Source organism: Aricia agestis, chromosome 2, assembly GCF_905147365.1.
Source record: "Aricia agestis chromosome 2, ilAriAges1.1, whole genome shotgun sequence".
In the NCBI taxonomy this organism is placed as follows: Eukaryota; Metazoa; Arthropoda; class Insecta; order Lepidoptera; family Lycaenidae; genus Aricia; species Aricia agestis.
The window spans coordinates 19,861,682-19,924,685 of record NC_056407.1 but is presented as its reverse complement, the minus strand read 5'-3'; the positions used below and the strand labels follow the sequence as shown (position 1 = coordinate 19,924,685).

General features: G+C 34.1%; 7 protein-coding genes and 1 long non-coding RNA gene across 9 annotated transcripts in view; 5 read left to right on the top strand and 3 right to left on the bottom strand.

Moving 5' to 3' along the window:
- Positions 1-5,733: 5,733 nt before the first annotated feature.
- LOC121737582 (DNA methyltransferase 1-associated protein 1) lies at positions 5,734-8,713 on the top strand. Its single transcript, XM_042129244.1, has 8 exons — positions 5,734-6,097; positions 6,260-6,423; positions 6,561-6,779; positions 6,885-7,016; positions 7,096-7,365; positions 7,511-7,652; positions 7,783-7,937; positions 8,278-8,713. Exons 1-8 carry the CDS (start codon positions 5,893-5,895, stop codon positions 8,389-8,391), a joined length of 1,401 nt encoding a protein of 466 aa, XP_041985178.1. The 5' UTR covers positions 5,734-5,892; the 3' UTR covers positions 8,392-8,713.
- Positions 8,714-9,244: 531 nt separating this feature from the next.
- On the bottom strand, positions 9,245-10,156 carry LOC121737603 (rRNA-processing protein FCF1 homolog). The gene is made up of 2 exons (XM_042129264.1): positions 10,006-10,156; positions 9,245-9,908 (listed from the first exon to the last, which is right to left on the bottom strand). Exons 1-2 carry the CDS (start codon positions 10,006-10,008, stop codon positions 9,300-9,302), a joined length of 612 nt encoding a protein of 203 aa, XP_041985198.1. The 5' UTR covers positions 10,009-10,156; the 3' UTR covers positions 9,245-9,299.
- A 1,211-nt stretch (positions 10,157-11,367) lies between these two features.
- On the top strand, positions 11,368-13,558 carry LOC121737592 (mediator of RNA polymerase II transcription subunit 8). The gene is made up of 4 exons (XM_042129253.1): positions 11,368-11,764; positions 11,847-12,092; positions 12,303-12,399; positions 13,284-13,558. The coding sequence occupies exons 1-4, from the start codon at positions 11,600-11,602 to the stop codon at positions 13,523-13,525; spliced, it is 750 nt and encodes a 249-aa protein (XP_041985187.1). The 5' UTR covers positions 11,368-11,599; the 3' UTR covers positions 13,526-13,558.
- A 3,983-nt stretch (positions 13,559-17,541) lies between these two features.
- LOC121737579 (T-complex protein 1 subunit delta) lies at positions 17,542-31,524 on the bottom strand. Its single transcript, XM_042129238.1, has 12 exons — positions 31,286-31,524; positions 30,781-30,833; positions 30,570-30,659; positions 29,855-30,022; positions 29,226-29,367; positions 25,540-25,748; positions 25,273-25,412; positions 24,924-25,128; positions 22,214-22,326; positions 21,540-21,709; positions 18,122-18,321; positions 17,542-17,788 (listed from the first exon to the last, which is right to left on the bottom strand). Exons 1-12 carry the CDS (start codon positions 31,389-31,391, stop codon positions 17,771-17,773), a joined length of 1,614 nt encoding a protein of 537 aa, XP_041985172.1. The 5' UTR covers positions 31,392-31,524; the 3' UTR covers positions 17,542-17,770.
- Positions 31,525-32,223: 699 nt separating this feature from the next.
- On the top strand, positions 32,224-34,519 carry LOC121739869 (TATA-box-binding protein-like). 2 transcript variants are annotated; one of them, XM_042132461.1, is made up of 7 exons: positions 32,224-32,417; positions 32,569-32,695; positions 32,924-33,219; positions 33,613-33,759; positions 33,854-33,950; positions 34,019-34,217; positions 34,359-34,519. In XM_042132461.1, exons 2-7 carry the CDS (start codon positions 32,654-32,656, stop codon positions 34,433-34,435), a joined length of 858 nt encoding a protein of 285 aa, XP_041988395.1. In that variant the 5' UTR covers positions 32,224-32,417; positions 32,569-32,653; the 3' UTR covers positions 34,436-34,519. The 2 variants fall into 2 exon arrangements, with proteins under 2 accessions (XP_041988395.1, XP_041988394.1); XM_042132460.1 differs by having other exon boundaries at positions 32,224-32,695.
- Positions 34,520-40,983: 6,464 nt separating this feature from the next.
- The window catches only part of LOC121737645 (ribonucleoside-diphosphate reductase large subunit), a 25,522-nt gene continuing 3,501 nt past the window's right edge, over positions 40,984-63,004 (bottom strand). Inside the window, exons 2-7 of the mRNA XM_042129307.1 lie at positions 57,953-57,957; positions 44,283-44,345; positions 44,040-44,128; positions 43,525-43,702; positions 43,042-43,241; positions 40,984-42,961 (exon numbers count right to left, since the gene is read on the bottom strand). Coding sequence (XP_041985241.1) covers positions 41,078-42,961; positions 43,042-43,241; positions 43,525-43,702; positions 44,040-44,128; positions 44,283-44,322 — 2,391 coding nt within the window. The 5' untranslated portion in view covers positions 44,323-44,345; positions 57,953-57,957 and the 3' untranslated portion in view covers positions 40,984-41,077. The remainder of the gene's footprint in view (positions 42,962-43,041; positions 43,242-43,524; positions 43,703-44,039; positions 44,129-44,282; positions 44,346-57,952; positions 57,958-63,004) is intronic.
- Positions 51,320-52,964, top strand: LOC121737654 (magnesium transporter NIPA2). Its single transcript, XM_042129319.1, has 3 exons — positions 51,320-51,642; positions 51,718-51,860; positions 51,933-52,964. The coding sequence occupies exons 1-3, from the start codon at positions 51,417-51,419 to the stop codon at positions 52,596-52,598; spliced, it is 1,035 nt and encodes a 344-aa protein (XP_041985253.1). The 5' UTR covers positions 51,320-51,416; the 3' UTR covers positions 52,599-52,964.
- LOC121737661 lies at positions 56,556-58,360 on the top strand. The gene is made up of 2 exons (XR_006037175.1): positions 56,556-57,207; positions 57,286-58,360. It is a non-coding gene; the product is annotated as an uncharacterized LOC121737661 (long non-coding RNA).

The window sequence follows — 63,004 nt, the reverse complement described above, 5'->3', positions numbered from 1 at the left end:
CAGGGTTATACGAATCTTTTGAAGTAACTATGGAACAAATTTTGTCAAAAATATGTGCATCTAACAAAAAGGTTATTATATGTGGCGATTTTAACATTAATTTATTAGATTTAACCTCAACTACTGTTAGATTCACATCTTTATTTCAATCGTATAACCTTTACAGTTTGTTTCAGGAACCAACAAGGGTCTGTGAGACTACAGCCACTTGTATTGACAATATATTTACTAATCTTATTCCAGACAAAAAAGAAATAATTAATAAGCTAAGTTCTGATCACTGTGGACAAATAGCCTCTTTTAATATCAAATGTGACAGTGATGCGAAGAAAAATCTTGTGTTTATTCCTGTGACCACAAAACGTATTGAGCAATTTAGAAGTAAATTAAATTCAAATATCCATTTATTGGACAGCTCACATAGCTCTGATGAAGCTTTTAATAAATTATTTAAGGTGATAAGAACTCAATTTAATTCAATATTTACTTCTAAAACGGTTAGAAACAGTAATAAAAAAACTAAATTTATTAATTGGGCAACAAAAGGAATAAAAATAAGTAGGAAAAGATTATATGACTTATATGATGAAAGGTGTATTAACAATAGTGAAGTATTTAAAGCATATGTTAGAAACTACTCAAAAACCTTCAGAAAAGTTTGTAAAGCTGCTAAAGCCCTATATATAAAAAATAAAATTAAAAACTCTAAAAATAAAATCAAAACAACATGGCAGGTAATAGCGGGTGAGACTGGAAATGTCACCTGTCGTAGCTCTGATTTTGAACTATACTTTGAAAATAAAAAGATTACTAATAATCAAGAAGTTGCGACGGTCTTTGAAAAGTTTTTTGCTGACATTCCGGTCTCAACGACAAAAAATTTAAATTCTTCGTCTGAAGCTGCCGAAAAGCTACTCAGAGACAATGTAAAGGAATGTGATGTCAATTTTAAGTTTAGAGAAATTAACCCCAGAGATATTATTGATACCTTTAAATTGTTGAGTATCAAAAATACTGCTGATCTCTGGGGCATGTCCACAAAAATTATTAAATCAATAATTGACATCGTAGCTCCTCATTTAGCAATGATTTTCAATGACTGTATAAAAAATGGTGTTTTTCCTGACTTAATGAAGCATAGCAAGATTGTTCCTTTATTCAAAGCCGGAACTAAATCGGATCCCACGAATTTCAGGCCTATATCAATTCTACCGACCTTTAGTAAAATATTTGAAAAAATTATTTTAAAACAATTACTAGTACATTTTAATTCTAATAATTTATTACATGATAATCAATACGGATTTACTAAGGGTCGATCCACAACGGATGCTGGTATAGGACTCCTTTGCAGTATTTTTGAGGCTTGGGAGGAGTCGCAGGATGCCTTAGGTGTTTTTTGCGATCTCTCCAAAGCCTTCGATTGTGTTGAGCATGCTACATTGATCAGGAAATTGCGCCACTACGGAATTAAAGACTCTGCTCTCAGCCTTTTGACTTCTTACCTTAAAAATAGGACTCAAAGGGTTGAGGTTAATAGTAAAAGGTCCAAAGGAACCAAAATAGAATTAGGTGTCCCACAGGGATCTATATTAGGCCCATTTCTTTTTCTCATCTATATAAATGACTTACCTTATCTAGTTAAGGATAATAATAATGAGATAGTGCTTTTTGCTGATGACACTTCACTTATTTTTAAAGTGAAGCGACAACAGTCGAACTACGACGAGGTAAACAGTGCTCTCTCAAAAATAGTACATTGGTTTAATGTTAATAACTTACTTTTAAATTCTAGTAAAACAAAATGTATAAAGTTTACTTTGCCCAATGTTAGGCAAGTCCAAACCAATGTAGTATTAAATGATGAGAAGATGAATTTGGTAGACAACACTGTATTCTTAGGTATTACACTTGATAGTAAATTACAGTGGGGTCCTCACATTGTTAATCTTGCAGGTAGGCTCAGTTCTGCAGCATATGCAGTCAGAAAAATTAGGGAAATTTCTGACGAAGATACGGCACGATTAGTATATTTTAGTTATTTTCATAGTAGGATGTCATATGGAATCCTTTTATGGGGAAACGCTGCCGACATTAATACAATATTTGTGCTGCAGAAGCGAGCCATACGTTCTATTTATAAAATGTCTGCTTTAGAATCTCTGAGAGATAAATTTAAAGAAATTGGTATTCTAACTGTTGCTTCTCAATACATTTTGGATAATGTAATATATGTTAGAAAAAATATAAGTAAATTTAAAGTTAAAAGTGACATTCACTCTAGGAATACTAGAAATAAGCACAAGCTAGATATGCCGGTGATCAGACTTAGTAAAGTCAGTAAATCTTTTAAAGGTCAATGTATACGCCTTTACAACAAAATCCCAGAAAACGTTCAAAATCTTTCCATTAATAAATTTAAAAAAGTAGTTAAAGAACGTTTGTGTGCCAAAGCCTATTATAAGGTCAATGATTTCATAAACGATGGCACACCTTGGGAGTAGGATGGCTTCTTGCAAGGCTACTTCTTCATTATTATAGGACTTACAATTATGTATGTGGATATTGTATATAATATTTAGTTACAAAATTGTAAACTTTATTTTAAAAGATTAATTTTTTCTCACTTTTTTTGGTAAAAAAGTGGGCCCCGTGCGAGTTTCTTACGCCGGTTCTTCTCGCCGGGTTAGTTCCCGAACCGGTGGTAGGCATCATGTAGGACTTTCTGAAAACATTTATTTTAAATTTATTCAGAAATAAAACAATTTTGATTTGATTTGATTTGATAAACTGTAACGGATCGAATTTTGGAAACAACAAATGGAAATCCTTGTGATTGTAGTAATTTTTGAAGAAATAATTCACCAAGTACGATAACTCTATACCGTAAATTGGGGGTACTAGGGTCTGCAGGGAGAATTGGGTCAAAAGTGTGACCTTTTTAGAAAACCTAATTTCCCATAGTAGGTATTTTAATTTTACACTCTATGGTAAGCTTTTTTATTTAAAGCTTACAACATTTTTTATATATTCTGGCAACATTTGCTCGTCCTGTCATTGAATTTGATGAAAATCATAAACCTTTAATGCTATAATAAGTCTATGATGAAAATAACGGTCTTCAAAGAGTTGAGTCAAAATCGTCTGAAATTTGCTCCGAAAAACATTTTAATTTTCTTTACTTATTTGGAATAATTGTGTGAAAGTGAACATCGCATCCGTTGTAGCGGATATTCAGGCATTGAATAAGTAAGAAAGTAAGTGGATTTAAGTATTTTTTTAAATAGTATTTAAATTATTTATCACTAAGGTAATTTTAAGAAAAAATCGGGGTGTAAAGGGTCGTATGTGGGGGAAATTGGGCCGAATATGGGTTTAATAGGGACCTAATTTGGATGAATTGGGACGCCTATGGGTGAATTGGGTCTTTTTTGGATAGGGTTGCCACGATGGATATATTCTAGTATTATTATTTTATCATCATTGTTCGTACAGGTGTTTGTTGTTTAAAGGGGAGAAAAACCATGCTTCGGCACGAATGGACCGGCTCGACCGGATACATACCATCACCTCATAGAAAACTAGCGTGAAACAACGCATGCGTTGTGTCTTGCTGAGTGCGTGAGGGATTGGGAATTTTAAAGATCAGGAACGCAAGTCGCAACACCAGACGAGTTACAAGACGACGAAGAAGAGTGACTCAATATTTATATAAAAATATAATAATAATGTGATAATGCTTGATTGGATCTGTTGTTTGATTTTGTACTAATTCTTGTATAATATATACCTCATACCTATACAGCTATGCCAAAAACATTATTTCATGTAAGTACCTACCTGAGTAGGTAGTACCTATTTGGAAACATCAGGAAAGCAGAGTAGACAGAATGATAGAGTATGCCGACTTAGAACTGATGTTGAAATTTTGAAATTTGACATATTATGACGAAAATCGTCGCTAGGGTTGAACCTACGAATTTAAAAATATGACATATTCGATGGACGTGTTCCTCTTTGGTCGTATTGTTGTTTGTGTTTTGGTACATGCCATTAAAATTGTATCAAAAATAAATTATATCAGCCAGCGCGAGGCACATTCCGTTCATAATCCTAGTGAAACCCGACGAATTTGACAGATATTGAAACCTGTCCGTTTCTTTGCAGTCGAACTACTGGTAGTTATGTCTATTGTGAGGAAAGTGGCAGCCCTAGCAAAAATGTCTATTAACCCCATATGCGTCCCTTTTCACCCCAGACTGTGGATGAATTGGGTCTAGTAAGTTTTTGGACCTTTTTGTATATTTTATTTAATAAACTAAAATTGTAATGTATTGCAAACAAAACTAGGAACCACCGGAACTCTATTGACAATTTTTTTTTCTTATTAATCTTAAGATAAAGTCAATAAAAATCAATGTTGAACTTGAAAAGTGACCCGATTCCCCCCCATTTTACGGTAGGTACTCAATCTGGACAGTTCTCTTACGTCCGATCGTATAGTCTCCAACAGACTCTGTCTCTTTTCATACAGTGGACACACAAAGGAGCTCAGACCCCTTTTTACACAATAAACCGAAATTTCTTTATCCGATTCGAGTTCGGTTTCGCGAACTCTCCTCTTACGATTTAAACATTTTGAACCGGAAGATGCGAACGCACGCCTTGCATGGCATGTATCGGTTTTCAAATACATAATCATAAATGTTACTCAATTATTTTGAAACATATGGAAAAAATACTTTTAATGTTTAATTTGTAAGTTGAAAATTATATTCTTTAATTTTTCAAAAAATTGGAAAAAAATGATTCATGTTGTCTTTTTAAAACTATTTTACACCAGGCAAACAAACTGTATGATAGTATGCCGTAAGTATGACGTCACAGCGTATTTTTCAGTTTTTCTTTATTTTCTCAGTAAATAAGCAATATAAAAAATTTTTGAATATTTTTTTGATATCAGGAGAAGAAACTAAAGAAACGGTATTTTTTATTTTAAGGCTTAAAAATTTTGAAATTTTGTCATAGGGTTGCAAAAAAAACAATAAGGTTGTAATTCGAATAACTGTACTTGTATATTATTGCCAAGTATAGGGTTAAATAATTTTCTCACCCAAAGGCAAAGGCAAAGTGTGCCCTCGATACCTCCGCGAAAGTGTGTGATAAATTTTTAGCGATAGAAGATGGAAAGTTTTGCCGGGAATGTGAAAGAGTAATGTTGTGCTTTTGTATTATTTTCCTAAAATTGTGTTAACTGGGTTTTTAGGAAGATCGCAGACTCGATCACACAAAAAAGTGTGCCGTGTGCGATCTCCCTTAATGTGTAATATTGGTAGGATATTAACCATTAGATATTCGTTATCGTGCACAAGTGTAGGAAAATGATGCAATATCCAGAAACGTGCTATTTTGTGTTCCCTCCAAAACTCCATCGAAAGTTTCAGTAAGGCGTCTACGACTTTACTGAATCGACCGACTTGACTTGACTGTATTGACTTTTACTTAGGACTTTGACTAGACTTTGGACCTGACAATATAGGAAAACGACGCTGAAAATTGTATACTAGAAGAATATTGTTTTCCCGCCATAATATACTCGACACTGACCATGGTTTTATAGCCAAAGTGCCATTATAAGAAAAAAAATACCTTTTGATAGAGCGATAAAATTGACATTGACAAAAAATGTCAAATGTAATTTTGACAACAAACCGCGTCCGTATCATCTATTTTATTACAAAAATAGCATTTTATGTAATTTTTTATGATATTTCATTAATATATAGCTGTTATTAGATAACAACATACCACAATAATAAACCTTTTATTGATATGGTATAAGAATTACCTTTGTGTGTACGGATTTTGTTCAAATCGTATCCGAGAATCAGAATGGCAGATATTTTGGATATATTAGATATAGAACAGCCAGGAGCATCAGAAATAACAAGGGAGAGTATACTTCATGGCGACAAAACGAAAAAGAAGTATGTCACCGCTAAAGCTGTGCGCCGGCCGGAGGGAATGCATCGGGAGGTTTTCGCACTTTTATACAATGATAATAAAGAGCTGCCGCCCATGCTCCCTACAGATACAGGTAAAACAATTAACATAAAACCAATTTTTACTGAGTATATCGTGATCGAGTCGATAAAAAATTAATATGTACCTAGTCCACAAAGCAAGTCATTCAATCTAACCTTATTATTTGTTCCCTGATTCTGATGATAGCATGTTAATAACTGTTTTACGTTACCAGGCAAGGCCTATAAACAAAACAAAGCTAAGCTAGGTATGAGAAAGGCAAGAAGATGGGTGTGGGCTCCATTCACTAATCCAGCTCGCAAGGATAATGCTGTCTTTCATCACTGGAAGCGAGCATCCGATGAAGCAAAGGAGTATCCATTTGCACAATTTAATAAAGTAAGAATGTTATTTCAAGGTATTCTAATAATATTTTTATACCTCTATATCTCTGTACAGTATTTTACTATTTCTTGTATAATTAAAAAAAAATATGTTAACAAAGTAAGATTAATATGTTTTTACTTTATTTTTAGCAAGTGTCAATTCCATCATATTCAGAGTCAGAGTATAATCAATATTTGAAGTCAGAAGATTGGAGTCAGGGGGAAACTGATCATCTAATGGACCTCTGTCAGAGGTTTGACTTGAGGTTCATTATCATCCATGACCGATGGGATCGAGCAGCCTTTAGAGACAGGAGTGTTGAGGATCTGAAAGAGAGATATTACAACATTTGCTCTATACTTAGCAAGGTAAACAATTCCAATTGTAATGAACAAGGCTAACATTATAATTTTAGACATTTACTTTAAAGATATTAGCCTGGTAATTTTAAAGATTTTGTAATTTATTTCAAGGTCAAAACAAACCCTTGGTCCAACTCTGTAACGTTGGTTAATGGAGAGAAGCGGGTTTATCATTATGATGCTGAACATGAAAGGAAGAGGAAGGAACAGTTGAAAAGACTATTTGACAGGACTCAAGAACAGGTATGTTACAGAATTACTGGCTTAATGTTTTTGTCCAAAATTGTTTGGATATTTTAATTATTAAAGTATCTTTGTTTAGATTGATGAAGAACAAATGTTGTTGTCTGAGTTGAAGAAAATCGAGGTCAGAAAACGTGAAAGGGAAAGAAAAACACAGGACTTGCAAAAGCTGATCTCACGAGCTGATAGCGGTGTTATCACACTGAATAATAGTCAAGCAAATACAACAATAGATGGTCCCAATACTCCCACAACTGCTGCTGCTAACATTGCACGAAGACATGACAGGAAATTGCATAAAAAAAAGATCACATCACAGCAGAGGCCTGTCCGTGCTGTTGAGACTGTTGTGAGTAAATTTATTATTAAAAAAAAAAAGAATAACAAAATTTTACTTACCTACACATTTATTTGGCTATGATATTGATATTGTGGTAAAAGGTGCAACTTTTTAAAGAAAGTGTTTAACAAGTATATACCATTATTTTTTTTAGACTGTAGAGTGGTCTGGCATCAAGTTTCCGGAGGCACGGGCGACTGGAGTGTGGCTGCGCTCCCAGAGGATGAAGTTGCCACCTGGTGTGGGACAGCGCAAGACCAAAGCTATAGAGCAGGAGCTGAGGCTTATGAATATCGGTCAGTAAAAATTATTATCATAATAAGACAAATTAAAAAAATAAAAACATTCTAACACAATTTATGATTATTGCATCCTTGCTGTTATAACTATTTTTGTCATGAATAATAAAAGTATTTTATTTTTCAGACATTGCACCAACTCCCACTGAAGCTATTTGTAAACATTTCAATGAGTTAAGATCAGACTTAGCTCTTGCTCTGGATTTGAAGAATGCACTGGCTTCTTGCGAGTTTGAGTTGCAAGCTTTGAGACACCAGTATGAAGCTCTAAACCCTGGGAAGGTCAGTTCCATGTTCATCCGTGCGAAAGTGTACTGTCTGTTACCTCTTCACACCCAAACCGCTGAAACGATTTTGCTGAAATTTGGCATGAAGATACTTTGAGTCCTGGTAAAATGTACGGTTCCCGCGCGATAAACAATTTTTGTCGCAACGGAGTTGACGACGTCGTCTAGTTAACCATATTTAAATACAAAATAACTTGCAACAATACCTTGTTTGATGTAAAAGTTTTATTATAAAGTAATATTAGAATTATTATAAATATTAAAAAGTAATATTAGAAACTTAGAAAGACAACTTTAAAAAATTAAATAATAACTTGTAATCATGTTTTTTCCAGACCCTGAGTATTCCAGCAGGCATATGTAATTCTAATGTGGATATGGAGTCAAAACCGTCTGGGGAAATAATAGATGTTGTTGGATCCCCGAGTGCAATGAACACAACCATCTAGTATTATGTTTACATTGTCAATAATGTTGTGAATTTGACATAGTTCCGTTGTGGACAGATACATGTTACATACTGTTGGATTTACCAGAGCCATGAAAACTATATTTGAAATGCTTGTAGTGAAAAAAAAAGTGGACTTTGCATGGACTGCAAATCAAAGACAAAAAGTGTAAACAATAAATTAAACCTTTTGTGCAATTTTTTCTATCATGCAATGTGTTTGTGTACTAAGGAAAAAATAAAAGTGGTATTGATTAATGTATTTTATATACTATACAGATTTTGTTTTTGTAGTTCAAGATTATTAATCTGTAAATTTATATCACTTGTAAGTTGTAATTAATAAAATATACTTGATGTCTTTCAATGAAGTGTAGTAAAAATGTAATAACATAATAATATAATATAATTTCTTTTACTTGGTCAATAATATTTTTTTAATTTCCTTATTTTTATATTTAAGTATCAATAATAATTATTAGTTGATGAAAACTGAATAGCAATGTCCACACTATGCGCTTTCATCTTCAATTTTCATCATTTTCTTCTTCGTTTAACTTTCGTTTTGTCGTATTCAATTTATTGAATGTGTCAAAGAACGCAATGCCCACTGTCATTTTTAATAATGAAGCGAAAGTTTTGGATACTGTCAGAGGGTGCATGCATCTCAGACATACCTCACGTTCGTTGTTGACTGCGTTATAATGCATGCCCTTGATGAACAGAAAAAGACACAGTGAGGACAAAGCATATAGTCAACATTATCTAGAACTTAGAAGGGTTTTCACTTTTTAATCTACGATAATAAAAAACCTTGTAGATAGTGTCAAACAATAAAAAAATAAATACTATGCTTGCTCAACAAAAATAACAGTTTAATTTTATGTATAGAAATAGTTTATTGTACAACTAAATTGCTCCTTTGGGAGCCCCATATGCATCCGGCATTCTCTCTATAGTAAACTTATGCTGGGCTACGTACATTATTGGAACTCCAGGTATCTTTCTTATTCTTCTCTTCAAGTCTTTGTCATTTGTAGCTACAATGTAACACTTGTGTTGTGTCACTCTCTGTACTAAACAGTCATCGGCATATGTACCCTTATGCATACAAGCCAATCTTTCAAATCTTGGATCTTTTATGATTCTCAATGCAACTCTGTATTTTCTTCCTAGTTTTTCCAACTCACCCAGTACGCAGTCTGTTACGTACGGAATGCATTTAGCATATAAGCAGTCCATCATATTTTGTACTATATCTAATTTATTTTTGATAGAGAAGTTAATAAAATTTGTATCGATTAGAATGTGGTAAGGTGGCCCGAGTTGCGTGTTATATTGAAAGAACAGAGCCGAGCTTTGCTGTGGTGCTTCACGGATCTTTATAGTGTTTGGATCAGTTTTTTTCTTTGATTCAACTCTTTCACCGGGTTTTATTCTACTATCTCTTGGATTTATAAGCTTTTTCATCTGTGCAAACCTTTTCTCGACTATTTTTCTTGTCTTCTTTTGCTTTCCCTGCAAAAAAATATATTTTAAAGTGTAAACAAATTGCAGAAGGCATAATATTATTTTTGTTTTGATTTTTAGACAAATTCTTAAAAAGTTTACTTACCATTTTTAACTATTGTTTTCCTTTTATACTTTACTATTGAGGTACATAAGAAATTAATTTTACACTATTGAATTATTGCGAACTGAAATAAAATTATAAATACCGTAGTCCGTAATTTATAACCTCAAAAGCTCACGTTTAGTTTTGTTTTGACATTTACTTTTTTTATAATTAATATTTTTATGGCTACGTAATACGTTCAAAGACAAAAAAAAGCCTCACCGACACAGTCATCAAAAACGATAGCCGATTGGACATGGATAAATAAACCATAGACATAATATATACTGTCGAAACTATTGTTACGTGCTAGGGTTCGAGGATTTTGGAGAGAAAGACCTGCTGACTCTCTTGAAGACTTTATTCACTAAGTCCAGGTCACACAAGCACACACTAGGTCACAACACTTAGCACTAAGTCCAAACACTAATCACTAGGTCCAATCACTAAGCACTATCACTGTATTAGGTCGTAGCCAAGTCAAGTTCACTCACTATTAATCACTTTTTGTCACTCCGAAATCGCCTTGATGATAGCTCGAAACGAACTGAATTGCCGGGCCGTTTACCTGCGGCTTTTTATATGGTGAGACGAATTCCAGAAAGTTCCCGATACACGTAAACAAGTAAACAAGTGCGGGAACTTTCTAGGAGGCTAGAGCATGTACCACAATAAACATAAACAAATAAACCGGTAAACACGTAAACAAATGTTGGGACTCTTCTAGAAAGTTCGAGCACAGTCTATTCGAGTATGTACTAGCGCACCTAACGCCATCTAGTATTGAGTAGGGGATTTATGTTGCCTGTGTTCCCTCGGTAAGTTTTGCTGGTTTGTCGCTAGATGGCACTACGTGTCCGTATACCGTGTACCGTAACACTATAAAGTTTAAAGTCAATAAACTTTTGAAATTTGGATAAAGTATACATATTACACAAAATATAAATATTATATCGATAATTCTAGGTTTTTGATTTTTCCTCGATTTTTCACGTCATCTATGATCTAAATAAAATGTAAAATAAACCTAGGATTAAAAAGGCCCATTCACTGCAGGACTGCCGTGCAGTCCTGCCGTGAATGGGCCTTTTTAGATGTTTCAAAATCCAGACTATAGAGTTTAATATAGTCGCAATCTCCAAGACTACGACTTGTCACCTTGTTGAAATTTATAATAATTGTAATTTGTAAGAAGATTGAAGAATATTGTTTTCACTTTTCCCGCCATATTTTATTTGACATGGTTAAAAAGCTGAGCGCCATAATAAGAACAAAAATTTGGCTATTGACATCAAATATATACTAGTAATCTGTGATTGACATTTTGTTGACATCAATTGACATTTAATGTTTCATCGATTTTCCTGTTAATCTATTTATTAAATTTTATTACAATAATTTGTTATTACTCTCTAAAATACTCTTAATTTGTGTTAAAAACAATAAAATATAACAATAAATTGATTCTTTAAAAAATATAGAAAAATTACCTTTGCCCAGGGTCAAGACTCAACACTCAACAGTCAACACTCAACTTTCTACTCAGTGGCTGCATCAAAATCTTATGAGGAATTGATTTATTTTTGTTTCAAATATGCAACGAGAAGAAAAACAACTGGAAGCAACATTACATGCCATCTTAAATAGAGTGAATGACCTAAAGGCAGCTATTCAGGCGTTGGTGACTAAATTGGAAACTGAATATGAAACTATTAACTGGCCTAGCTTTCTCGATAACTATGCTATCTTGTCAGGGCACGTAAGTACCAACCTGGGCCACCACCAGCATACTATAGTAATTTCTCCAGATTATTTAATGAGTTTTTTTATGTACATTCCAGTTGACCGGTCTAAGTAAAATACTGCAAGCAGAAATGGCACCTTCTTTGAGATCAGTGGTCGTCTTGCCTTTACAACTAGGGTGCGAAAGAGATGAAGAGTTGGCACGACTGACTGAAGGTAGAGTCCCGGCCTGCACTCATGACTTAGTTCCAGACCTGTTGAGAACCAAGCCTGAGCCACAAGCAGAACAGAGGCTACAACAGCTCAACCACAAAGCTAGTACACTCAGCTATGATACAGCACAGGTAATTAATGAAATTATTTTATTTTTTCTTTTGATAAATGTGTTAAAGCCAATAACACCAAAGCTTATAAAATTTAATTATTTAACTCATATCATCAAACTAACAATACACATTATGATATTAAGATTAAGCTGGATGGAATCTTTTGTAAATTTTTTTGTATTGTGTGTTATTTTTATTGCAATAACATAATATTTAATTTGGAAACAGAAGCAAGTGGCACAGTTCACAAAAGTTGTGGGACATGTGTGGGAGATCATTTCCAAGAGCCGGGAGGACTGGGAGGGAGAATCAATGAGATCTACAGGTAAATCATAAGTAATTTACAAAACATTTAGTAGTTATCTAGCAAAACATATTAAAAGAGAACTACAGAAAAGTTTAAGAAACTGTAACATGTTATAAATAGACCTACTTAATGTAAGTATAAGTAGTATGATTAAGGGTCAATTCAGACCGCAATGTGACGAGGCGAGGCGAGGGGTGGCGCGGCATAAATTTGTATGGATTTGACAGATTTCAATTGCGTGATACGTCTTGCGAATCTGTCAAATCCATATATAGAAATGCATATCTTACGCGTCGCATTGCAGTCTGAATCAACCCTAAGTTTCATAGTATAATAGGGATGATGACAAGGTCAAAGATTGGCGAATTTTGTTAATAAAATAAAGAAATCACGGTAAAAAATAAGTGTTCCCAAAATTTCAGCTTGATAGCATTTGTATTTTTTTTGTTATGTGCCTTCAAAGTTGGATATTCAAGTCGAATTTTTTTTCAATTAAATTTCTTAATATTTGTATACAATTCAATAACTTATGCAATTAAAAGCAACTTTTGTTATGAAACCACTTTCATAAACGCAATATTTAATATACCTGTCAAACAAAGTTGTCTCCCGATGCGTACAAACTACGAAAGGCTGACGTCATACTTTCGTAGCACTTTGTATGGAGTGTTTCCGGCAGGTCTTTTTTATGAGATATTTGAATTGTCATATCTTGGTGAATTTTTAAGCTATCAGAGTCATTCTTTCAACGATGTTTCTATTTTTTGAGTGTCTTTCAATTACCGATAAGAAAAAAAAATAGTCATCATGCCTATTTCTGGTCTGAAATAGCCCTTTTGATTAAGTATACATTTTTTTAAAGTTTATGTTTCAGTGAAGAAGGGTTTTAAATTTTTTTATAGGTATGCAGCCCACCCACAACATACATGATACAAATGCTCTCGTGACAGCAGTTGGAACAGGCAAGGGTCTGCGACCGGGAATGCCACCAATAGTTCCACCGGGTGTCGGAGCACCGGGAATGGGACCGTCTCGAGGACCAGCCCCACAAATGGGCCCTGCAGCACCACCAATGCCTAAAGCTCCATCGGCTATCAAAACTAATATTAAGGCAGCCAATCAAATACATCCCTATCAACGATAAACGCATCTAAATAAATAATTAATCTAAGTAAAAGTTTTGTTTTTTTTTCCACTACCAAAAGAGTCTTACTCATAGCACAGAATATATATTAGTAGTACCAACAGAATTCCCACTAGCGCAACCCGTTTAAAGAAATAACGACTCATGCTACGATACTATAAAGTTCGAATTCCGACCGCGCAGTGCTAGGTGCCTCCAATTATATTAACCTACATGTCCGCTCCCTTTCTATCGCATAACTCGTACTTTTTCTGACGAAATCAGGGTTGTCTCTTTTTAAAAATAATATTTTAATCTTTATATTTAATTAACTACATTTTATGTAACTCGAAATAATCTAAGATATTATGTCTTAGGGGGGTATTACATTATCATATATAGGATCCAATATATATGATCATTTGATCATATCTGCCTATTACACTATCATATATCATTGATCCTTTTTTACGTCATAATATGTGGTTTCAATAGCCAATGGAGAGCGCTAACGCTGACAGGTATTGACGTCAGGGTCACTAGATCTCAGAGAATTCGATTTGTCAAAAGACATCGTCATTTTTAATGTGGTTTGTTTTTTGTTATTTCAGCAAGATTATCCAAGTATATAATTAGAAAAATAATTACATTACATTATTTGAAACGTATTAACGAACAAGAAATTAAAAACCCTTTTTTATATTAAATAACTGGCAACACCTATTTCTATGACCGTATTGGATCCAATCTCTCAGCAAATGTCAAAAATCTTTGATCAAGGAAGAAATGAATCATATGTCTATATTACATTATCCAATATCATTGACTCAATGATCTCGGATCCAATATATATGATAATGTAATACCCCCCTAAGGGGGGTATTACATTACTATAAGTATAGATTTAATTATCATAAATTCGCGTGTAACTAGTTACGCGTACCTACTTAGGTATCTTAATTATTGAAACCGGTTTACCGGTCTGATATTAGGTACCTACTTAAAGTGTTTGTATAACTTAGTTATTTTTGTAAGCAGATAAGGTTTTTTGGAGGTTTTGAATAGTATTCATCACGAAATAATATAGTTAATAGCAATGACGCGAACAAATAGTCCAGGAGCCAACAACTAAAAACACATAAGTACTTATAATTTAGTTCTCTCGAGCAAATTTTAGTGAACCCAACCTATATTTTATTAATCAACATCGAAAAAAGGAGGAGGTTATAGTACGTTCGGTGGTATAATTTTTTTTTGTGTCTCTGTGACAGCGAATGAATAAGTACGCAGGTAGGTATGCAACGATTAACGAACAACTAAAAACTCGTGCGCGTGCGTCACCGCTCGCCTGTGAGTCCCTACTGAAGTGCCCCTTTAAAGGGGTACTTACAGTTCTATGCCTATACGCGCAAGTGGGACAAGCCTGCTCATAGAGAAAAATAAACATACATCGGTCTCTTAAGAAAATTTTGGCTAAAATTAAAAACCGATACTGATTAGGTAGGTAATTAGTTTTTCCAGTCACAACTATTGCAGCTGTTGAAGGCACAAAACTCAAAGACAGTCCTTTAAAATTAGGTACTTTATATTCTTAGTTTATTATCTGGGGGCACGGCAGTGTCTCCGCCAAGTCGAGCAAAAAAGCGGCACGGCCGTACCATCCTTTTCTCGAACCAATTCAGGCTCTTTTTGACCCCCTATAACTTCATTGTGGATAAACTAACAAGCCTGAATTTTCAGTTGTTAAGCAAGCATTGTATAAACACGGTATATTTAAAATTTTATTCAATTTGAACGAGTAGTTTAAGAGCTGTAACTTGTTAAAGTTTCTTAATTTTGTCACTGACTGACTGACTGACTGACCGATCACCAAAAGTCTAAGGCACTTCTAGCAAACATAGCCCCTTTAAACTTAGAATATAATTAGTGTTTAGTGTCTTAATCAAGGAAAAAATCAAATATTTCAAAATTTCTGTCCAGTTTTCTAGATACACTAACTTCGTAAATAACTTTGTAATCGCATATAAATGTATAGGATTACATTTGCGGTTTATGAATCATTGTACCCGTACTATCAATATCTCCGGTTTATCGTCGGTAGAGAGATATCTAGCTAGTGTTTAGTGTCTTAATTTAGGGAAAACCTAAAAAACATTTCATAATTACTGTCCAGTTTTCTTCTTCTTTCTGTAACTTCGTGAATAGCTTTGTAATCTCATATACATGACTGTATAAGATTACAAAGTTATGAATCATTGTACCGGTACCATCATTTCCGTACGTATATTCGAAGGAGTAATAGTTGTAGATAGGTAGCTTTTGCCCGCGGCTTCGCTCGCGTGGAATTCAAAAATCGCGTAAAATACGAATATTCTTGAAAACCTCCTTTGGAAACCTGACGTTCTTCCAAGAGAAAAAGTAGCCTATGTTAGTCTTCATCCTTTCAACTAAGTCTACGTCAAAAATCAAGTCGATTGGTTGCTTCGCTGAGCCGTGGCCGTAAAGGAAGGACAATCAAACAAACAAACACACTTTCGCATTTATAATAATATTAGTATGGATATTGGATAGTCATGAAAGGCAAGTAGTATAGTAATACTGTATACGTCATAATGATTATATTACTAGCTGTTGCCCGCGACTTCGTCCGCGTGGACTTCAGTTTATAGCGCGCGATGTCAACAAAATTGGTGTCAAAAGCTTTTATAAAAAAAACCCTGGTACCCCTTAAATCAAAACAGCTGAACAGTGTGCACATAATATTTAAATTTTTAAAAGAAACTTTATATTTTATGCCAAATTTTTAAGCTTATTTAGCCCCCCAATTACACAACTTTACCCATAAACTATTTATCAATTATAGGTTTAAGGTTACATCACTGCATAGATAAAGTACTGATTTATTAAATAACGTTATATAGAAATAACAATCCAAAAAATCGAAAAGTAAATGTAAGATAATACCACCTTTTATAGAAATACTTTTGGGCAAGCGTTAGCGCGATGTAGAAGACGCACGGCGCCATCTATTATAGATTTTTGGAACTAACTTAATTTGAACAAATTTACGCATTTTCACCTCCTTACAACGCTTTTTTCAGTAAAAAAAGGAGCCTATGTCCTTTCTCAGGCTTTAGACTGTCTGTATACAAAATTTCATTACAATCGGTTCGGTAGTTTTGGCGTGAAAGCGAGACAGACAGACAGACAGACAGAGATACTTTCGCATTTATAATATTAGTATAGATTATTAGTTGTAGGTTTTATTTGTTTCTTATAAAAATCGTTATTGATATTTATACTTAGTAGTAAAAGGTACCAAAAAGAAGAAAAGTAGGACTCTACAAAAAGAAGTGAGATCCCATCAAAAACATCCTGTAAAAAAACCAAGTCTCGCAACTCAGTTTTTATACTTACCGTAAAAATTTATGAGATCCATGCAATACCAAGTCGGTTAATTTATTCAGTCCCTACCTAGGGGACCTTCTTCTCAAGTTAGTACGTAAGTTACTATCACATCAATATTAAAAATCTTTTCAATTCAATTCAATTCAAATATTCTTTATTGTGCACACAATACATAGAGAATACAAACTTTTACGTTTTAAATAAAAAGATCGACTTGGACATCGCATGAAAACAATGTATTTTACAATTTATACAATATAATTATTATATTATTAGATTGTTTAGTCTATTGCGCTCCTTGCGATTGATGCAGGCCCGTAGTGCTGTGTGATACTGTATAGTGCTATACTAAACAATCTAATCATTTATTCAAAACGTAAAAGATTTTTAATATTGATATGATAGTAACTTACGTACTAACTTGAGATAGAAGGTCCCCTAGGTAGGGACTGAATAAATTAACCGACTTGGTATTGCATGGATCTCATAAACTTTTACGGTAAGTATAAAAACTGAGTTGCGAGACTTGGTTTTTTTACAGGATGTTTTTGATGGGATTATTATCTTACTAGAGCAAATTCACAAAATCAAATGCAATATATTACAGGGAATTTAAGAAAAGACGTGGATAGTATTGTTAATGTTTATTTTAATAAAATTAAAATACATTGTAAAGCATAGAATATTGAGACTAAAATTAAGAACTATTTCTAACAAATGCTTAATACTTTATAAATTATGTAAGTTTTAAGTAAGCAACCAATTACTAGAAATGTAATTGTATGTTGAATCATAAGTTGTATTTGTAAGCAATAAAATGTTACAACCATTCTTCCAAAGTAGTTATTGTAGGTGAATTTAATTTATTGTGTTGACCTGAAAAAAAAGATAAATATATGTTTAAAAAACTGAAAAGAATGAGACACGGCAGTCTTATTAGTCTACCTACAAGTACAGGTTTAGGACACCCCTGCTTGCATGCATACTTTGTAGACTACAGACATTACAGTTAACAATGTCTTGTCTTTCTCTGATACGTTATGAAACTCGATTAAATACGACAAAGCAAAGGGAGTGAGAACAAAGTATAGTTATTTAAATCATAACACCACCGAAGATCACTTTAAAGAAAACATCAACGCAACATAATATTATTATAACCTATATTACGTTGAATAAAGTGGGATATATGGGGGGATCGACACTCACAATGTCATCAATCTTGAGTATAGCGCGCACAGTCTCTGTGGCGAGGGCGAGTGCCGACGCCGTGACGTGCAGCGGCTGCAGAACGTGCTCGGCGCGCATGTCCGTCACGCGCCCGCGCCGCACGTTCACGCCCGCGCTCGCGCCCGCGCCCGCAGCGTGCGCCGCGCGCAACTCTGTCACCGTCTCGATGGGGTTAAGACCTGGCGTTTACAGATTAACAATATTTATATATTATACTAGCTGCGCCCCGCGGTGTTACCCGCGTGATATATCATAAAATACTATGAAAAGTACAAATAATAGTGTCAAAACGGGACGACACAGAGTTATGTTGGTTAGGTTAGATGATGACGAATGTAATTTGCATAGTAGCATATGCTTTCCGTTCTTATAACAACGCCGAAACTCCCAAACTTGTATCTATAAAGAATCAGGAGTTCTCTCAGCATCTTCCGAACCACGTTATATCAGGTATACCTCGGTGCAAAATCTTACTTGTTGGTAGCATAATATGCTTAGAATACTTCTCACGAAACCGAAGTCACCACACGTTTCCCTATAAATTTTGAGGAGTTCTCTCGATTACTTATGGATTCTTAATCAGATCACCACTTTTGTGAATGTAATACTAAATTAGAATAATACCCTATATACCAAAAGAAAATTTTTGAAAATCGGTTAACAAACGGCGGAGTAATCGTTGAACATAAAAAAAACCGGCCAAGTGCGAGTCGGACTCGCGCACCGAGGGTTCCGTACAAACCTGCAAGGTTTACAAAGTTCGTTACATTATATGGTATTTTTATTGCAAAATGAAATTCATAACATTACAATGGGGAAAGATGGAGGAGCATAAATTTAAGACAAAGATCTCTTTATCGTTTAAGTAATAGCTCTACGCGTTCATGAGGAAAAAAGTAATAAGTTTATATTTATTAAAAAATATATATTTTGTAATGTAACTAAAAATTTAAGGTTTTCGGAATTTTTCCTTTATGTGTGCTATAAAACGTTGCTTCATGCCAAATTTCAAGATTCTAGGTCGACTGGAAGTACCCTTTAGGTTTTGATTCCCTTGCGAGTACTTGGGAGTTTCAAAATATGCAGCTTAAATTGCTGTTTCTTTTGATTGCGTTGACATAGAAGTTTGATTTTGTTACAGCTTAAAGGTATTATAGACCTGAGTATTTGGTATGAATTTCAATTTAATACCTCTACGCGTTTATGAGGAAATGGGTAGTAAGTTTAAAATTATTAAAAAAAATATATTATGTGATGTAACTAAAAATTTATGGTTTTCGTAATTTTTCCTTTATCTATGCTATAAGACGTTGCTTCGTACCAAATTTCAAGATTCTGAGTTCACGGGAAGCACCCTGTAGGTTTTGATTCCCTTGCAAGTGTCGAAAATTTGCGGCATAAACGGCTGTATCTTTTGATTGCGTTGGCTTAGAAGTTTGATTTTTTCACAGCTTCAAGGGACAGTAGACCTGAGTAATTGATATAAATTTCAGCTTCATACCTCCACGCGTTCCTGAGAAAAAGGGTCTTGACAGACGGACAGACGGACAACAAAGTGATCCTATAAGGGTTCCGTTTTTTCCTTTTGAGGTACGGAACCCTAAAAACGAACATAACACCTCCCCCATTTGAAAGTCGGTTAAAATTGTAGCCTATGTGTTATTCTGATGTATAAGCTATATTATTGTAAAGTTTTTTGCGTGAAAGAGTAACAAACACCCATACATCCACACATCCAAACAAACTTTCGCCTTTAGGATAGTAGGATTCACCAGCTGCAGGGCCCCCGCCGGTCATAATCTTCGCTACTGCTTTGGTAGCGCCCACTTCGAAACGGGCGTAAATCGCAATTTTTAATTTCGCCATAACTTCTAAACCAAACGTCCAATTTTAATTATTCAAAAACAAAATATTATCTACACAAACTGTACTTAGTGATGAAATAATTTATTTTGATAAGGATTATCAGCATGAGTAAAATAAATGCGTTTAAATGTAGTCAAAAAAAATATCAAGATTTTATAATAAAAAAATGGTTGTTGTGCCTCAATCGACATAGATAAGGTATAGTATGTCGCGGACATTTTTGTAGGTATTTATAAGATCTATATTTACTTAGAACATTGTATGGTTCTATCTTTTATAGGTTAGGCAGCGTACGCAAAATAAGTAACTTTTTTGGTTGATTTTTTTCAGCTTGTGTCAAAAAAACCAAAATATCTTACGGAACCCTATATTTAAGAATTTTCAAAATCGGTCCAGTAGTTTTTGAGCCTATTCATTACAATTAAACAAAAAAACAAACAAACAAAGTTTACCTCTTTATAATATTATAGTATAGACAAGTGGTTTTTCTAAATTTGAAAATTCTACAGGCTTATGGAGCAGATACATACAATTATTTTGTGTTGCTATTTTACATTATTTAGTGCTTTCTGATGGCGCATCAGAAAATCAGAAAATATTTGATAAGCCTACAATGTCATTTAATATCCCGGTAAATAATAATAACTTGATTAAGGCTGGCCTCACACAGCCGGAATTTCATAATCGGAAATTCATATTATTAATTCAGAAGGACCGGAATACCATACAATATCAGTACGCTCCACATAGGCCTGGAGATACTGACACAAAATTCTTGGTCATTTGTACCAGTATGGCGGTTTTACAGGGGTATAATTACGTAAAGGCAAAAAGGAAAATGATGGTCATAGCGCTCGCACTGGCAGCCCAAACGCGTGGGCGTTAATCGAGTCGGATAATCGTTTGCCGAAAAAAAAAATACACCTTTGCAGTGGTATGGCGGCCATTGGGCGCTGTCGGAAAAGTATGGCAAGATGATTTTCGTGAATGGCTACTCGACGATGATTAGCTATGCAAAGATTAGCCTGGTACAAATGGTTAAATTTTTTTATTAAAATTAACGTATTCGCGTCGGTATGGCGGGCTGTAAGCCGCACCCGACAAGTATAGCATTACGCTTTCGCTTACTTATTTTCTTTCGACTATCTGAAAATACAAGCATTTTTGTGGAACAAATCGTTCGACACTCGTTATTTATCCGACACGTCCGATTAACGCCCACGCGTTTGGGCTGCCAGTGCGAGCGCTATGACCATCACTTTCCTTTTTGCCTTTACGTAATTATACCCCTGTAAAACCGCCATACTGGTACAAATGACCAAGAATTTTGTGTCAGTATCTCCAGGCCTAACACACATTCTGATTTTTTCAGATTATGAATTTCATAGATCGATCTGTAAGAATATGAATTTCCGATTATGAAATTCCGGCTGTGTGAGGCCAGCCTAAACTGCTAAAAGTAAATAAATTTTCAGAGTTTTGCACTCAGTATGAACACAAAACCTCATTAAACAATTATAGTCCAACATACCGGCATTCTCGGCGAGTGTTGAGGGCACAACCTCGAGCGCGTCGGCGTACCCGCGCAGGCAGTAGTGGTCCGCGCCGGGCGCAGCGACCGCCGCGCGCGCCAACGCCGCCGCCGCCGCCGCCTCGGGCGCACCGCCGCCCGCGATCAACGCCGGCCGACGGGCAACGCATCTACATTACAAAGGTCATTGTTTTAATCTCACTCTATCTTTCGTAAAACTGCACTTGATACATTCAACAGTTAAATAAATCTCAACAAAGAGAGATTAAAAGCTAGTTTTTTAAATACTATGTAGATAAGATGCCTGCGTCCATTATCCATTCAATTTGTTAAGCAATAATATGCCAAAACCACTAAAGCGACAAGGCCTTTGACTTTGACTGTTTGCTTAATTATTATTCTCTTTTTTCGTTGTAGTGTTTACGAGCTTTTGCCCGCGGCTTCGCTCGCGTTAAGAAGTATTATTATATACAAACTTTCATCCCCTATTTTTACCCCTTGGAGGTGGAATTGATCAAAATCCTTTCTCAGCGGATGCCTACGTCATAATATCTACCTGCATGCCAAATTTCAGCCCGATCGGTCCAGTGGTTTGGGCTGTGCGTTGATAGATCACCATGTCAGTCAGTCACTTTGAGTTTTGTATATATAGATTTGCGAATAAATAAATATACCTGACAACGCAAAGCGCGTCGTGCAGCGAGCGTGAGGCTTCGGCGACTACGGCGTTGCTCGTACCACGCACCAGGACCGACACAGTCTTGCCGCCGCCGGCACATCCCGTCATCTGTGTAGGCGAATCATTGTATTATGTAAGTACTTACATATCAATCTCAGTTTTACCAATGTCTGTTAGTGTTAAGGGGCCGGGTGCCATCGAAATTCTCATACATACGTAATACCAAAATCATAGTAGTTATTTTTAGTAAAAATTTGTAGTAATTTTTTACGCAGGAACCTATAGTTACTATTTTAAGCTGAAAAATAACTCAAACAAGGTAAATATTTTCGTATGAGAAAATGATTTTGGTATTACGTATGTATGAGAATTTCGGTGGTACCCTGCTTCTTAACCCTCCGTGCACCACGTAAATAAAAGTTACACCGTGCACCACGTGGGGTTTGTCAAACCCCAAGAATTATCTGGGCAAGAAATGCGTTATTTGTATTTATTTGTGCATTTTATTTCAAATAACTGTTTTTTATCTATTTAATTGTAATATAACACGATATTTACTGAGGGGCGATTCCATTATCGCGGGTGCAACCTTTTGACGCACTTAAAGCGTCCTACTGACAAAATAAAACATATCTATTAATAAATTATCTTTTGAAGGGATACATTTTAACTAGTTTAATCATGATATGTAAATGAAAACTATAATTAAATCTAAGAAAAGCCACAAAATATATTTTAAGTAGTATCGCGGGTGCAACCAAATCGGCCCTCCATTTTAGTTATTTATTAACCCATATTTCAAAAGTGTATAAGACAAAGAAATGATTTAACTAGATACAATTAATTTAAGTTATTAGTACTAGGAATTATTAACAATTTCCACGATCGCGGGTGCAACATCAGAATATCGCGGGTGCAACAAGTCTAAAGAAATTGAATTTACTCATAAGTCTGCGACTAATTTCTACATTTTTGATATGCAATACATAATATTATTAGTAAGTTGTAATAATATTACGTACAATTTTGTTATTTTTTAATTATCAGTCATTTATTGATCTGAGAAAATAAATTGTCTAAATCACTAAAAACAATTTATTAATGTAACTTAGGCAAACGTTTTTCGATGTATTGCTATAAACCGAACTGCAGCAAACATTGAATTTAAAATTTATATGTATAATTTAAAAGAATATGGTAGAATTAAAAGTAAAAATATTTTTTTCAAAGAAAAATATTAAATATATATGATTTTTATGTCAGTTGTAGCATGTCTTATAAAATGTTTAAAAATAAAAGAAGATTAATCATCATTTTGAAACATCTCTTAAGTAATACATGAAATATATCTAAAAATATAAAACACGATGTGACTATTGAAATTTTTATAAATCTTGTAATTACATGAAAACTATTGATAACAAATATAATTTAACGTTATTGTTTACCTTAATAATATTAAATATGTCGAAAATTACTAGAATAGTTAAAAAATAAATTGTTGCTTTTGCAATTGTACTGCTTCGATCGCGGGTGCAACCACTTTTAAGGTACTGTTTTTTCATTAAAAACCATAAAATAGTTTATTCCAATGATTAATTCCCTCTCAATTCTTCTTACTTTTACAAAGTTTCAAATTATTAACAATTCATTTTAGCGAGAAAACTAAACTTTTGTACCTTTTTTATCGCGGGTGCAACAATTGCAACTTTTGTTTTAATAATGTTTAAAAACTAATTTAAAATTGTTGATTTTTTTGCGCAGAAATATAAACTTATGTTATACAGTCAATATTATGTAGTGAAATTCAACTTCGAGCTAGTGATTTGTCGTAAAAATAACATTACTTTTTATTTCCTGTACTGCTTTAAAATTTTAAAACTAACTTTATAAGGAATACAAATTGAATAATATTAACTTAATATAATCTGTCTACACGATATTCAGGCAAGTTGAAATCAGTACATTTCTTACAATGAAAGTGGGCACGGTATAAGTAAGCAAAGAGGTCTATTATTGTGCTCACAAGCGTATTTGAATTTTCAATTTATCTTCCTGATACAATCTGAACACTTCTTTATTGATCTTGATAATTTTTCTGGTGGTACAGGGGCTGCTTTGCCAAGAAATTCGTAAAACCGCTTACAAGAACCTCTCAGTATCCATGGTTTATATCTTTGCGATTTGTCAAATATTCTTCTATGAAAGTCATACTTAATTTGTTCATAAACCTGTCCACGAATGCTTATTAAATCGAAATGAATTAAAGTATGCGACAAAAATGGATTTTTTCACATTTCACAATGCTCTGTCCATACAACTTTTTGGCAACGTCCTGAACTACGTGGGGTTTGTGGGTCCCCAGCACACTTTGTACACATCTATTCGTTGCATCGGTAAAGAAAATCCTAAACTACTGCCGCCAAACGGTAAGGCAACGTCTTAACTCCAGCTACATAAAGCGTCAAAAAAATCACACGAATTTCCAAAAACATGAAAATTTTTGTATGTCTGGGGTTTGTCCGACCCCACGTGGTGCACGGAGGGTTAATCTTTCATGTAAATACCCTTCTCTTCTAATAAGAAAAGAGGGAGCATAGTTATACATATTACAATAATAAATTTGAACAGGTATTTGGCACATAATCTCAGCTAAAAGACGACTAATGCACTGAAACAAATACAATAATTACATAATTATTCACCTTAATGTATTTCCCACATGGTTCATTGATTTCCTCAACCAGGTCCACATTGACCAAATTTTCAGCGGTGAAATGGTCGAGCGAGGCGATCGGACGGCAGCCTAGCGTTTTGCATACAAATTCAATATCTTCCCTCTCAATATCCTTGATAACCATAGTTTTGATTTTGTCCAAGAAATGAATGGCTAAGTCACTCAGAGCATCCCTGAAAAGTATAGTTTTAGTTTTATTAAAGTATAGTTTTAGTTTTATTACAGTTTTATTTGGTAACCCTTTTCAATTCATATAAAAAGAAAAAAACACCAGAGAACATCATATTTTTGGAATATGAAGCATACTTAACACTCACCTTAAAATAGATTTCTGGACAAGTAAAACATTGCAGCCAGCTTTCTTTATCTGTTTAACAATATTAAGAATGTATTGGCGCTCTTCCTTTAGAACGCGATCCATTGCTGCATAATCAGAGACTATCACATTATGATCCATCTGGAAAAAAAAGCTTTTAATACATCTTATTTGAGTTTAGGGAAACAAAATTCTTAAATAAGAAGAGGGAAAAGGCAGATAGATGTTCCTTCACTAACACAAAACGAAAGAAATATTTGTCACTTACATCTGTCTTTGGTGGTGAAATACAGAACTGAATAAGTCCAACTTTAGCTTTCTCGATTCTGTGTGGTCCATTGACATTGTTAGCGCGACGGGGGATGACAAGGCCTTGTATGAGCTCTGTGTCTTCAACAGTGCCACCGATACGTTCAATTACTTTAACATCTCGGAGATCCACACGAGCCCCAATTCCATTAGGGATGGGTTCCATCACTGAAATATCAAAGTCACATATTTAATCTATACTAATATTATAAATGCGAAAGTATCTCTGTCTGTCTGTCTGTCTGTCTGTCTGTCTGTCTGTCTGTCTGTCTCGCTTTCACGCCAAAACTACTGAACCGATTGCAATGAAATTTTGTACACAGTTATTCTAGAGTCTGAGAAAGGACATAGGCTACATTTTGATGTGGGAAAATATCTTATTTCCATGAAAATATCGATGAAAATTACTTCGCATTGCGCGTGGCCAGCGCTCATCCCGGGGGTCCTGGGTTCGAGTCCCGCAGGCGGAACAAAAAGTTTTCAATGTTCCTGGGTCTTGGATGTGTATTAAAATAATATTTCAAAAATCTTAAATATATTTTATGTATAATATTATAAAAATCCAGAAATATATCGACGCGATGCAATGAACATTTTAGTTCTAATACGATTCAACAGATGGCGCTTTTTTTTACTTCGTTGTAACATAGAACTAATCATACTTATTAGTTGTTATGTTTTTGTTTATAGTTTTTAATACGTTAGAATATTATGTTTAATAATGTTATCACTTGCTATAATAATAATCAATCTATCTTATCTTATAGAACTCCTACTGCATTTCTAAGGAGTTCGAGTGTGTTGTGTTGGCCTATATTCCATCCAGAAAATATATCAATGCAATCAGCAATCAACATTTTAATTCTAATATATGAAAACAGATGGCGCTTTATTTTTTTACTTCATTATTATAACAGAACTAATCATACCTTCTTTATTATATATTATTGTTTTTATTCATAACTAGCTGTTGCCCGCGACTTATAAATACTGCGAAATATACTGCGAAAGTATCTCTGTCTGTCTGTCTGTCTGTCTGTCTGCCTGTCTGTCTCGCTTTCACGCCAAAACTACTGAATAGATTGCAATGAAATTTTGTACACAGTTATTCTAGAGTCTGAGAAAGGACATAGGCTACATTTTGATGTGGGAAAATATCTTATTTCCATGAAAATATCGATGAAAATTACTTCGCATTGCGCGTGGCCAGCGCTCATCCCGGGGGTCCTGGGTTCGAGTCCCGCAGGCGGAACAAAAAGTTTTTAATGTTCCTGGGTCTTGGATGTGTATTAAAATAATATTTCAAAAATCTTAAATATATTTTATGTGTAATATTATAAAAAATCCAGAAATATATCGACGCGATGCAATGAACATTTTAGTTCTAATACGATTCAACAGATGGCGCTTTTTTTTTTACTTCGTTGTAACATAGAACTAATCATACTTATTAGTTGTTATGTTTTTGTTTATAGTTTTTAATACGTTAGAATATTATGTTTAATAATGTTATCACTTGCTATAATAATAATCAATCTATCTTATCTTATAGAACTCCTACTGCATTTCTAAGGAGTTCGAGTGTGTTGTGTTGGCCTATATTCCATCCAGAAAAAATATCAATGCAATCAGCAATCAACATTTTAATTCTAATATATGAAAACAGATGGCGCTTTATTTTTTTACTTCATTATTATAACAGAACTAATCATACCTACTTTATTATATATTATTGTTTTTATTCATAACTAGCTGTTGCCCGCGACTTCGTCCGCGTGGACTTTAGTTTATAGCGCGCGGTGTCAACAAAATTTGTGTCAAATTTAAAAACTTTTTAAAACCCTGGTAAGTGGTACCCCTCTTAGGGCCGCGCAGCGCGCTACACCGGAATGGCAGCGCTGAAAGTGCTCGCCTCGCCGCTGCCATTCCGGTGTAGCGCGGCCCTTAAGAGGATACAACAGCGGCTAGAGAAATGAAAAAAAAGTACGTGTAATATCTATAGCTGTCTCCCTTACCTCAAGCCTATACCCCAGAACGCGATAGAGATAACTGCAGAAAATCCAGAAAATCAACGATTCGTTGTCCCCTGATTCCTTCTCCAAAACTTAACCGATTTAAGTACTTTTTTCATTAAAGATTAAAAAAAGGCTTGAGCTGTGTTCCTATGTTTTGCTTTTTTTTGTATAATCTAGCCAAATCTGTTTTCTGGACGTTTGAACACAGTGGAAAATCTGGCCATTTTTTTGGGTTTTTGAACGTTCATATCTTATTTAATAATTAAATTATGAAAAAAAAAATAAAACATAGGGACATTGTATTAGTGGCCGTAGATATTCAGGAAAAAAAATATAACTCTACTAGCATTATCCAGGGAGGAAACAGGGGACAACGTTTGTATGGAAAAAAGGGCGGTGTGGAATCCTCTTAATTAATCAAAATACCCAAAAACAGCTGTGCAGTGTGCACATAATCTGTACTAATATTATGAATGCGAAAGTATCTCTGTCTGTCAGTCTCGCTTTCACGCCAAACGCCAAAACTACCGTACCGATTGTAATGAAATTTTGTATACTGATAGTCTAAAGCCTGAGAAAGGACATAGGCTACTTTTTTACTGGAAAAAAGGGTTGTAAGGGTCGTAAATTTGTTCAAAAAATTCATAATAGATGGCGCCGTGCGTCTTCTACATCGCGCTGACGCTTGCTCAAAAGTCTTTCTATAAGAGGTGGTATCATCTTACATTTAAGTCTCGATTTTTTTCGATTGTTATATCTATTCTACGGTATTAAATAACTCAGTACTTTATCTGTGCAGGCAGTGACGTAACCTTAAGACCAAATTTCACCAACGACTGTTAAAGTTAATGCTCGAATTAGTATCACGTTAGCTGTTTCGTTTTTCATATGAATGAAAGAGAAAACAGGATATTTTAACAAGCTGTTAACACTAACAGACGTTGGTGAAATTGGGGCTAAACCTATCAATGATAAATAGTTTATGGGTAAAGTTGTGTAATTGGGGGGCTAAATAAGCTTTAAAATTTGGCATAATATATAAAGTTTAACATACAAAAATGAAGTACTTATTGTTTGCACACTGCACAGCTGTATTGATTTAATGGGTACCAGGGTTTTTTTATAAAAGCTTTTGACACCAATTTTGTTACATCGCGCGCTATAAACTGAAGTCCACGCGGACGAAGTCGCGGGCAACAGCTAGTACATAATATAGCACATTTTTTTTAAGTAGTCAATAATATAATACATATAATATGTGAGTGGGTGAACCAAATAATATATGTTTTATAACATAAGGACAATTATTTTTAATCATTTTTTCTCTTATAATTTATACAAAACTTATAGCTTACTTCATCTTCATCGTCTGACTAATATATCTGGCTATACATAAAAGCCACATTTTTTTTAATTTCAAATTTTTAAGCCTCTGGATAGTCTTTTAGGCAATTTTTAACTGTTACTTACCTGCTTCATCCACTAACGTTTTCAATTTTGAATGTTAATATTTTTGTTTCAGTTATATAAACATATTCCTTTATAAAAAGTAGATTAAATGTAGAGAAAAAATTGTGTATATCTAAAAATTATCTCAACAAACATTATCTTATACTCAACAACAATTTACCTGCACGAATAGCCTGCACTGCAATTGGTGCTAAAATAGTTGAGTGCTGCGACACAACCTTTGAGTTGAGTGAAGTGGCGGCTGCCTTGAGCAGGGCATCTTCATTTGCCAAGTCCACAGGAGTTGACATGCCTTCAACAACCTAAAAATCAGTGCAGCTTTTGTTAGCGTCAAGCCCCTTATGTTTTTGCAGAGTATACAGGTTGTTAGCTTTAACACCGTAATCCTTAAAACCATCAAATGAGCCCATAAAAAAAAAATGCCGTCTTCATACATTACAAATTGCCCGGATCGGCAATTGTATTGTATTTGTATAGGTATGATATTTATTTTTTTGAGTTCCCAGCACTAGTCTCCAAGTTGTTCATTTTGACGGGCTCATTTGATGGTTTTAGGATAACGGTGTTAAACTTAGCACCCAGTATAGTTTTACATCGGCATATTTAAAGCTTTAAAAATCACCTAACCATTATAATGGATGGCAGACCTATACGATTTAGATAACAGCCAGCATTGGCTACGTAACTCTAGTAATATGTAGGCCCAGGTTCATTATGTGCTGAGGAATCAATTTCTCTGATAGTGACATCTTGACTGCTTAAAAGTAATTTTTCAACTAAATATCATACCTGTAATGCCATTTGCAGAGCTTTCTGGAATCCATCAGAAATAACTGTTGGGTGAATTCCCTTTTGAAGTAACTTCTCAGCAGCATCAAGCAAAGCTCCGGCGATCACAACAACTGATGTAGTGCCATCTCCGGCCTCTATATCTTGCGCTCTGGATAACTCCACCAACTAAAGAGTTTAAAGGATTATAAAAATAATTTTATTTTGAATATAAACATTTGAAAACTTAGGGCCTGTTTCACCACTTCCTAGTTCCTGATAAGTGCCAGATGGGCTATCAACCACTTAACTTGACAGATGAAGTATGGAGAATCTGTCAAAAAAGTTATGGATAGCCTATCCGGCATTTTATCAGGAATAGTGGAACAGGCTCTTAGGCCAGGTTTCCACTGGCACAGAGCCGGACGAAGAGAAGCTTAGCAGTGCCCGAATTGACCAATCACTATGCTCAAAATCTCCGCTCTGCTTCAATGGAAACAGCACGAGCGGGGTGGAGCAGAGCTAAGCAGATATTCATAATAAAAATACAGTGAGGCAATGCGGTGCGGAGGACAATGAGCGGAGAGGAGCTTAGCGGTGCCCAAATTGACCAATTCACTATGCTCGAAATCTCCACTCAACTTCAGTGAAAACACTGACCACTTTTCACCGCTCTTCACCGCTGCTCTCCGCCCAGCTCTGCGTCAGTGGAATCGCAGCATTAGGCTCTTGTTACCATTTTAGCTGCTGGATGGATGACACTCATTTGTTTAAGGATAGTAGCTCCATCATTTGTAATTGTGACTTCACCATTTGAGGCTTGGATCTGAAATTAATAAGATTTTTAAGATTGTTGTATAAATACCTAGTAACAAAGTTATTGTCACTAACACATATTTTGTCATTCATAATATGAATAGTGTGTTCTAATAATTGGATATTTTTACCATTTTATCCATTCCTCTTGGTCCCAAACTGGTACGAATGGCATCAGAAACAGCTGCAAATAATAACAATTTTTAATTGTTTAACTAATCACTCATAACTATATTTACGTAAATCTTGGTTTCTGGTGAGTGATGACTAAAACACTAGTCGAACAACACATATTTCCTATAAGAACTGTTTACAAAGGAATATTATAAGTTTTAACTGAAATGTCTTTTGTGAAAAAAATGTTTTTTTTCTTGTTTATTTTCATGTCAAAGTATAATAACATTAAATTTATACAATCCTTTCATGGTAACATATGACAATTCCATCTAAAACCTAATATTATAACTTAATAAATCACAAATTAAAACCAGGTTGGGTGAAAAATATACACGGAATTCATGCATATAATAGGTAAACTAGAAGTTTAGAGATAAAAATTGTAACTTGATATAGTCATTAAAAGAAAACAAAATAAGAAAAAGGCACCAGAACTTTTTAAATACTTAATTTTATTACCTTTAGCGGCATTAATATTGCTCAGCCGAATATCTGTCGGCTTACTTTTATCTTTATAAACTGCTGAATTTCCCTTTGCGGAATATCCACCTGCTTTAGGAGCCATGATTCTGTTTAAAATTTTCTTGTTTTATTTATGTTATTCTATGATGAATTCAGATATAAAATTTGGTATATTTCAAAAGAACCAAGAATATTTCAAAACAATGGAGCCTGGAGGAAACTTCAAGACCTAACCTGTCAAAATTGACATTCATCATCTGATAAATGTCAATTTTGTTATATTTTTTAACTTACTTTCCGTCTTTGACATTGTATCATAATTTTCATAAAGTGTGATAAGGCTTTAAATAAACGTGGCTGTTGGTAAAGGAGAACTGTCAAAAATGATGTTTTTGTATGATAGCAGTTCCTTTTTTCACCACGTTCATTTAAAGCCCTATCGAGCTCTAGCCTCTAGGTAGGTATTGTAAATGCGGTCCATCGGCCATCTGCACTCGCGCAATCGCACGCAGCCCGCAGGCCGTGCCGCGTGCGTTTTGAGTATCTGTCGGTGTCGGAGAGTTATCTGATATTGATCTTTCACAGGACACAGAGTACAATAATAATTTTGCAAGTGGAAGAAGGACCACTGACTACTGGTACTGAGTAATATTTCGGTTTTTAATGTCTAATGTTGGTAGAATATTAACCATTAAATATTCGTAATTTGATGTCGTGCTGCGTCATGCGTGTACAAGTGTGGGCAAGTGATACAACTAATTTCAAGTTCTGACACTGGCCATGGATAAAAAGCCGAGCGCCATATTATGAAAAAATAGACTGAGTAGACATGTGCTAGTAATCTGTGGACATGTGTCAATTGTCATCAATGTGTCATTTGACTTTATAAACACGAAGTTTGTTTTAGGTGAATCAACTTGTAATTTGTAAAAAGCCAGTCTCATCTTTCGCTAGCCAGACTCTATGTACTAATATAATTAAATAACCATACCCTTGTTGCTTCACCAGACCTACAATTATAGAGCAAAGTCTATCTGTCAATACACTCTGACATTGGCAATCCTCGAAACTGCTAAGAAGAAGAAGAAGAGAACACGAAGTGGACTGTAGAATTTGAACGGAACACAAAGTATTTTCAAAATTTTTAAATAAAATTAAAAATACCTATCTAAAACTTGAATAATTTTCTACAATAACGTTACAAATTTATAAAATTATTTGAAAATAAAGTGCAAACAAATTATTTAAATTAACCGCTAGTATTCATATTTACATTTTAGTTGCGAATGTAAAGACGAAACACCTGCTAATCTTATTGCAAAGTGGAGCTAATTCTAAATGCAACTTATAAGTTGAATTCATAAAATGGAAACGCTCCCATTATCGACAGACAATGTTATGGATCAGGTAAGTATATGATAAAATTTAAACACTGAAAGTCTGAAACATACACTAGCTAACCCGGCAAATTTTGTTTTGCCATATAAATTATTCCTAGTATATATAATAAAAAGTAGATAAAAACCTATTCTCAGGCCTAACGAATGTACACACAAAATTTCATCAAAAAAACACTGTGACACTAGAATATTAGAATATGGTAGTAGTATATGTAACAAATCAATATTTTTATAGGATGCAAGAGTTGATACAAATAATGAGGAAAGCAACCAACCGGATACTCCAATGAAACAAGCAACTGCTACAAATAATGAAGTAATCAATGCTGACATACCCAAAACACCAAGCCAGAGAACTGACAATGTACCATCTACCCCTCAAATTTTGTCTAACCACCTCACCGGAGAAGTAACTCTTACTCCCACACATAGAACTTTTACTCCCCAAGCTGTAAATCCACATAGTTCTATGACAGCTATAACACCTGTTGCCAGTGCTGTCAGTCAAGCTAAGAGTAGTATAAAGTTGCAGTAAGTAGTAATGTATTTAGTATAAGCTCCCAAAGTATGCACTGCATAAGACAGCTCTTACAAATTCAACTATTTGTAGACTATTACATTATAGTCTACAAATAGTTGAATTTGTAAGAAAGCTGGGTAAGAAACTAAGTTCCTATTAGTGAAATGAATTAGTTCCTTGCTCCTTAAGATAAAGTGCAACAAGGATAGAAACCTAAAGGAGATTTCTATCCTTGTTGCTTTCGTAATCCTATCATATCCTTTTTTGTAAGTTGGTTTTGAAAGTTAAGTTGCATTGCAATTTTAATCCCTTGATCGCGGGATTCCTGGAAATCTATTGTTTAAGCAGTCAAATTCGACCTGGGAGTTAAGGCATTAAAAAGGTTTTTGTTTTTATATTTTCAGAAATTGTGTATCAACAGTGAGCCTTGGTTGTGATCTGAAGTTATTAGATATTTATTGCAGAACAAGATTTTCAGAATATAACCCTGCCAGATTTCATGGGGTTGTGATGAAAATATTGGAGCCTCGCACAACTGCCTTAGTATTTAAGTATGTTGCTGTATATATTTTATAATCCATCTTACCCACATACTTTATTATTTCATTGATAGTACAGATACAGTTAAGTATTTCCTATTAATAGGTCTGGAAAAATTGTTTGCACCGGAGCTAGAAATGAGCATGATGCATATGTAGCAGCAAGAAAATTTGCCAGAATAATACAAAAATTGGGCTTTCCAGTGAGTATAGCATCATCCTGCTTCAACCTATAAATCAGAAGCTAGAAATAAATAATGTTTGTTTTTAGGCAAAATTCTTGAACTTTAAAATACAGAACTTCATTGCAACAGCTGATTTACGGTTTCCAATAAGGTTGGAGGCGCTGCAACAAGCGCATGGGCAATTCACATCGTATGAGCCTGAGCTTTTTCCAGGGCTCGTGTATAGAATGGTACGACCGAGGGTGGTACTCTTAATATTTGTGAACGGCAAAATGGTCATAACAGGTAAATATTCCTTAATAAAAAAATTGCTACCCAAAAATCATAGTTTAAAATAACTTAACAATATTATTATTATAAGGTTTTTATGGTGAAATTCATTGTTATATTTCATATGAATAAAAAAAATAAATGCTATATTTTCAGGGGGCAAAACAAGACAAGAAATTTATGAGGCTGTTGATATTATACACCCCATACTGAGAAGTTTCCGAAAAACGTAAAATATGCTCATTATTGTTATACTTTTTGTACTTGTGACATTTGTTAAACTTAATTTATAATTGAAATAAATTTATGAAATGTAATATTTTTCTTTAATAAGTACCTCGATCGTGGGAAATGCAGACACAACAGATTTTCAATTGTTATGCAGCATGCGGGTGCCACTTGGGGATTGATGGGTTATTATTTATAAAGAGTTTCTTGTTATCAGTATAAAACATAAATAGAAATACAGTGTTTAAATGGCTAACTTATTCAAACAAATAAGTACATTAATATTTGTGTGAAAATATAAAGACTGAATTGCACCAACTTTTTTTTTTTTATGAAATAAGGGGGCAAACGAGCAAACGGGTCACCTGATGGAAAGCAACATCCGTCGCCCATGGACACTCGCAGCATCAGAAGAGCTGCAAGTGCGTTGCCGGCCTTTTAAGAGGGAATAGGGTAATAGGAGAGGGAAGGGAAGGGAATAGGGGAGGACAGAGAAGGGAATAGGGTAGGGGATTAGGCCTCCGGTAAACTTTAACTGTAACTTTAACTTTGACTACAGTGCAAAATGTCAAATCTTTGGGTAAAGTTAAAAATGGACGCCATCAAGACGCCATATTTAACTATAACCATAGAGCTCGACAAGGTTTTAAATGCATGTGGCAAAAAAAAAGGAACTAACGCTGTCATTATTCAAAATCCGCTATTTTTGACAGTTCTCCTTTACCAGCAGCGCCCCCGCCCACGCGCATTTATAACCTTGTTGGATCAGCTGTCATCTGTCAATTTCTCCGGGCAAAGTTAACTGACATTGGCAACTCACCGAGGCGGCCATTTTTAAAAGAAGAAGAAGAAGAGGACATTGGCAACTCACCGAGGCGGCCATTTTTAAAAGAAGAAGAAGAAGAGTAAAGTTAAAGTTAAATTTACCTTAACTATAACTTTAACTTTTTGAAAAAGGCGGACGCGGTATTTTTTCGGAAAATTTTAAAATTCTTTTTATCTTTAATTAGTTAATTAAATAGTGTAGTTTTAGTTTTATTTTTTCTTTCTTGTAGTGTATATTCATTTTATTTGGTAAGTTTTTATTTTATAACGTAGTTAATAAGAATATTATGGAGGAGCCCGACCCGGGGGGACCTGGTCCCCCCGTTGGTCTTTATATTACTGTATCTAATGATTCGAGCATGGATACTGACACCTCATGCTCAGTAAATAATAGAAAACGTCCAGCGATTCCTAGAAAGCGGTGCAAAAAGTGCCAGAAAAAAATTAAAAGGGACCCAAAAAAGGCTAATCCGAATATCAATTGCATGTGTCTTAGCGACACCGAAATCCACAATGTCCCTAAACAAGACGTTATTCCTGAAACGCAGACAAATATGAGTACAATTGAAAAAACCCAGGGCTTAGATTCACGGGTCGGTAGGATGCTGTATAAAGATACAGACTCTTCTCCTTATATTGTCCATATACAAAAGGTACCAAAGTCGCCTAATGAAAACATAAATTTTCACCCCATAGTGTTTGGCCATTACTTGAAAACAAATAACATTAAAAATATTGTAGATGGTAGTATTAAGAAAATAGCCAGAAACCGATTATCTGTAGCCTTTTCTTCATATAATGAAGCCAATAGTTTTATAAGTAACCCTCAATTCAATTCAGAACAATTTAAATCTTTTATTCCATCATTTCAGGTAAGTAGAATAGGATTAGTTAGAGGCATACCTGCTGATTGGTCCGATGATGATGTTATAAATAATATTACTTTACCAATTGGATGTGGTGAAATACTAAAAATTAGGAGGTTAAAGAAAAAAACAATAGTGAATGGAACCGCTCAATTTAATAACACCGAATCTGTGGTAATAACATTTGACGGACAGACGCTACCAAAGAGAGTCTTCATGTGCTATAATGCACTTCCTGTAGACTTATATATATTCCCTACAATACAGTGCTTCAATTGCTGTAGATACGGACATGTCAAAAACCAATGTCGGTCAACACCTAGATGCTTTAGGTGTGGCCAAGGGCATGCTGGTGACAGTTGCTCAGTTGAGGAGGAGTCTATTTACTGTTGTATTTGCCACGGTTCGCACATTGCAACTGATAAAAAATGCCCAGAATTCCAACGCCAAAAATCAATTAAGGAGTCAATGGCTCACAATTGTCTATCCTACTCAGAAGCTTCTAAGTTACATCCTCCCATTTCAAAATTATATTCTGACGTGTTAATATCATCTACTTCTTCATCATCATCACCTGTAAATACACAAAAATCATTTTTCAACAACAATAATAATAAACAGAATTTGAATTTAATACAACGGTCATATAAAAAAACTGTTTTCAAACAACCAAAATTGCCACAGAAACAACAAAATGGGTATGACAGACAAACACATAATAGCTTAATAAAAGATTATAATCCTCCATTAGGAGATAATGGATCTGCATATCCAGCTCCCGGTATTAACATGGATTCGATACAAGAAATAATTTTAGCATTAAACAAACTGATTACATCATTATCATCTTTATCACCGTCCAACGCTGCCATATTCACCACTGAATCACAAATTAATACCACTTCCAACAATGGACAACGTAGTCCAGTGGAATTGCCGCAGTGTGGTTAGTAAAAAACACGAAATTATTTTTTTAATTAATAAATACAAACCTATTGTTCTTTCCTTACAAGAGACATGGCTCAAGCCGGAATCACTTTTCAGGATTTCTGGCTACACTTGTCTCAGGGAAGACAGATCAGATGGGTATGGTGGTACAGCCATGCTCATCAAACACCATCAATCATTTCATCACATTCCTCTTCCATCACATCACTCTGATTTTTCAATCATTGCTGCATCTGTAAATAACATATGTTTTGTTTCACTGTATATACCTCATCCTTCATATTGCATCTTCTCTGAAATAAAAAGTATTATTAGCCAATTACCACAACCAGTAGTAATTCTAGGAGACTTCAATGCACAGCATCAGTCATGGGGGAGTCACAAAGACAATCAATGGGGTTACGAAGTTTTAGATTTAATAGATTATAATAAACTGTGTATTCTCAATTCCGGCCAACCTACTCGGCGCACTGCTCCTCATGAAGGTTGTAGTGCACCAGATTTGTCAATATGTTCACCAAATCTATCATCTGTTTTTCATTGGAATGTGTTACAGTCAAGTCATGGAAGTGATCACTTTCCTATAATTCTATCATTTCCAGGTAAAGATAAAAGTAAATCGAATCAGTCTGAATCAATAAAGTATCATATTAACAATAATTCTAACTGGGATAAATTTCAAACTTCACTCAGTAATCAGTTATCTTTTCTTCCTGAAATATCATCAGAAAATGAGTCACTATGTGCTGAGGCTTTGACTGCAGCATTTATAAAAGCTGCTGATGAATCATTTCCAAAAAAAAATACTTCACGTCATCATACACCATCTCCACCTTGGTGGGATCAAGAATGCACAGTTGCCATTAAGAATAGGAAAGAGATTGAAAAACAATATAATACAAATCCAAACATAGCCAACTATCAGCTATATCTTGATTGCGTTAAGGATACTAAGAAATTATTCCGGAAAAAGAAGTTACTTAGTTGGAGAAATTTTTGCTTATCATTAAATCCAGGTATTCATCCTACTATAGTATGGAAAAACATAAGACGGTATAGATCTGCATTCACTACCCCATCTCACCCTATATCTGACTCTTTAGCTTCTGAGTTTCTAGATAATTTAGCTCCTCCCACTATTTCTACCGAACCTCCTCCTCCTTTACAAAATGTAAATTTTGAAGACCTAAATTCGCTTTTTACAATAGAAGAGTTAAAAGGGGTAGTACAAAACTTAAAAGATTCTTCTCCCGGATTAGATGGCATTCCATATTCTTTCTTTCAACATGCTGATGAGGAAATTTTACAATACTACCTCAAGTTAATAAACCAAATTTTAATAACTGGTAATTTACCCACTTCATGGAGAAAACAAAAAGTTATTCCAGTACCAAAACCCAACAAACCCCCATCTTTGGCTACATCATATCGCCCCATTGTTCTATCCTCGGTTTTATTAAAGATTGCGGAACATTTAGCTAAAAACAGACTAGAATGGTTTGTAGAAAAACATAACCTCCTTTCGAATACACAGTTTGGATTCCGCAAAGGTAGAGGTACCATAGATAATATTGCTATATTAACTACAGATATACGCACAGCATTCACAGAAAATAAATCTGTTGTTGCATCTTTTTTGGATATAAATTCTGCATATGATAATATTATTATAAGTATCCTAAAGGAAAAGCTAATTCAATTTGGTTTGCCTTTAATTTTAGTAAATTTCATTATTAATATTTTAATAGAAAGAATAATAATTTTAAATAACTCTTTGGAAACTAGAACTGTTCGAAAAGGCATTCCTCAGGGGTCAGTCTTAAGTCCACTACTTTACGATATATACACATCCGACTTAGAAAATTGTCTAGATTTAAGTATCATAAAATTACTTCAATATGCAGATGACAAGGCTATTTATGTAATCAATAGTTCGATAAATATTGCATGTAGAGATCTTATTAGCGCTTTGAAACATTTAAAATCTTGGATGGACAAGCATGGCTTAGACTTGTCCATCAATAAAAGTTCCGTCGTCTTATTTACCCGTATGCGTATGCCTCCTCCTATTACTATTATTTATGATGGAGTGCCAATTCCCGTTAAAGACAAAGTCAAATTTTTAGGGCTATATTTAGATGGAAAATTAAATGGCAACGCACACATCGATTACATCTGTTCCAAATGTGAGCGGCTTCTAAATATGTTAAGGTGTTTATCTGGTGTCTGGTGGGGATCACATCCATTTACTATGAAATTAATTTATAATGCAATAATTAGGAGTGTCCTAGATTATGGCACTTTTCTTTTGGAGCCGTGTAGCGTAACTGGTTTACAAAAAATGGACAAAATACAAGCGAAAGCCTTGCGTATAATCTGCGGAGCTATGAGATCATCTCCAATAAACGCACTTCAGTTGGAATGTTGCGAACCTCCTCTTCAACTCCGTCGACAATATCTGGCGGATAAATATTTTGTTCGTTGTTATCAATTTAAAAATCATCCCTTAATTCCAAAACTTAGAACTTTATTTCAACTGTGTCATAGTAATAATAAATACTGGCATCATAAATCTCATCCCTTACTTCTTACTAGTTATCGTAAATTCTTAGTAATTGACGCTCCCACTTTTCGTTCTCAAACTTTTCCATTATTTGATTCAGTATATGAAGCTCTAACGCTTGTGCCAGATATTAGACTTGACATTGGCATTCAAAAAACAGATACATATTTTGCTAACAATATATTTAAGTACATCACGAATAACAATTGGCAGGGTTACCACCACATGTATACAGATGCATCTAAGGATACTACAGATAGTTGTGTTGGAGTTGGTGTCTACCATTTACAATATAATATTGTACAAAAAGTAAAGTTTCCGCCTGAAACATCTGTTTTTACAGGAGAGTGTTACGGCCTTTTTAAGGCTGTTGAGTATATTTTACTTGGCAGGCTTAAAGAGACACTAATATTTACAGATTCTTTAAGCTCTTTACAATCCCTGATTAAATTTCCTTTTAAATCAAAAAATTGTTATCCAATTATTGTCCAAGTTAGAAACCTTCTATATCAATGTAAACTTCAAGGCTTTTCAATAACATTTATATGGATACCGAGCCATTGCGGAATTGTTGGCAATGAAATTGCCGACAAATTGGCAAAAGAGGCTGTTTTTAGTGGTGATTTGTTCCCTTTTAATAATTATGCGCATGATTTGGCTGCTCTGGCACGGAGTTCCCTATTAAAATCTTGGAATAAGTTGTGGGCCTTGAGTAGCCAAACAAAAGCTATACAGTATCGTAAAATTCAACCAGAGATCCCTACTAAGCCCTGGTTTTTTAAAATATTCCTCTCTAAAAATATAACAACATCAATTATTCGGATGAGACTGGGTCATATGTGCATTCCAACGCATCTTAGGAGAATTGGCGTTAAAGATGATGATTTATGTGACTGTGGAGAAGTAGGTGACTTAAACCACATTATCCTATCGTGTTCCCTCCATGATCATTCCCAACTGTATAATAAACTATCTTTAATCCCTATTCCATTTCCTACTTCTGTAAATATACTACTTGCTTCCAATGATAAATATGTATATAACTGTATATCTAATTACTTAACATTAAATAATATTAATATTTAGAATAAGTTATATGTCATTTAGTTTATTGTAGAATTTAATTATTTACCACACTGTTTTAATTAACATTCTTCCAAATTCCGTTTCCTTTTATTCCTTCCGCCGTTCCTTACCTTTTTACCCTGTCTGTGGCACAATACGCATCCTTTGTGTCAAGTTGCCAAAATAAAAAAAAAAAAAAAAAAAAAAAAAACTTTAACTTTACCCACACCTCTGGTGCAACCCAGTCTTAAAAAATAATCACAGGATAAATGTTAATTTAACAAAGTTACTGACATGCTTACATTTATTTCCATAATCGATAGTTTTCTGTAAATATTATAACTATATAATCATGCTGAAAATTACAGATCTAAGTTTATTTATGAACCACAACTTAGGCACTCGTCTTTGTTTAGCAAAGAACATTGGATCATTGACAAATTAGCTTCATCTTTTTCAGCCTTGCCATTCGTGACTTGAAGTTTTGACTTGTCTACAGTAAACTGAATTGCATTAGCGGCAGGCTTTGTTCTCAAGTAGTACATTCCAGTTTTAAGTCCAATCTTCCAAGCGTAGAAGTGAATAGATGTAAGCTTTCCATAGTTTGGTTCGGCCACATGGATGTTAAACGACTGACTCTGGTCAATGAAGGCACCTCTGTCGGCTGCCATCTGTATAGTAGTCTTAACAGACACCTCCCAGACAGTTTTGTACATATCTCTTATTTCCTTAGGTATTTTCTCAATGTTTTGAATGGAGCCATTATTGTGTATAATTTGATTCTTCATGTCATCATCCCAAAGATCAGCCTGGGTCAAATCTCTCAGCAAGTGATGATTGACTACTTGAAATTCTCCAGATAGAACTCTTCTTTGGTATATGTTAGATGTGAATGGCTCAAATGATTCATTGTTGCCGAGGATTTGTGCAGTTGAGGCTGTTGGCATTGGAGCTAACAGGAGAGAATTACGAAGCCCATGCTTTGCAATTTTTTCTTTAAGTTCAGCCCAGTTCCAAAGATCTGTGGGTGTTTTATCCCACATGTCGTATTGAAGTATGCCCTGGCTGGCGGGGCTTCCTTCGTAGGAGCTGTACACACCATCCTTTTCTGCGAGTTCGCAACTGGCCTCCAGAGCCCCATAGTAAATGGTCTCAAAAATTTGTTGATTCAATAGCATCGCCTTCTCACTCTCATATGGCAGTCTCATCAATACAAAAGTATCTGCCAAGCCTTGAACACCAATACCAATAGGACGGTGCCTCATATTAGAATTTTTAGCTTCAGGTACAGGGTAGTAGTTAGCATCAATGATTTTGTTTAAGTTTTGTGTAATTACTTTGGTTATCTCCTTTAACTTTTCAAAGTTATATGTTTTGTCGTCATTGACGAACATGTTCAAAGCTACAGATGCTAAATTACATACAGCTACCTCATCTTGGGAAGTGTATTCAACAATTTCTGTACAAAGATTGCTACACTTGATTGTGCCTAAATTTTTTTGATTACTTTTTCTATTACAGGAGTCTTTGTATAACATGTATGGTGTTCCCGTTTCTACTTGTGCTTCAATTATGGCTTTCCATAATATTTGTGCCCTAACTTGCCTAACATACCTATTCTCCTTCTCATATTTCTCATACAAAGCTTCAAACTCCTCTCCCCAGCAGTCAGCTAAACCGGGACAGTTATGGGGGCACATCAAACTCCAGTTTTCATTCTTTTCAACCCTTTTCATGAATAAGTCTGGAATCCACAGGGCGTAGAATAATTCCCTCGCACGGACCTCCTCTTTGCCAGTGTTCTTTCTTAAATCCAGGAACTCAAATATATCTGCATGCCACGGTTCCAGGTACACAGCGAAGGCCCCGGGTCTCTTGTTTCCACCTTGGTCTACATATCTCGCTGTGTTGTTGTAAACTCTTAGCATTGGGACCAGGCCATTGGAGACTCCATTGGTCCCTGCGATACTTGTGCCTTTAGCTCTAATGCAGTGTACATGTAAACCTATACCTCCAGCAGATTTTGAAATGAGAGCACATTGTTTAAGAGTATCGTAGATTCCTTCTATGCTGTCCTCTCTCATGGCCAGTAGGAAGCACGAGGACAGTTGTGGTCTGGGTGTGGCGGCCGAGAAGAGTGTTGGGCTGGCATGAGTGAAATACTTTTCTGAGAGCAGATTGTAGGTGTTAATGGCAGCGTCTATGTCCTCTCCATGGATACCAATAGAAACTCTCATGAGCATATGCTGAGGCCTCTCTGCAACCTGTCACAAAAAATACATTTTGTCTAAAACATGTTATCATGTTATGAAACATCAAGTTCATTTAAATTATAAAAGACTACCTTTCCATTGATTTTCAGTAAATATGACCGTTCCAAGGTCTTAAACCCAAAGTAGTTGTACTTAAAATCTCTATCATACACTATAGCCGAATCTAGCCTTTCCTTATTGTTCATGATAACATTGTAGTGAAATTCAGATAACATTGGAGTCCTCTTTTTGGTGTATGGATTGACTAAATTGTATAAATCTGACATAACATCTGAAAGAAACATACCATTATTTAGTAGGAGGAAAATTTAAATCTTTTCAAATTATTGCATTATAATTTTTTTTCTTATTAGAATTAAGGTACAAGTTGGAAGCCAGCTACATGAAGCGGCAGCACATGGTCGTGACACTATTAGTTTCTATGTATTTGTATGAAAAGTGTCGCTAGCTTAGTATCACAAGCTGCGCAGGGTATTTTATAGAAATAGACAGAAACCAGTAGTCGCCCGCTACCGCACCAGCACCTTAAGGCTGACTTTGACTAGTAATATTACCTGAGAAATGTTTTTTTGTTTCCTTTTGTAAATTAGAGATTGCTAGTCGAGCAGCGAGTACAGCATAATCAGGATGGTCTATTGTCATGGTGGCTGCAGTCTCAGCAGCTAGATTGTCAAGCTCCACTGTTGTTACACCAGAGTATATACCATTTATCACTTTAAGGGTGATCCCCACCTATAAAAATATAATATAAATATTTAAAACGGTCTTACCACAAAAAGATTAAACATCTATTGAACAGTTGTTTTGAGACCATTTTGCACTGAATTTTTTGTGTTTAAATCTTTTTTAATAAGACCGTAAGTATTTATGGCTTTGCTGCATGTCATGACTGAATTTTATGAAAAATGCTAGTACAGCAATAATGTATTTATTTATCTATCTAGATTCTAGTACATTGTTACATGTTTAGTAACTACCATATAACTACTACCACCATATAACTACAACTACCATATAAATTGAATGGTTGTGCAATGTGCTCCAACCGTTGGTAGATAATACAACTTACAGGGTCTACAAAATCCATATTCAATCCATAACACAGCTTCTTTATCCTGGATGTAATTTTATCTATGTGTACTTCCTCCATTCTGCCATCTGGAAAATGGAAAACATGTTATTACAAAGAGTACCGTAGAATTAGTTTAAGAATGTATTGCACTCAAGTGTTATCTGCCGGGACAAAATATGGAAATAAGAAAGGATCAGTGCAGTACTTATAACTCAATGATCAAGATAATATAACGCTTACCCCTCTTGAGAACATAAAGTTTGTTACTTTTCCCGACCATTTTAAATCACTAATTAGATACGAATGCGTTAATATAATAACTTAGTATTAGTACTCGGAGACTCTATAATGTAAATTGTTTAAATTTTCTTGAATATCAAACGGCTTTCTTTCCAACAATTATTATTTCACAACACATTTGCAAAATCGGAGACTGACATTTATTTTCACGGCAAAGCGCGGGAAATAATGACATGTCATTGCCCTTTTGACTCTTTTGAGCGGTTGAGCCACAGATTACTAGTATATATTTGGGTTGAGCCCATTGAGGTACTATAGACTGGAGAGAGCCTTATATAGGTGTATAAGCGTCAAAAGCGTGTAATGCTATGTCCTACTTACTAGGACATAACAAAGAAGTCGGTCTGCATATTTCATGTAATACAAGTTTTTAAAGGTTTTTAGTGAACATTTAATGCTAGATATTGTTGAGTTTTGTGGTTCCGCTAAATAATAAACCATAAGAATGGTCAAAGAATGCCTCAAACACGTGGATTTAACATTAAATACGTAAGTTTTGAACAACGTTTTTTGGGCTTTTCAATCGGTATTTTTGTAAGATAAAAAGTTAATTTATAATTTTATTAATCCCTTATTTGTGCTTTATAAGGCATTAGTGCTAAAAATATCACATCAATTAATAATTTGGCTATAAAAATTGCATAGCTTTTTACGTGTGTTTACGGATTCTCATCACTTGAACTATAGTTAATCGATATCATGAACTAATTAACTTTCTTTCCTGTATCTTAATGTGCTTTGAAATAGTGGACAAATTAAATATTCAAGAAAACAAACGCACACTACACGTATGAAAATAAGCACAAAATGGCCACGCAATGACGGGCTAAGACTACATCTATACTATAATACTTTATCTATGGTTGAGCCATTGATTTTATAAGGCCCCATCCCCACTCGCGCGCGAACCGCGCGCGACGCCGCGAAATTTCCGCGAAACGTGAGGTGGATCCGGTTCGCATATTCTTCGCACTTCACGGCTGGTTCCCCGACCGCATCCCCACTCGCGCGCGAACCGTGCGCGACGCCGCGGCGCCGCGAAATTCCTGCGAAGCATGAGTGAGAGATCCGATTCGCATATGTTTCGCATTTCGCGGCCCGTTCCCCGATTGTTGTCGGTTTTCTGTCCCGCGACAAAGAGATTTTTTTAAATCTTTATTTTAATAAGGGCTTTTGCCATACAAGAATATAATTAATCCTACATTATTACTTTATACATACTTTATTTACTTTATAATATTATAAAGGCGAAAATTTGTTTGGATGTATGGATGTTTGTTACTCTTTCACGCAAAAACTACTGAATGTATCTTAATTAAACTTTACAATAATATAGCTTATACACATCAGCACAACACATAGGCTACAATTTTAACTGACTTTCAAAATGGGGGAAGTGTTATGTTCGTTTTTTATATTCAACGATTACTCCGCCGTTTGTGAACCGATTTTATAATTTTTCTTTTGGCGTACAGAGTGTCATCCCAATTTGGTACTATACTCACAAAAGTGGTGATCTGATGCTGGGAGCCATGACTAATCGAGGGAACTCCTTAAAATTTATATGGAAATATGTGGTGACTTCGGTTTCGTGGGAAGTAGTCTAAGCATATGCAATCAACAAGTAAGATTTTGCACCAAGGTATACCATGATTAGATTGGGAAGCTGAGGGGTGCTGAGAGAACTCCTTTGCATTGCTTTAAGAACGGAAAGCATATGCTACTATGCAAATTACATTCATCATCACTACCATATTATACCTTATAAAGTTATATGCATCCCATGATTATGAGCCTATTATGACCCATTTGTACTTTTCATAGTCATTTAGATCAAGATTCGATTTTGTCAAGCGATTTAAAAAATATTTATTTGTTTGATTGAACACGTTAATCATAGGAACTATTGGTCCGATAAAAAAATAGTATTAGATAGCTCATATTTTATCAAAGAAGGCTATAGGCTATTTTATCACGCAAACTAATAGGACCGAAGAAACAGAGGAAATGTGGTTAAAACGGAAAATTATTAGCAAGGGTGGACAAAATTAGTCTGAAATAAAGTTTTATTTATTTATTTATCTCACGAACTGCTAAAGCAATTTAATATGTTATTTGGCACAGATATAGAGTAGATTACGTGAAGAGAGATGGGCATTTTCAAAAAAACGTGTACCCTTGCAAAAATATGTCTATATTTTTTAAGGTCATTTATTTACCTTTATTTGAATGTCATATACAAGGACAAATATTGAACTAATGGAATAAGTTAAAAAGAACGCTGAAAACGTTATATTATTCTGATATTATTGAAACAAAATCGAATTTTCGACGAAACAGATTCCGTTGTGCGACTAAATGTAAAATATAATTTAATACAAAAAAATACAGCAATAAATGGATTTCTTCGTTAATTTCATCTAGTGAAATGCATATTTAATTGTTTATTAAAAAAAACTTTGATAATTTCAAGGATCAACAAGAGTAGCAATTATTTTTAATCCATAGTGTGACTATGTGACCTACCCACTAGGTTATTTTTCATTTTTTTACATGAGTAAGTAATATTTAACATATATAAAGAAGTTTTTATAACACAAAAACCTTTTGTTTAAACATTTTTATTGTTGAATTACTTATAAAAGTAAAAAATTCTTTGATTTCATAGATTTAACTTCATTAATTAGAGGGACGAACAACTCATAATCATAAAGATGTGTTCACATGTCTACGAATTCCTAAGTTATTAATGACATCGGATTATATGCACGATCAAAGTGCCGAAATATCCATGCAAATATGCACGAAAAATGGTCGAAATATGCACAAAATATGCACAATCTAAAGTCACTTAATATTAAAATTTATTATTTTTTTGAAGACTTTTCCGGTAGTGACATTAATAAAAGCGCCAATTCTTATAATTTCATAAAGTCCAGGATTTTTAATTTCTTGAAATAAAGACGTTTTATTTATTTATTATACGCCAATAATGATTTTCTACCAACATTTTCCGATTGCAATCTTAATGCCCATGGAAGTTAAACTACCGAAATATGCACTATCAACGAAAAATTGCCAAAATATGCACTATCGCCTAAAAAGTGACATTATATGCATTTGCATATGCAAGTATGCAAATGCATATAATCTGATGTCTAGTTATTATAAATCTGCAAATATCAACGACACAAAATGATTTTCAACTTTACTGATAGAAAAGTAGTGGAAATAAAATCAAAATTATTAAAAAAAATAAAACTTTTAGGTACTTAAATTTTAAATAGTATATTTGTTATTGTTAAGTAAAGTCGACGCCTTTATAATTTGGCTGTAGCGATATCGATTTTTCTCAGCAATGACTAAAGCTAAGAAATTAAAGTTCATTGTCAGTATTTAATCAATCAATCAAAAGTCACTTAATATTAAAATTTATTATTTTTTTTAAGTCTTTTCCGGTAGTCTACACTACTATTATAAAGAGGAAAGATTTGATTTTTTGTTTGTTTGTTTGTTTGAGTCGAATAGGCTCCGAAACTACTGGACCGATTTGAAAAATTCTTTTACCATTGGAATCCTGCATTATTTCTGCTGAACATAGGCTAATTTTTATTTTGGAAAAATATAAGGTTCCGTAAGATATTTGGGATTTTCGGACGCAAGGTTTAAAAAATCAACCAGAAAAGTTACTTATTTTGCGTACGCTGCCTAAACTATAAAAGATAGAGGCATAAAATGTTCTAAGTAATTATAGATCTTTTAAATATCTACAAAAAAGTCCGCGACACACTATACCTATCTATGTTGAGTGAGGCACAATAACCATTTTTTTATTAAAAAATCTAGAATTTTTTTTGGACTATATTTAAATGCGTTTATTTAAATCATGCTATTGACCCTTATCAAAATAAATTATTTCATCACTAAGTACAGTTAATGTAGATAATATTTGGTCTTTGAATGATTAAAATTGGACGTTTGGTTTTAATGTTATGGCGAAATTAAAATATTACGATTTCTGCTGCACGTTGCGAATTGGGCGTCAAGGCGCGATGCGCGGGTGTGCGTGCGGTAGGGGAGAGATTTAATTATCAGTGCCACAGACTCGCCCGGAGAATCCACGTAAATATTACCTCGATCGTGGGAATCGCAGACACAATAGATTTTCAATAGTTATGCGACAGCCGGGTGCTGCTTTATTGATTTGATATAGACTATCGTGCTTCATTATTATAATCCTAATTTCAAAAAAGCTTTAATAGTTATGACTACGAAAGTAATATTTTTAGAACTTTTTAAAATAAGTTTTGAATGACTATTATTTTTGATTGCTATTATAATTAATTAATTTCTTTAACTATAAATCTCCAATAGCGGCAGCCGGCTGCCAGCATAACAATTGAAGATCTATTGTGTCTGCGATACCCACGATGCCGATGTACGATGGAAGTATTAATGCATATTTTTTAATCCACGCTATTTCTGCTGAATATAGGCTATATTTAATGAGAGAAAAAAGGGAACCGTATTAAGTGTTAATAATTGTGTGAAAAATCTACCAAAATATTCCTTCTTGCTTATGCTTTATAAATTATAGACTATACTTACTTATCGCAAAGTGATGTACTATAGTCTTATAGTTCTGCAGGTAAGGATAAAATAATCAAACATAACACTTAAAATATAAAAATATAAAAAAAAAATACAATAAAAATATAATGTAAACTATTTTTATGTTCTGCTTAACTTAAAGATTGACTACCTTTATTTAAAAAAAATAATTTAAAAACCAATGTCCACCCGTGCGAAGCCGGGCCGGGCCGCTAGTGACATTAATAAAAGCGCCAATTTTTATAATTTCATAATATCAAAATTTTTAATTTCTTGAAATAAAGCCTTTTTAGTTTTTATTTATTTATTATACGCCAATAATAATTGTCTACCAATATTTTCCGATTGCCATCTTAATGCCCATAGAAGTTAAACTACCGAAATATGCAAAATTGCCAAAATATGCACCATCGCCTAAAAAGTGACATTATAATATGCATTTGCATATGCAAGTATGCAAATGCATATAATCCGATGTCTAGTTATTATAAATCTAAAAATATCAATGACACAAAATTATTTTCAACTTTACTGATAGAAAAGTAGTGGAAATAAAATCAAAATTATTTAAAAAAATAAAACTTTTAGGTACTTAAATTTTAAATATTTGTTATTGTTAAGTAAAGGCGACGCCTTGATAATTTGGCTGTAGCGATATCGATTTTTCAATGACTAAAGCTAAGAAATTAAAGTTCATTGTCAGTATTTATCATGTCTTTGTCTTTGATTTACCCATAGCATAACACGATTGGTCACCTTTTATAACACAGAATAATCAATCAAATAGACCTGTGTAAAAAAAAAGGATTCCTATTTTTCCAACAGAGGAGAGTGATTTAAGCTTCCAAAAATGTACATGGATTGGTTCAAGCATACACTTTAATTTGCCCATAGCTTATATGAAATGTATTTATGGTTTTTAAATTACGCGACAAAACTATTTTGTCGCTTACGCCCTTTCCATTTTTTGCTGTTCCATTGCTTGTTTTCTGTGAGAGGCCGGGCCGGCCTTTCATAGAAAACTAGCAATCTAAAACATATCCAAAACGGTTTTTTACTTTAACGCGGCGTCACCTTAACACATAAGTAATAAAAAATATATTTGTACGTTAATCGTACCAGTTTAAAAATCACCAATTTTCTTAATAAAATCTGTGAATAAAAAAATAATTTATTTAAAATGTGAACTAAGCCTTATGCTTTCCGCCTGTTGTGACTTGTCCGTTCCATTATATGTGACCATACGAAAAGTCACAAGTCGGAAGTCACGTAATATTACTTTCTTTTACTTTTAAAGTGTTTGTAAATAACCGATAATATTTATCACAATTTCATTTCTTTTACTAAATACTAAGCTAATTTTGCAACGTGTTAACAGTAAAAACAGTTGGAGAAAGTATAATAATGCTTACAAAATATGGTCACTTATCTGAACAAATAAACCGTTCCTGAAGAACCATCCAACCTGCGTCCGCGTCTTGTAGCAGATTTTTAACTACTAAATTCAAATTGAAGTTTCTCGATGTACAATGAAATATAGTGCTATCATTTAGTGCCGAAAATATTTTTGTAGTATGTTTATAAAACTAAAAAAAACGGTCACTAAACCGAACATTCCGGCCGGGTTGTTTTTTCATGATTATAATTTTAATTAATTTGTAGTTAAATTTACTTTAAGAAAAAAAAATAGTTATTAAAGATTTTGTTACAACTTCTGGGAAGGGGACAGGTGAATTTAATAGGTTTCGGTACTTAAAAACCCTTATAAATCTCATACTAAATAAAATTTTATACAAACGTGAATGTATTTTAATAAAAGAAAACTTGTTTTTGCTCCTACATTAAAATAACAAAATGTTAGTATGTAATTTTTTACAAATAATCTGTAGCGAAGTCAAGGGACAAGGTAAAAACCAGGGGTACACATTTTTTTGAAAATGCCCAGATACGCTATTTTGTTACGAAAAAATGTACGATTTCCGTAAAATTCCTAATAATTTACCCGAGCGAAGCCGCGTGGGACATCTAGTTTATAATATAAAGTAAGATAAATTTGGCTCAAGGGCGCAAACTATAGTGTGTCAAGAAAGTGAAGAAATTAAAAAGTGGCAACATTGCGAACATGTCGCGAACTTTGCGAGTGTGGATCAGTAAATTTGGCAGAATGCGCGATCCGCGGCGCGATGCGCGTCGCCATCCGCGCCGCGGGTCGCGGCGCGCTTTCGCGCGCGAGTGCGGATCGGCAGTAAGGGTTGAGCCTATTCATATGATGGCGCGGCCGCACATGTGATCACTGATCAGTGATATCATATAACTTTACGTCATATGTCACTGTCATATTTGGGGAACTAAGAAGAAGGATTCATTCTAATACGAAATACGAATATTGTCTCCTGAATTTCTGGAGATTACCTTGGTATTAAATTATGACTCACAAAGGTATATCGCATTCTACAGGGCAAAATGCATCTAAAGAGATCTAACTTGCAAGTTGACGGCCAAGAATATGACCAAATATCATTTCTGATAGGCTTATGTTTAGCCATTTCATCGAGCCTGTTTATAGGGTCCAGCTTTATTATAAAAAAACTAGCTTTGAAGAAAATTAATAGCACGGGAAACATACGAGCGTCTGCTGGTGGATACGGCTACTTAAAACAGTGGCTATGGTGGTTAGGCCTTGCAACAAGTAATACTCTATTTAAAGTAAATAATGTTTCAATTGTTTAAGTTTTCTGTTATAATTTTTTAATACTTTTTTCAGTGGGGATAGGGGAAGCAGCTAATCTTTTCTCATATGCTTTTGCTCCTGCTGCTTTAGTTACGCCGCTGGGAGCTCTTAGTGTTTTAGTTGCTGCTGTTTTATCTTCAAAGTTTCTAAATGAAAATCTTAACTTCATAGGAAAGGTATAGATTTTTCAATTTTAGTTATTTGGTTAATTGTTTAAATATTTATTTACCAAAGAATTTTGGTTCCAGATTGGATGTTTCCTGTGCATAATAGGATCAATTATTTTTGTGATACATTCTCCAAAGAGCGAAGAAGTGACTGAATTTGTAGATTTAACTACTAAGTTAACTGATTATTTATTTGTATCATATGTTTTAACTATTTTAGGCATGTCTTTTATTTTAAAAGTCGTGTTCATCCCAAGATTTGGGAATACAAATATTGTGGTATACTTGTTGATATGTTCAGCGATCGGAAGCTTAACAGTGGTATTTTGTAAAGGAGTGGCTTTGGGTGTGAAGGAGACCATAAATGGTGGGAACAATAATTTGAAAAATTATATATTTTGGATCCTTCTTGTCATATCGGTTGCATGCATCGCAATACAGATGAACTACCTAAACAAATCCCTAGATATATTCAACACGAGTGTGGTCACTCCTGTGTACTATGTTATGTTCACAGTGTTAGTCATCATGTCATCAGGGATTCTATTTAGGGAATGGGAGCACATGTCAGCCATGGATATTTTAGGTTGTGTTTGTGGTTTCCTTGTATTAATTGTAGCTGTATTCACATTGAATGTTTTCAAAGATGTAAATGTTACACTGAGGGATTTGACTTTACATTCTAGAGTAGACACTGAGTCGAGGCACTCTGAAAATTATGCAATGACTTCAAGAAGACAGTTATAAATCACATATTTTATTACAAAAGTATCAATACATTCTATCAGTATTTTTCCCTCCAGTTACAGTTTTGTTATAAAATTTCTATATCTAGTTGAATCAATTTTATTAATTTAACAATAATAATTTAAAAGTCTGACTAAAGCTCTTACAACATAGGATTATCTTGTTAATATTTTTAGTATTAACTTTTACCTAAATTAAGCACTATTTATTTTAAGTGTAAGAAAATAGAACTAGGTTTTTTATAATATGCAGAATATAGAGTGATTAAAATAGTAATGAGATAGTACCTCATAAAAACGTTTTATAAAATTTACATTGCATGCATAATAATTATTATTGTGTTATAACAACAGCTATTCATAAATAAGTATTTCTAGCTGATCTTTTTTATTATTTGAGATTACTTAACTTTTGGGGGCACTGTCAGTCTTGTGCTAGTATTTAAAATTAACTAATAGTCCTAAGATTGAAACATTAAATTTTGAATTGCATAAAAATGCAGATAAAATATTAAACATAACAACAAAAAGTACAATAAATATTATATTTTATTACAGAGCACAATTTTTATTATTATTTTATAAGTATTCAATACCTTCTAAATAGCAACATCGTAAGAGATACAATATATTCTCATGAGTTATTATCAATAGTTTTCTATAGATATATGTTGACAGAGTGGTAGATGAAGGTTCGACAGATTGGGCATGTTCTCTGATATGAATAAAGTTGCAAACAACATTCAGAACAAAGGCAGACATGACGACACGGCAATATCAGCACACACTTCTGTCTCTCCTGACATATAACGCATGCATCAACTGTGTTTGTAGCATCATCAAACACTTCATCTACCACCCGTGGGGAAACTGTGTGACCAGTTATTTGAGCAATGACACGAGCTTCGGTGTCAATAAAATAATTATATACACAGTAGTATGTAAACATTATTTTTCTTACACATATCCAATACAGTTGAATAGCTTTTGCATAAACGACTTCTCTGAAAGCGATACACAAGCGGGTGGTTATTATAGCTATCATTATTCCTAAAAAAGACTCTAAAGGCACATCTGACAAAAAATTGGAAATTCGTAAAAGCGACATATATAGGTCGATTAAATTACTAACTACACAGTCCTTAACAGTCAAAAGCACAGTTTTTATTAGATATGGAAGATGTACAGGTAAAAAAGTCAATATGAACCAAAAAGTATCCCCTACAAATATTAAGGCCTTCTTGATCAAGAGGAAAACTTCACTAATCACTATGAACACCGCCTCGAACGATAAGTAAACACTCGAATAGATGGCCGATATTTTTGAACACACTTCACAGCACAAAACCAACACAAACGAGTAAATATTGTAACACTGTAACGAAATAGTCTCGATAACTGAGGCCGCAAAATATGGGATTTCGTCAGAAAATAATCTTATATTATCTTCGTACACTATTTGCAAAAACAGGGCCACATTTACAAAGGTTTTGAAAATTATTATCACAATCGAAGTTACGAATATAACAATGAGTTGACCAATATAAGAAGCTAGGAAGAATGTCTTCTGGGCAACGGCAGCAAAAAAAATTACAATATTTGCTAGATAGGAAATCATTTTCCTTGAACATATTTGGAATTAAAAACGGTTGTTGTGAACACAAAACTTTTCAGTAGGTACTTTGACGTTTGGTCACAGATTACTAGTTTTTTTTTTTTTTTTTTTTTTTTTTTTTTTTTAATGGCATGCACATAGTACATTGCCAATGACGAACGGGAAAAACAATGTAAAAAATTAAATTATTACGAAAAACGAGGAATTTGGAAAAAGGAATTCAGGACAGGATCAGGAAAAAATATATATTTACAAAAGAATACTTATAATTAAATATAGAAATATCAAATCTCAATATTATTATGTAATATAAAATCAGCTAATATTTGATATATAATATATTTTCTAGAATGCAATAAGCAAATAACTGAAGTAGGAAAAGGAATTTTATTCTTTAACAATGAATCAAGGAAATGGGAACGGTTGTAAAGAGGACAAGAAAAGAATATATGGTTGACATCCCCAACCTCAGCACCACAGGCACAAGAAGGATTGTTAATTATATTAAGTCTAGCAAGATGGTCTGGCGAGCAAGTGTGGCCAAGTCTTAATCGTGATATAATACTACTACATTTTCTATTGAAATTCATACTATAAAACCATGGTTTTGATACAATTTCGGATTGAATACTATAGAAATGTGCTCCTTTTTGTTTATGACTTTGATCAAATGACGATTTCCATGACGTCTCTAAATGAATTTTGGGTAAAGTTAATAAATCAGGGTAGTAAATTTTGTATGGATTTAAGTCACCACACGTTAGTGCATCATTGGCAAGAGAATCCGCTCTAACGTTTCCTTCTATTCCACAACGACTAGGGATCCAAGCAAATGAAACTGAAGTACCTTTCTTGGTAACATCTGTTAATAACTGTCTTATATCGAATATAACAGGATGTTGTTGTTTAATTTTAAATGGATTCTTGTTAAGAGCTTGAATAGAACTTAGAGAGTCTGTAAAAATTATAGATTTTTTAAGTTTGGCTAATAAAATATATTCTAAAGCTTTTAAGATCCCTAAGCATTCTCCAGAGAATACGGTACATTCGGGAGGGAGTTTAATTTTTTGGACAATATTGTACTGGGAATGGAATACACCTACACCAACATGGCCATTAATATTACTTTTAGAAGCATCTGTAAAGATATAATGATGATCTTTAAATTGTGTATTAATTATATCATTAAATCTTTCATTGGCCCTCAAAGAGTTCTTCTCTATATTAATGGTCAGAATATTTGGAGCGGACACAAGAGCCCCATAAGAAGAAGAAAAAATCGGTAATTTAGAAGAAGAATGAATAGGTGCAGTAAGAGATTTAAATTTAAAATAGCTCACAATTAAACACGGGGTTTGTTTATTTAACCAGTATGAATTTTCGGAAATATGATAGGAAAGCGTTTGAAGTTTCGCAATAATAGGATGATCATAAAGCTGAAGGCATCGAAAGAGATATTTGTCGGATAAATATTGACGGCGTAAATGTAAAGGAGGATCATAACATTCAACCTGCAAAGCGTTGATTGGACTAGATTTCATTGCTCCACATATAATTCTGAGGCATTTACTTTGGATTTTGTCTAAAGATTTAAATCCTGATACACGTCTAGGCTCCAAAAGGAAAGAGCCATATTCTAATATGCTGCGAATCAAAGCATTATACACTAATTTTAGATAAAATGGATGGGCACCCCACCATACGCCTGCTAGACATCTGATGATATTTACATTTTTTTCGCATCTACTTACAACATAATCACAATGTGGAATTCCGGAAAGCTTTTCATCCAGGATGACACCTAAAAATTTATGATGGTTTTTTTGTGAAATGATAATGTTATCAAAAAATACTCTAACTTGAGGAGTTACGCGCATTCGACTAAAAAGAACTATGGAGCTTTTAGTTGGGGATAAATCTAGGCCGTGGTTGTCCAACCAACGCTTAAGAAAATGCAAGGCTCTTGTTAGCTTAGCGGAAGCATCATCAGCATTATTCCCTACAACATATAAGGTCAGATCATCCGCATACTGCGAAATATCAACATCCAACAACTCTGCAATGGCCAATTCTAAATCATAAGTATATATGTCATATAACAGAGGGCTCAAAACTAAGCCTTGTGGTAAACCTTTGGTAACAATTCTTATGTATTTACGGCCATTATTATAGAAAATAATATATCTATCAGTTAACAGGTTTATAATAAATGAAATAATTTTTTTAGGAATTTTTAGACGTCTTAGTTTCTGTTTCAATATTGATATAATAACACTATCATATGCATTAGAAAGATCTAAAAAGGCCGAAAGAACGAATTTATTTGCGCTGAAAGCTAATCTTATGTCGGTGGTAAAAGAACTTAAGTTGTCATATGTACTTTTATTACGCCGAAAACCATATTGAGATGAAGAAAGCAGGCAGTTACTTTCAACGAACCACTCCAGGCGGTTTTTGACTAAATGTTCAATTATTTTTAGAAGAACAGACGAGAGGGCTATTGGACGATATGAAGATGAGAGGGAAGGATCTTTGTTTGGTTTCAAAATGGGTAACACTAGTTGACATTTCCACTCTGATGGAATATTGCCAGATTCAAAAATTGAGTTAATGATTCTAAGATAAACTGATAAACTGTTTTCGTTTAGATGAGAAATAAATGAATAATAAATACCATCAGGCCCAGGAGAGGAATCCGATACATACGAAAGTACATTTTTTAATTCGGCCATGGTAAAGGAGGAATTTAATTCTGAAGACTCTTCATTTTCATCTATTGTACTATTGTTATGAAATAGGTTAGGAAGATTGACTGTAGGAGGAGCAAGCTTGTCAAGAAAATCATTTGCAATAGAACTAGGAAGAGAAACAGAATGAGAAGTATTGTATGCAGATTTGAACCTCCTAATATTTTGCCAAACAACAGTTGGAGGAGAATTCGGGGACAGAGAGGAGCAAAATTTTTGCCAACTTTCAGATTTTTTCTTTTTGAAAAGTAATTTGGTGCTATTTATAATGTTTTTCAATGTCCAATAATTTTCAAGAGACATATTTGTACTATACATTCTTTCAGCCTTCTTTCTCCTTTTTACAGCTTCCGTACACTCTTTATCCCACCACGGTGGGCTGGGAATGGAAGATGATTCATTTTTTATTGGAAAAACTTCATTAGCACTTTCTATCAAGACATCTGTAAAAACGAGAGCATCAATAGAGTCATCTTCATTTGGAAATATCTGTGACAGTTTTACATCAACTTTACTACTGAATTTCTTCCAACATTTATCGGTGACATTATTAAGGTTATACCTGGGAAATAATCTGACATTTTGAATAGGAGCCTGAGAATTATCAAAAGGAGAGGTAGTTAATATGGGGAAGTGATCGCTTCCAAAAGTGGATGATAGAACCGAAGATGTTAATTGTGTTACAAACTGTGAGGAGCAAATAGTCAAATCAACAACGCTTTTGCCTTCTGTTGGACTAGTGCGCCTTGTGGGCTCACCAGAATTTATAACACATAGATTATTCAGATCTAAAACACTTAGCAGCTTGTTACCATAACTATTAGTAATGGAGCTTCCCCATGACTGGTGATGACAATTAAAGTCACCTGTTATAATTAAAGGTCTTGGTAAAGAGCTTAAAATGTTATTAAATTCATTTAAAATATTAATAGAGGCATGGGAAATATATACAGAGACAAAACATATATTATTTACACTAATTGCTATAATAGATAGCTCTGAACTATGTACAGGGATATCAATAAGGCTAAAAGGGTAGTTTTTCTCAAGGAGAAAGGCTACACCACCATAGCCGTCTAACCTATCTTCTCTAATTGTATTATAATTCTTAAATCTAAAAGTATTACTTGGCCTAAGCCAAGTTTCTGAGAAAGAAAATAAAAAAGGATTATAATTTCTTAATAAATAAGCTATGTCACTTTTTTTATTAACTACACTTCGAGCGTTCCACTGAATGATCTGGGCCATATTGTAGAATATTAATTATACATTGAATTAAAGGGGCAACGATGGACGGTATATTATCGTTCTGTGAGTGGGTTTGTAATAATGATATTACATCTGTAAGTGAAGAAAGTTCATTCTTGTAATTGTTTATTATACCTTTATTGTATTCATGTACTGGTGTTGTGTTTTTTTCTAAATTATCAAAAGAAAACTCTTTTACCACATTGTTATGGGCAATTTTATCATAACCTTTCATTGGTCTATAAGGAGCACGAGGCTTAGCAACTACAGTTTTTTTGTATGATCTATTATCAGATGAACTATTATTATTATTAGTAGATAAATTAAATTTAGGAGTGGATAGTGTATCTGAATAAGATTTATATGAGGAAGGAATTTCTTTATTGGCCTCTGCATAAGAGACACAATGTTCAGCCATGTGTATTTTTATAGATTTTTGCCTATTAAACTCTGGGCATATTTTGTTATTAGCCATATGATGGCCAGAACATAAGCAACAGAAATATTCATGCTCATTAACACTACAAGAATCCATATCATGTTCCTGACCACACTTGATACACCGTGATTTTGACCTACACTGAGCTTTGGTATGTCCATACCGACAACATTTGAAGCATTGTATAGTGGGAAAGATGTAGAGCTCAACTGGTAGTGAATTATAACAAATAAAAACTCTTTTTGGCAGAACCCTACCATCAAAGTATACAACAACTGACTGAGTCGGTTTCCATACAGGAGAACCCTCCACCATTGTTTTATAATTTAAGCGTCTGACCTTCACAACTTTACCACTACCGGTAGGTGTAGAAATGTTATTTATTATTTCCTCAGGTGACCATTCAACTGGTATACCCCTCACAATACCTATTCTAAGGACATTAAAAGATGGTATAAAAGCTTCATAATTATTGTCAGCGAGTATTGAATTATTAATAAATGTATTAGCATCTTTGTAATTTTGAAATGAAACAGAAATTCTGTTCCGACCAATTTTTTTTAGAGAGCCATTAATAATATTATAAATGTTATTTTTTATTAAAAAGTCACCAAAGGTGATGGGGTGTAGTTGCGTACCATCAGAGACATTTTTTGTAACTTTTTGTACATGAATTAAATAAGGGGAAACATCATTTTCATTATATAAATTTCTGCCAATATGTTTTCTTTCTGTCTCAGGTGCTGAGGCTGAGGATACACGCATGCTAGCAGCATTATCCTTTTCAAGTATACACTTACAATTAATACGATTTCCCGCGCTATCTCTAGTTACTTTGTTACATTGTTTGCACGTCAGCTCGTCAATAAAATCATTACGAGATCGTTTGTACGTTCTTTGACTTATTGACTCTTCTGTGTCCATATTATTGGACTCATCAAAATCCAACGTAACAAAATAACCGGGCTGTGGAATTGGGCCACAAAAATTCCCGCCTCCAGGATCCGGAGGTCGATTCATAGTACAAAAATAAATACACTTACCGAGAAGAAAATATAAAATAAACTAGAAAGATAATTAAAACTAAATATTTACAAAAATATGTACAATATTCCCGCACTGAACACTAATAAACAAATAAAATTTGAGAAAAACACGACCGCCCGCGTTCGAGTTTCCCGCCGTCCTCGATTACTAGTTTAAATCGTTTGGTATTTTGACAAGTTAATGTGACAGTAATAACTTTTAAAATGTGCGAGGATTGCTGTGCTCATTAAATATAAAGTACCTACCTAAGTGTCACGGTGTCATGAAAAACTAGATTTTCAGGAACAAAAGAATCCGGAAACTTATTTACATTTTTAAAAACTTACGTACCTCTGCTACTTTGAACTTACTGAAAACGGTTTACACATCAATTTGCGAGTCGGTAGTATCTTTATACTGCATACCAATTTAGGGAGGAGCAGCTACCACTAAAATCATAGTTTTGGAAAGAGCACAGCGGTCCATATTGAAAGTGATATTGAAGAAACCTATCTGGTATTTAGGTTTCTTCAATATCACTTTCAATATTAGTGACAGTTTTCATATTCCTTGCTACGGGTTTTTTTACAAGAAAACAAAAAAAAACAAAATGTAATAAATTAAATTCCATCTACAAAAACAAATGTTTCCTATAATTGTAAATGAATAAAAATGAAAAGTTGCTAAATGCTTTATTATTAATATAAAACTAGCTATTTGACCGAGCTTTGCTCGGTATTCGATAAAACACGAATAAAATGACATTTCCTAAAAATGATTCCTAGCTAGATCGATTTATCGCCCCCGAAACAAAGAGAATATAATCATTACGTGCCCCGAAACTCGAAATAGGAGTAAAAAATTATTGTTACGAAAACATTTGAAAACTGTCAGATGCATGAAACTGAACTTATGTCAATAGAGATTGACTCTGTTGAATCGAAATCAAATCGATAAAAAAGGGCGGCCATCTTAAATCGCCGGCACCACTGAAATGTCAGTACGAAATCGATAATTTCGATTGCAATTCCTTTACGACGTGATTCGATATTTTTTAACTATCGATTAATTTTTGTTAGGTAACTTACCTAGTATTGCTAATTTTAATGTGTCACGCATATCATCATAAAACGCACAAACTATAATAGTTCGTGAGATAAGCCCTTTCAAATAATTGCCCCCGTTTTTTCCAAATTTTCCTCTATTTCTTCGCTTTTATTAGTTTTAGCGTAATAAAATTAAACCTATAGCCTTCCTTGATAAATGGGCTATCTAACACTGAAAGAATTTTTCAAATCGAACAAGTAGTTCCTGAGATTAGCGCGTTCAAATAAGCCCTTTCAAATAATTTCCCCCGTTTTTTATAAATTTTCCTCTATTTCTTCGTTCCTATTAGTTTTAGCGTAATAAAATATAGCTTATAGCCTTTCTCGATGAATGGGCTATTTAACACTATAATAATTTTTCAAATCGGACCAGTAGTTCCTGTGATTAGCGCGTTCAAATAAGCCCTTTCAAATAATTTCCCCCGTTTTTAACACAATTTCCTCTATTTCTTCGCTCCTATCAGTTTTTGCGTAATAAAATATAGCCTTTAGCCTTTCTCAATAACTGAGCTATCTAACATTGAAAGAATTTTTCAAATCGGACTAGTGATTCCTGAGATTAGCGCGTTCAAATAAGCCCTTTCAAATAAATTTCCCCCGTTTTTTCCACATTTTCCTCTATTTCTTCGCTTTTATTAGTTTTTGCATAATAAAATATAGTCTATAGCCTTTCTCGATAAATGGACTATCTAAAACTGAAAGAATTTTTTAAATCGGACCAGTAGTTCCTGAGATTAGCGCGTTCAAACAAACTAACTAACTAACAAACTATTCCGCTTTATAATATTACTAGATGTCCCGCGCGGCTTCGCCCGCGTAAATTAGGAATTTTACAGAAACCGTACATTTTCCCATAAAAAATATTTTCCCTGTTTTTCCCACATTTTCGTGAGTTTCTTCGGTCGTATTAGTCTTAGCGTGATAATATAATATAGCCTATAGTCTTACTCGATAAATGATCTATATAACACTGAGATAAGTTTTTAAATCGGACCTGTAGTTCCTGAGATTGACGCGTTCAAGCAAACATACTCTTCAGGTTTATAATATTAGGTAGGTATAGATTTTTTTTAATTATCGCTTGACAAACTCGAGTCTCGATCTAAAAGACTATGAAATGGTATAATATGGTAGTGATGATGATGATGATGATGATGAAGAATGTAATTTGCATAGTAGCATATGCTTTCTGTTCTTAAAACAACGCCGAAACTCCCAAACTTGTATCTATAAAGAATCAGGAATTCTCTCAGCACCTTCCGAACCACGGTATACCAGGTATATCTCGGTGCAAAATCTTACTTGTTGGTAGCATATGCTTAGAATACTTCTCACGAAACCGAAGTCACCATATGTTTCCCTATAAGTTTTGAGGAGTTCCCTCGATTACTTATGGATCCTTCATCAGATCACCACTTTTCTGAATATAATACCAAATTGGGATGATACCCTATATTTTGAAAATCGGTTAACAAACGGCGGAGTAATCGTTGAATATAAGAAAACGAACATAACACCTCCCCCATTTTGAAAGTCGGTTAAAATTGTAGCCTATGTGTTATTTATTTAATATTTTAATCAGCACATGAATTGAATAACAAATTTTTTTTCAAATTAATCGTAGCATCATCTGTCAGGACAAACTAAAATTGAAATAGAATAATATTGAATGCGATGATAGCGCCGTCCGCCGGATCTAATGTAAAACATTCCAAAATCAACAACTCCTTATAAATAAGAAATTAATTGAAAAAACATTTTCCAGTAGACCAAACTGTAAATCTAAACCATTCTCGAATCTCCACGAACACACACAAAAAATTTCATCAAAATTGGTCCAGTCGTTTAGGAGGAGTTCAGTCACATACACACGCACACAAGAAATATATATATGAAGATAAAATTGAAATAGAATAATATTGAATGCGATGATAGCGCCGTCCGCCGGATCTAATGTAAAACATTCCAAAATCAACAACTCCTTATAAATAAGAAATTAATTGAAAAAACATTTTCCAGTAGACCAAACTGTAAATCTAAACCATTCTCGAATCTCCACGAACACACACAAAAAATTTCATCAAAATTGGTCCAGTCGTTTAGGAGGAGTTCAGTCACATACACACGCACACAAGAAATATATATATGAAGATAGTATAGATGTCGCAGCCGACTGGTTTAAATGGCCGTTCAATCAAACAGGTAGCCCTTTGACTGAACAACGCC

Excerpts from the sequence above, each read along its gene's own strand:
- LOC121737582 (XM_042129244.1), top strand. The coding sequence starts at position 5,893 with ATGGCAGATATTTTGGATATATTAGATATAGAACAGCCAGGAGCATCA. Across the intron at positions 7,017-7,095 it reads TTGACAGGACTCAAGAACAG|ATTGATGAAGAACAAATGTT; the intron begins GTATGTTACAGA and ends ATCTTTGTTTAG. Across the intron at positions 7,938-8,277 it reads AAGCTCTAAACCCTGGGAAG|ACCCTGAGTATTCCAGCAGG; the intron begins GTCAGTTCCATG and ends TGTTTTTTCCAG.
- LOC121739869 (XM_042132461.1), top strand. The coding sequence starts at position 32,654 with ATGGAAACGCTCCCATTATCGACAGACAATGTTATGGATCAG. Across the intron at positions 32,696-32,923 it reads CAGACAATGTTATGGATCAG|GATGCAAGAGTTGATACAAA; the intron begins GTAAGTATATGA and ends ATATTTTTATAG. Across the intron at positions 33,951-34,018 it reads TACAAAAATTGGGCTTTCCA|GCAAAATTCTTGAACTTTAA; the intron begins GTGAGTATAGCA and ends GTTTGTTTTTAG.
- LOC121737579 (XM_042129238.1), bottom strand. The coding sequence starts at position 31,391 with ATGGCTCCTAAAGCAGGTGGATATTCCGCAAAGGGAAATTCAGCAGTT. Across the intron at positions 25,749-29,225 it reads AGTGCAGGCTATTCGTGCAG|TGATGGAACCCATCCCTAAT; the intron begins GTAAATTGTTGT and ends TTGATATTTCAG. Across the intron at positions 18,322-21,539 it reads AACACTCGCCGAGAATGCCG|GTCTTAACCCCATCGAGACG; the intron begins GTATGTTGGACT and ends TGTAAACGCCAG.
- LOC121737654 (XM_042129319.1), top strand. The coding sequence starts at position 51,417 with ATGCATCTAAAGAGATCTAACTTGCAAGTTGACGGCCAAGAATATGAC. Across the intron at positions 51,643-51,717 it reads GTGGTTAGGCCTTGCAACAA|TGGGGATAGGGGAAGCAGCT; the intron begins GTAATACTCTAT and ends TACTTTTTTCAG. Across the intron at positions 51,861-51,932 it reads ATCTTAACTTCATAGGAAAG|ATTGGATGTTTCCTGTGCAT; the intron begins GTATAGATTTTT and ends TTTTGGTTCCAG.
- LOC121737592 (XM_042129253.1), top strand. The coding sequence starts at position 11,600 with ATGCAACGAGAAGAAAAACAACTGGAAGCAACATTACATGCCATCTTA. Across the intron at positions 11,765-11,846 it reads ATGCTATCTTGTCAGGGCAC|TTGACCGGTCTAAGTAAAAT; the intron begins GTAAGTACCAAC and ends TGTACATTCCAG. Across the intron at positions 12,093-12,302 it reads TCAGCTATGATACAGCACAG|AAGCAAGTGGCACAGTTCAC; the intron begins GTAATTAATGAA and ends ATTTGGAAACAG.